The 70,552-nt window shown below is 49.9% G+C and overlaps 1 protein-coding gene across 1 annotated transcript; it reads right to left on the reverse strand.

Annotated features, from left to right (window-relative positions):
* Nucleotides 1–3,742: 3,742 nt before the first annotated feature.
* On the reverse strand, nucleotides 3,743–17,647 carry MLYCD (malonyl-CoA decarboxylase). Its single transcript, XM_079118490.1, has 5 exons — nucleotides 17,054–17,647; nucleotides 9,971–10,083; nucleotides 8,998–9,154; nucleotides 6,465–6,614; nucleotides 3,743–4,278 (listed from the first exon to the last, which is right to left on the reverse strand). Exons 1-5 carry the CDS (start codon nucleotides 17,594–17,596, stop codon nucleotides 3,745–3,747), a joined length of 1,497 nt encoding a protein of 498 aa, XP_078974616.1. The 5' UTR covers nucleotides 17,597–17,647; the 3' UTR covers nucleotides 3,743–3,744.
* Between the last annotated feature and the right edge of the window lie 52,905 nt (nucleotides 17,648–70,552).

The following is a 70,552-nucleotide window of genomic DNA, read 5'->3' on the forward strand; positions in this document are numbered from 1 at the left end:
TTATCCTGGTCTGGCCTGGCTGCCTCTCTGAACTTATTCTCCTTCCTTCTTGCCAGGGTGTGGCTGGCTGAGTCCTTCCACCATGGGGCTTCTCCTCCCTGGGCAGTTCCCCTTCCAGCAGGAAGGCAGATGGCGGAGTTGGGGAGGGCTCGGTGTTGGTGGGCCAGGGTCTGAGTCCCTCATCTGTAAACGAGAAGGCTCACGCTGGCTTGGGCTTGGACCTGGATGGAGGAAAGGTCTCTAGGGAGGCAGGCAACCTGGGGACCAGGCATGTGTGAGGAGAACACCTGCCCTGAGCAGAGATGCGGTTTCTCTCCCTTCCTCCTGTGGTGACCAAGAACTGGCAAGGTGAGAAATGCAAGTGGAATAAAAACCAAACAAAGGCAACGAAGATCTGGGGTCACCTCTCCCAATCTGGCTAAACTGCAAACAAGGCAGACGTTTTCTGTGGTGAACAGAAATCACTGGGCAGCTTTGTTTCTAAGAAGAGATCAAATCGGACTTTATAGTCCAATGAAGGCCTCAAAATCCAATTAAAAATCAGAGAGAGGGATGTTCGCTCCATCTTGGGCTTAACTTCAGACAAAGCCAGGAGTAAGCTAAAGCTTCTAAACATCAAGCCCCCAGCCCTGCTTTGACCCACACCCAACAGAAGCAGCTCCATGTGCACAAGCGTCCCTACCTCCAGACAGGGAGGGGATCCGCTATCAACTCCTGGTTGTCTTGACCAGGAATGAAGGCCGCACCCTCAGGGAAGGAAGGAAGGAGCGGAGGAGACGGATGGGGTGCCTAAGTGCAGACCCTGGGCCTGGGTGGCCTCAGGTGCAGAGTAGCACAGAGGAGGCCAGGAACGAGTTGCTTAGGTCACTGCGCAGACACTGCAAGGAACAGCCAAGAAACATCATTTTAATATCCAAACAAAGGGAAGACAGAGCCCAGAGCCTCCTTTACGTGTCGCCATGGCGGCACCCGAAGTCCAGGTGACGGGCCCTGTAAAGTGAGCACAGCAGGTGTGCCGTCAGGCGCTCCACACGCCCCTTGGCATGGGAGGTGCCCTGACTGCCCGTTTACGAATGAGCAAGCTGAGGAAGCAAAGCCGGCAGCGGTGAGGCTGGATTCCAACCTGGCACTGGCTGGAGCCAAACCTGTCCTCTGCCATTGCCTTGTGCTGCCTTTCCCAGGAAAAAGGGCCTGAATAAGCCAGGCACACCCCAAGACGACCAGCACCCCTCACATCTGAGTCCTAGGAGGGCCGAGGCTGAGGAAGCCCTGTGGACAGGCTGGGGTCTGTGGAACCCAGAGACGAGGGGAGCAGGACGCAAGTTTGTGGTGCAGGAGGACGGTCCCCAGGCAGGACCAGACAGGCCTGGAGTGCAGGGCCCGAAACCTGGGCTGCGAGGGAAATTACCGCAGGGAGCAGGCTCCTTGGCAGGGGCAGGGTGTGGGCTTAGCCTGGAGCTCGGGCAGAGCAGAAAATTACTCCTATTGACGACGACGATTTATTGGGTACCTACTACAAACCAGTCACTCTGTCAGGCACTTTGCAGAGGAAGGCACTTTGGCCTGTGTCCCTGAGAGCAAGTGGAACGGAACCCAGGTCTGGGACTGAGCTCTTAGCCACTGTGTTCCCCTTGTAATTATGTCCCCTGGGCACTGGGTAGGACTTGGCTGTGGGATACAAATTCAAAATGCCAGGACTTGGGGAGAAACCCATTGCCACCTCCAGACCTGCTTGCTCTCTGCTTCTCTTGTTCTGCCTTATGTGGAGGGGCGACAGGTGCAGAACAGGGCAGTGGGTCATCTGTGATGGACGTGGGGAGCCAGAGGCCACCTTGTGTCTATCTAGGGTCTCCAGGGGGTTTCTTGTTAGGGATGTGACGCGAGGGACCTGGGCTCAGCTCTCACAGGCTCATTCTCCCTGGCCACAAAGGGAAGCCAGCATCCTTGTTGCTCATCCCTGTCCTCCCTGGCTTCCACTGAGCACACGGTAAGGAGCGGGAGAGGAGGGCAGCGGACAGCCCTGGCTGGGGGCGGGGCTGCAGTGCGGGTGTGCTCTCACCCGATCCCTGCGGGAAGAGGGGAAGGAGGCCTGCCCTGCGCAGGCCTTGCCGCCTCAGGCTCACCTGCCACCGAGCACTGACATCCTAGCTCTTGGCTCTGCAGGGCAGGACAGGTGGCAAGTTCTGGGTGTCTGTCAGAGCTGCTCCTCAGGTGCCTGAGGGCTCGCCTCAGGCCACAAGGGGAGTTCCAGAGTGGCAAAACCCTGTGCCAGGGGTGTGCCAGCCTGGCATGCTGGCTGCTCTTACTGCAGTTCCAGGGAGGTCGGAACCTGCCTCTGTGGTGAATCCAAAGAACTGGATGCTGGTCCACCTGAGGCACCATGGGATGGGCAGGCGCTGCAGCCAGCAGGGACGGGGCACAAGCACTGCCTCTCCTCCCACCTCTGGAGCCACTCCTGGGGAAGTGGAGTCTGCTGAGTTTCCTTGCGTGCCAAAGCCCTTGGGGTGCCACCTCAGCCCACTCCACGCAGCCATTAAACCTTTTCACACAGGAGAAAATGGGACAGGGAGGTGAAATGACACCATGGGAAGCAGGCCGTCAGGAACCCGAGACCTTCCCGAGGCCTCTGGAGGTGGAGGGTGAGACAGGTTACTGGCTTCAAGACCTGAGCCAGGGCTGAGGGGAGGATGACAGTGAGACAGAGGCAGGGCCGGGGTAAAGGATGCTGGCTTTAGGAAGGAGGCTGGCAGGTGCAGAGACTGTGGACGATGAACCTGCGACAACTCCAAAGCCCAGGGCTTTTAGAGCGAGTCCAGAGCAAGGCAAGAGGCACCAGACTGCTTCCGCCAGTTCACCATCACACCATCTGCTCCTCGTCCACATGTCCAGGTGGAGATGACAGAAGGAGCCTGGGATGGGCTGGAGGATGAAGAGCACTCAACTCTCAGGGAGGGCAGGGGACTTGTCCACTCGACTGAGAAAAACCAGCACACTGTGCTCACTGGCACGGACACACCAACACGGACACAGGCCCACTCTGCCTCCCACAGGCAGCGACAGCCTCTTCCCACACGGCTGTCAGGTCCCACATTTCCAGGCCCCTTCCAACCCTGCTCCCCACCGCTGGCTGCAGATGGACGGCACAGCTGACCCCTTGGAGCTGGTCCAGCCTGACCAGGACTCTAATCTTAAAGACAGTCACCATTAAACAATCACAGTTAATGCTTCACAGAACAAACCTGTTCTTTACTATTTGGTTCATTATGAACTTGAATCACTGTAGGTTTAAAGCCTATACCCAACCAAGGCCTCGCGCAGCAGCATGTGTGTTCAGTGATTAACTTACTACACGTTGTGCAAATCATGAAGTCCCACACCTTTACAAGCTTCAGAATCTCCCTGGTAAACGCAGCGCAGCCTTTATCCCCCTGCACCCATGGAGAGAAATGGCGGCAGCAGCCGTGGCTACGATATGCTCTGCACGCTCCAAAGGAGACTATATTCTCACTGGGGCCTTCTGCCCTGGTCCTTGTAAGGCCCAGGGACTGGTCCTGGGTACCAGCAGCAGAGGCCTTGCACCTGTGTCTGCCACCTCTATCTGACAGTGCGCCTTCACCAGCACAGTGACAGCTGGGGCATGGCTGGGCAGGGCACCCTGCTGTGGTGGGCCACACAGCGCAGCTGTGGTTTCCACAGAAGGCCCTTCTGATCCTCAACCTTGCGGAACACGATCCTTTGCTGAGCCTAGAGCTTGCTGTTTTTCTGGAACTGGGCCACCAGGCTGAGGACCTGCTCAGAAGCTTTGATGTTCTTGGAGCCAAGGTAGGAGATGCTGTTGGGGCTGGTCTCCTCCAGGTAGTAGCGGTAGTTAACCATGAGGCCACATGAGCTGGTGAGGCCCTTGAGGCTGCTGTCAGCCATCCAGTTGATGCGCCACATCACAGCCCCGTTCTGCAGGTGGAAGTTGGCCACAGGGTTCAGGGCGAAGCCACGGTGCTTCTCCCCATACAGGTACCAGGCACACAGCCGCATCAGGGGAGCCTGGAGCGCACGCGCCAGCTTCTCTGACTTCACCCACTCGCTGCTGCTGAGGACGACCTTGAGGGTCTCCTGGACAGGGCCACCAGTGATCTCAGCAAGCTCTTTACATTCTGAATCTGTGAACAGTTCATTCCTCCCGTGTTCCTTTGTCTGTGAGTTCAGAAGCCCCAGAAGCCACTTGGTGAATCCAGGTATAGGTGATAGGCTTGAAAATGCCCCCAGGTGAGGAAACTCCTTCTGCATGGGGGTGGGTGAGAGAGAACACACACAGGTTCAGCAGGCGGTGGGTGCCTGGGCTCCTGATCTACCATCTCCTCCTCTCAGCTCTCAATGCCACTGCACAGCGTCAGAGTGACGTGTGATATGTGCTGCTCTATTTTCCTTCTTTCAAGGAAGCTGGGGTCTGCCAGGTCCTGGGGGCATTCTGAGTCCCCAAGGCAAGCCTCTGAGGTGGGTTTCAATCTGTACATTTGTCACATTGCAAAAGAGAGGCCAAGATTGGGGGCTTGCATAAAATCTGAGAGCTGGCCCCTGTGATGAGGAACGAGGTCCAGTTTTTGACCATAGACCTTATCCTTCTATTGCACCATGTCCCTCTCCTGGGAGGCCACTGTAGTCCCAGAGCCTGGTCTGATGCTTGATATACAAGCATCATGCAATGTTTAAGTGGTTGCCCAGCTGTAACTAGGGGGACAGGAGGGACAGGCAGGGGTATGTCACCATGAGTCAATATAATCATTATTAAAATGATAGTTGGGTGTGGTGGCACACACCTGTAATCCCAGCGACTCAGGAGGCTGAGGCAGGAGAACTGCAAGTTCAAAGCCAGCCTCAGCAACTTAGTAAGGCCCGAAGCAACTTAGAGAGACCCTGTCTCAAAATAAAAATTAAAAAAGGGCTGGTGATATGCCTCAGTGAGCACCCCTGGATTCAATCCAAAAAAAAAAAAAAAATTACATAGAGAACTCAATGATTATTTCCCCAAAGCCAGTATTTTCTGATTAGAAATATATGCTTAGTATGGAAAAAACATCTTTTTAAAATTTATGAAAGAAGAAAAGCAAGCCACAGCACTCTGAGGACCAGCTCTCAGGGGCCTGGTGCGCTGCTGTGCATCTGGCCTTTCTCGTTCATATGACAGGAACAAGGCACTCACCCTACACCCCATGTCCTGCACGTATCGCCAACATCCTCATTGTCACTTAAAATCTAAAAGCACAGTTTTAATGACAGAAAGATATGAAAAGGTGAGACTGTGCTGTGCTGACCCTGCCCACGTTCTCTCCAGACACCCTGTGGGCTCTTCATGCAGAGGGTTACTGCTTGCTTGGAGATTCCTTGAGGACCTCGTGGCTCACAGCCAAGTTGGTAAGAGGTACCGCTGGGCAGCTCCGAGGCCACGGGAGTCTTGGGCACATCACCCACAGCCCTGGTTCTACTCTCCCTCCCACTGGCTATTGACCTCAGATGTCCTCCTCCCTGCCTAACTCACTACCACCACCAGCAAAGAAGGACCTAGAAAAAACTTAGGTTATTTTTATGTGGCTTTTTAACATCTCTGGGGGAAAAGTGGCAGAAAGTGACCATAAAGAAGCCGCTTCCCAACTGAAGGCTGAGTTCTTGCTTCAGAACTCACTGGGACTATAGCATGCGGCATGCACATGTTTAACCCCACACGGCCGTCCTTGAAGGGAAAGTATCTGCCACCGCAGCCTGTGCTAGAGCACAGAGCACCCGGCAGAGAAAAGCGTGCTCAGAGCCATTGGCAATCCAATCATTTTACCTAAGAACTAGATTCTACTCATCCGACCTCACTCAAGCCCCTGAGTTTTGAAAAGCTAGACTCAGAGACATATGCATGTGTCCATCATAGGACAGAGTGCCCTCTGCAGGCAACAAGGAGAAGGCAGATCAACACAGCCAAAGCAGTTACCTCCACGATGGCTGGTCTAACCCTGGCACTCTCACAGACCCTGATAAAGTCTATGCTGATGGGATGTCAGGGGTCAGAGGCCTTGGACAGTGTGGGCAGGGAGGGACAGGGAAGGTCAGGCATGGCTAAGAAGCTGTGCAGGTCACCTGGTCTGGGACAGCTGACAGTGAAAGAGGCACCCTGACGTGTGTGCTGGGAGAGCATGAGCAGTCACAGCCCAGGCCAACCAGGCAAGGCCTCCCTGGAGAGCCCAGGTCCTCAGAACAGGCCTGCACCATGCAGCCCACTGAGAAGCCAGATTCTGGGTGCCTGTCCTCAGCTCTGCTCCCATCTCTCAGCATCTCATGGCTCCTGGGACTTGCCAAGTAGCACCTGGCACTATTGTGCTCCTCCTCCCTTCTTTTAGCCCTCTCCCATCTTCAGCCTGGATTGTGAGAGACATGAGAAGATCTAAGGCCCATCAGGAAGTCCAACACCTGGGATCACTCACCTGCAGCTCCTTGACCACACGCTTTATGAGGAAGGTTCCCAGCTCCACCCCCTGCAGTCCTTGCTGGGTCAGGCTGATGGAATAGAAGATGGCGGCGGCAATCCTGTTCCTCTCCTCTGTTTCCGAGGGGGGACACTCCTTCACGATTGCCTGGAAGACACCAAGGTGGCTCTGAGAAGGGCTGGCTGCCTCACAGCTGGATGGCACCCCTCCTGGGTCATAAGAGCCTCAGAGAATCAAAGTGCTGAAAGAGACCTGGTGCCCAATGCAGGTCCTGGCAGAGACTGAAGGGTCTGCTCCAAGTCTGCTCCACTCTCAGAACTCTCGGGAGACCCTTCCAAGCTCCTCTGGGCTGCTTGCTTGGCATGTATCATTTCTACCATTTTGGGATTCCCATGCAAGCTTTGCTAATGGCAATTTAGGTCCCTTTTTGACTTTTTCAAACCTTTGTACAAACTGAAACTTGCTTTCCATCCTCCCCTATAACACCCAGTGGTCACATACTGAGGCTCTGTCAAGGCCGACTGCAACTGTTTCAGCTCCAATTTCTCTAGATTTTCCTCCAAAGGCCTGCTTTTTTTTTTTTTCTACCCATTAGTTATCTTTCTCTAGTTGTTCAGATTTCTCAGGGGGCCCTATACGGTCCAATATAATTTTTCTTTTTTTGAAACTTGCCTTTCTATATACCTTTTTGATTTTTTGCCAACATCCTATTTTTCCTAAACGGAAACACACATTCACTTACATACACAAAACAATCTAAGAAATGACTTCTATTAGAATGTTACTTAGCGGAAATCTGCTTTTATTGGTTCTTATTTAAAAATTTTTTAATATATTTTTTGGGTACTGGGGATTGAACCCAGGGGAGCTCTATCAGTGAGCTACATCCCCAGTTCTTCTTTTCTTTTATCTTAAATTTTGAGACAGTCTTGCTAAGTTGCTAAGCCTGGGCTTAAACTTTTGATCTTCCTACCTTAGCCTCTGGGCGGCTGGGATTATAGTGGTGGCCACTGTGTGCCCAGCTAGATCTCATTTTTAATCGTAGAGTTTACTGAACCCTAACATACTGAAGGTCACTTGGTAACAGTGGAATAGTGGGTGGTCACCTTTCGTTTTGCTTTTGAAGAATATGCTGACACCACTTTTAACTCCTTCCAGCTACATTTGATTCTTGAAGTAGGGGTGCTTAGCCCAGAGAGCACGGGAGGCATTTCTCCTTGGGGTCAGGACATAGGGTGTGTCTGAATCCCTCTTCTGCCCTTACTTACTCACTCTATGATTGTGGGCAAGTTACTGATGTTCCCTTAAGCTTCCATTTTCTTAAGTCCAAAGTGAGCTAACTCAGTGTTACAAGCAATGACACAATGGAACGTGTTTCATTGATGGCTGGGCACAGGGCAAGTGCTCAAGAGGTGTTGTGAATAGTATAAATGAGACCACAGTCCACAGGCTCTTCTGCAACCTGAACATTTCACTCAACAGTAAGTCCAGGCTGGCTTTCCAGGTGAGATAGAAACCTATATCAACATCTATACACATGCACAGAAATCCAGTGCGAGGGCATGTACCATGTTATACACCATTTTCTGTGCTGCTGGGATGGAACCTGGGCCTTGCCTGTGCCGGGCAAGCCCATCACGCACCACTCTCTGGCCACCCCTTATTGAAGGACAGTTATTCACCATCCCTGGCCTTCCACAGCTGTGAGGAATTCTACGTGAGCAGTCACCTGGACTCTCAGGTCCCTTAGAGTGGAATTTTCAGGCAGAAGAATGTATGTGATACTTTGATACCAGGTGCTAAAACATTCCTGGAGAGGAAACTGCCCGCGGTGCAGAGATGTCTTATCCTCCATTCGTCTTCCTAGCAGGCTATTCAAGCGGAGTCCTCAACTCACTGTACCTTCCTGTGGAGGCCTGGGGTCTCACGCTCCTTTCTACTGCCTTCAGCTCATCTAGACCTACTTGCCACCCCCAGACCCTGCAGTGTGGTCACTGGTCTGTTGCCCCATGGACCCCATTTCAGAACTTCTTTGAAACCCCTTCAGGAGAAGACCAGCTTGCCACGGGATGTGGGAATGGAAGCAGACTCCATTCCCATACCCGCCACTCACAAGCAGCATCTGGGCCCATGTCAGGCAGAGGGCACCAAGCCTGTCTTTCCCCTTCTCTATAATGTGTCTTTCAGAACTGCCCACAGGCACTTAATGAATGCTGCAGAGCTGAACCACACACCTGTCCTTCTACCACTCCATCCCTCACCCATTTTCTGCCTCACAGAAAAATCCTGCAAGACTTCAACTTCTTAATTCAAGGTCACGAGGGCCAGTTGGATGCTCTCCGAGCCCAGCTTGTATCTCTCACCCCTGCATCCTGCAACAACACCCCTGAAGATTGCAGCTCCAATTACAAAGTTCAACACAACTTATTTTTGAAAAGATCAAATCAAAGTAAAAAAAAGGAAACAAACAAAAACCTTAAGGAACTTTGTGAGATGCTTATCTTGTCCTCAAGTGACCAAACGCAGGTACCTGGATGTTGTTAGAGATGTCACTGGTCAGTGCCACGTGCAAGACAACAAGGGGCTCGCCCGGGGTTGAACAGTGAGAAAAGAAGTAGCATCTCCTGTAGGGCCCGACACGTCGCTTCATATCCATCCAATTTTTTACAGGATGCACAGCCTCAGACCTGACAAGGAAAAATAGAGATGAGTGTCCAATTTTCAAGTTAAATAACAACTGGTGACTGCTGTTCATGTTACCACTAAAGTCAAACGAATGCACTCAATACAGCTTTAACCGACTCCTGAAAAATTCAGCCAATCATTTAAGTGGGAAACGGCACTGAGAGAAACGACAATCAACGACCACTTCACATACACAGTTGTGTGCTGAGTCTTAACACCAATCTTGAGAGCAGTTTGTGAGGCCCCTGCGAGGCATTTTTGCAGCAGGTTTCAACACAAAATCTAACCGCAGCTTTGCTGTGGGGCTCGCTGTCCTTGGGACCCGCAGTCCCGTCTCCTAGCACCTCTCCACAGCAGGCCCCGTCATCACTGAGGCTTCAACAGCAGGACACTTCGAGCCCGAGATTCCATGGGACAGAGTGGACTGTGGGCAGGACACCTCATGCAGGCCTGAGCGACACTGTCCAGTGCATGCTGCGACTGTGTGTGATGAAGTTCATCGAGAGGTTCTATTCAAGAGGGAAACTGAACAACTGGGCAAGTGCTGTTCTGGTTATTAACACAGTCACGTGGTCTGGAGAGTTCGCACAACTCTGATAACAGGGTCTTGAGAAACCGTGAACAGGCCTGTTTGCTTTAAACGCGAGGACAACAAGACCCAGGTTACTGAGGGCTAGTGAATCTTTCTGTCCTCTGCTCCCCTCCCCCATGTGCGTGACGGCCCTGACCCCTCTGAATACTGGGTGGAATCTGCTGGGCTGAAACAAGACACACGGACACACGGGCTCAGCTGCAGTCTGAGTGGGCTTCATACTTACTCACTGATTTTCTGAAGCACCTCACACGGCGAATGCCAGGTGACCCGTTCCAGGCTCAGGAACCCTGAGGAAAACCACTCCGACAGCATGCCTTTCAGCACCCCATTCATCTCCTGCAAGAAGACAGCAGGCCCTCAGGGGGTGGCGGAGGGAGCCCACCTCTGCGTCCCCTTCAGCACAGCGAGCTAGATGGATCAAGATGGGAGAGGGACTGCACGAGGCAAGTCTCCAGGCAGCCTGTTCTGCGACACCCCTGTGCCACTCTCATCTCCGACCACGGCAGGCTTCAGTTCCCCTGCAGACTACCGAGACACCCGAGTGTGAACCTTCACTCTGAACCACGCTGGCTGAAGCTGACGACGTATGCCATTTGTTCGTCACAGTGAACATAATATGGAAATAGGACAAATATGTACCTGAAGAGAAACACTAACAAGCTGCAGAGTCCCACAGCTGCACCCTCCAGAACATTCTGTGACAGGGCAGAGTGCAATACCTGTGTTTCCTAAGAGGAACAAGTGCTTGGTCCAGGGATGCTACTTCACCGCCTGGAGACACAACTTCAGATCTGAACACCTCAGAAGTCAGGATGCGCCTTTCAAAAGACACTGGGTCACTGTTTACCTGGCAGCATTTTTATCCACCTTAGTGGGATTTATATAACAGTGTATCTGGTAAGCAGTCCATTTCAGATTTGATGAAATTCTTCTAGTTTTGCTTCACTTATTTATATCAGCTCTACTTCCAAAAATGATTTGAATTGATACCAAAGATCCCTTTGCACTGAAACTTTTCAAGTAAGAACAGAACAAGAGGCACATAGACTGGAGCAGGATCTGAGTTCAGTGTGGTCTCTGAAGTAACCAGGGCTGGACACGGAACTAGACGGCCTCTGCCAGCCATGGTGAAGAGGGTGCCGACAGTGCACACAGCTTATTTTCCCCAGCAGCTGCTTTCTCACCTTCCAAATTAAGAGGCCACATTTTTAGCTAGGCACATCCATGTCCGTCCACTGCACAGAAGGCAGTCATGTGACTGAGCTCTGGCCAAGGGGGTGTGAGCAGAGGGGTCCTGCAGTAGGCTGGGGAACCTTAAGAGATGGCAGGAGCATGTCCTTTGCCCATCCTTTCCCTTGTGTGTTCTCTGTGGTCTGGCAGGTGCTGTGGTGGCTAGCATGGGAGCAGTCATCTTGGACCATGAGGTGACTCTGGAGATGGTTTTTCAGGGCAGAGCAACGAGACTGAAGTGGAGGTTCACTGAACACACCACAGAGCAGCTGTCCCCAGATTTTGACCTGAAAGACTAACTTGCTATTATTCAGACCACTATTACTTTGGGTCTCTGCTACTCACAGACACACCGAACACCGTTATTGAGTATCTCAGTGCATCTGGTACCAAATTATCTTTCGAAATTGTGTAGGGGATCACAGAGAATGTGACACATTGCCGAAGGGTGGTTTTGTAACTCCATGGAATTTCATAGCATCATTTCACATTAATTCTGTTAAAGATGAAAGGCCTCAGAACTTTGTGACTTCAGCAAAATCTGCAGGCATGGGTTGGTGACTCAATTTTTCAGAAGAATACGAGGTCTTTTTATATTTTAGCACTAGGGCATAGAGGAGGCTGGATTTGTTCTGTGTGACCCCACAAAGGTGGACAGGGGCAAACCTAAGACCAACCAGCAGCAGAGACAGCAGATTGGCACTGCATTCACCATAAAGAAGGAGTTTTCTGAATGGCGGTGCTGTCCACTGTTGTCACCCTGGGAAAGAGCTTTTACCCCTGGAAGTGGCTGCACAGGAGGACAAGAGCTGGTTGGATCAGCTCTAGAAAGGATGTAGGGATTGGACAGGCGGTGGGGCCGGGTCACCCTTGCAATTCCTTGTAACTCTAGATTCCCTAATCGAATCTCCTTTACTCAGTGGTGAGCTCTGAACAGGCAAAGTCCATTTCAGATTCATTTTTATAATTCCCAAAGTACTCACTAATAGCCTGATAGCAAATGAAAAAGAAAAGGTGATCAGGAAGAAGCAGGCCAGAAGGACAAGAGAGCATCTGCTGGGCTCACAGAGCTCTTTATGAAACTCTGCATTTGACTGATATGGTTCTTAACTCTCCTGGCACCCTTTCCTACTCGTGAGTCTGTGTTAAACATCAGAAACCCCCAGAAAACCGCCAAACATTAATAAAATCTCGCAGAGTTTCTTGAGGATCACAACCCCAGGACGTATGCTGAATGGTTAGGAAGGGGCTGGTTGAGGTTGGGGAAGATACATTAGCTCTCCCGTACATTCATGACAGGAAAAAGCTGGAAAAACCCAGTTTTGACATTAATTATGAAAGAAATAGCTTGGCTGATGGAAATTTCTCCTCTGAGAGGCTCTCCACTCTATTCTGGGCTGCTGACAGCTACAACATGTGATGCTGGACACAGCCTGGAATCTAGGTTAAAGGTTACAAGTCTCCACTGTCTGCTTCTAACACCACCACAGCTGTTCCAGCTGGAACCAACCACGGCAGGCGGCAAGGAAGAACTTTCTCTGCTCTGTGGTCACGAGTTCAGCCATCAGCTATCAATCACTCAAGGTGGGAAGTATAGCTGCCAGGGGCACCTAGCGATGCTCAGGCCAACGCTAGCTGTGTCCTTTTGTACTCACTCAGTTTTCTTGGATGACACCATTAAGATGACCAGCCAGTTTTTTCTTTTAGCAGAGAAAAGCTGTCTACTGCCCTCTCTTCTGAAGTTCTTGGCTATCAAGATCTGCCTATTTTGGTATATGAAGAAGAGTCGCTCAGAAGTCCTGAGCTGGAAGGGAGGCAGAAGCAGGGCTCAGAGCAGTTACAACTCCAAATCACATGAGCTGAACCCCCATACTCCATGCACCTTCCCAGCTAGAGGTAAATTCTGGTTTAGTGTAGCAAGGCACAGGGAGTACTGTATGGACTACAGCAGGGAGGCTTGCCCAGAGACGCAGCACAGCTGTGTCCAGCACAGCTTTTGGTCACAGCAGAAGGGGTGGCCAGGTGGGATGCTGACCAGTCCGACAGCTCTCCCTTCTCCAGTGGCTGTGCACCCTCCCTCCACCATGATTTCCAGGTCTGACCCGCCCCTGGAGAGGCCTTCCTGTGATCTAATGCCAACCTCCCTCAAGTATCTCCCACTGCCCAGACCTTCCTGCAGTCTGGGTGATTCAATTGTTTCACTGGGATTTGATCTTGAAGAAAACTAAATCCTCAACCAAATGGGCCTCTGGAAGTATATCTGGAGAAAAACAAAAAGCTGACAAAATGCATCCCCAGCACCCATGGACTGGGCCCAGAGGCAGATGCTGGACAGGCTGAGCTGGACATACAAGATGCTGTGCCAGGAGGCGCCAGCACAGAGCACTCACTCTCCAGCTGAAGCCTCTGCTCCTTCTGGGGAGACACCCTATGAGGTGCTTTTTGGGCACCTGAGCACATTTAGACAAGGAAGCTGAACACATGGGCCCTGAACGCAACTGAGAGGTGGATCTGAGTCCACGCCTCAGAGCCCATGAAAGATGCTGCAGAGCTGGATTCATTTCCACCAAAGGTGCCAACCCAGGCACACTGCCAGCCTCCAGTCGGTAGAACTCTGGTTGAGAAAACACTTTACAAAAGAACAGTCTGCAACCAGAGGGCAGCACTCTTCCCGCAGTGAGGAGGCTGCTCCCTCATGGGGCTACTCATATTCCCTTTCCCAAACAGAACATTTTGGGTTTTGTGATCACTGACGTTGAGAATATTTTCAAGTCCCTTTTCTATGAACTCCTTAATTATCAAAACAACTATAATTCCTTTCTTGGAATATATCCATGAAGGTCAATAATTTGTGGTCCAAGGAATCCTATAAATCCACATGAGATGAATCTGGCACAGCAGTGGAGGCTTGGTGGGAACCAAGAAGACCAACACACTGATGCTTCTAATTTAAAATTGACACGGGCCTTGCTCACTTCCTTCTCCGTGTATTGGATCTGCTATCTTGAAGAGCACAACACATTTAAACTTTGCCACACTAAAAATTTTCAAAGTAGCGCTTCTATCTTCCAGCATAGAGACTTGAAACTGACTCTGAACTTAAATCTAAAAGGATTAAGAATCCCGAAAGGAGAGAAAAGAAGCCTTGTCTGATTTCAGATATCCCAGGAAAGAGATAGACCCTTGGGTCCTCATGCTGGGCCACAGTGCAATGGAAACGTCAGTCTTCTGGATTCTTCTATCTCCAATAATCCCAGCCCTTGGGAGGCCACACTCTCCACAAACTGCACCTTTATCTGTTTACCACATTTTTAGCAAAGGTCCAATAAATCCCTTAGGGGACTTCTTGGGAAAGAAGCAGGCTGACCTTAAGCTCACTGATCATCAACTGAATCTTCCACCTTAGTGTTGAGAGACCTGACTAAAATCACCCTAAATCGTCTCTCCTAACAGATGGTTATAATGGAACCAGAGCCCTGCTCACTTCCCCACTCTGCCCCTTCAGTAGACCCACTGTCCTGCAAAACACACAGGGTCAGCATCCTTAAGCTGAACATTTGCCACTCGTTCTAAAGTGACTCTGTATCACATGCAACTCAGTAAACAAAGGACTTGGACAGATGGGCCACAGAGTGACCTGGATCCACTCCAGGAAGGCTCAGGACAAAACCCACAGAAGCCCTAACCAGGGCACATTCACTTGACCTTATTCAGAAAGTCCAAGTCAACTGGGGTCATGCAAGTTGCATGCCTGGGTGACAGGCAGTGCACACAGACCCAGCAATGCTGAGACCTGCGGCAACCGAGGAGTGAGCACCCTGCTCCTCCTTGAGCACTCAGCATTTAAGGTGCTAGGCAGTCTGGGATCCTGCTCTAAGGCTTTGCGTGCCAGACTTCTCACAGTTTCTCATGTTTAACTGCTACAAGTAAAAAGTTCTGAGTTGCCTCTTTAAAGCAGATGTAAAACCCTCAGTGAAGAAAAAGAAACAGGATAAAAATGCATTACACACCAAACCCACAAGAGCACACTAACGCACCATGGACTCCAAGTGATAATGACATGTCAACACAGGGCCTTGAACTGTCGTTGGTGTACCACTCGGGGGGCAGGGCTGTGCACGGGTGAGAGCAAGGTATACTGGGAACTCTGTACCTTCTGCTCAGTTTTACTGCACATCTAAAACTGTGCTAAAAAGAAAGGAAGTCTAATACAAAAAGGACAGTGCTTATAAGGTGATTCTGGGGATAGTTTATAACATCAAATCCTAATTGACAATTTCTAGGGATAGAAGAAAACTATGAATTAAATAATAGGGATTTAAAAAAATATGTGATTATGTCAGGCAAAGGAGAAAGAAGTTAACAAACTTCAGTACTGACAGTTAAATGCAGTGGATATAAGGCCAGGACTTTTAGATGAAGAAATGTGTGGGGAAGAGCAAAAGGGTATATTCTACACTACCCCACAGAATCAGAGAATTTTGAACCGTATTGGGCATACAAGTCACTAAGCTGTCCATGTAGCTGATATTATGACCCTCTTGCCTTTAGAGAGGACTTCCAAGTCCTTCTTGGCTTCTTTCCAGGCTCAGAACTCTGACAGTGGGCAGGGCAGTGTGACCTCAGGATAGCGGTGAACGATCAGTGTGTAGAGTGTGTTTTATGCTGGGGCATGCAGGGGTCTACCTCAAGTATTCACTCATCATTCTGCTATGCAAGAAATGTGAGACAAGGTTCCATTTTTCAAGGAACTGGTTATCTAGTGAGGGGTGGGGATGGCGGGCAAGAACACCATCTGTAGAGCATGAGCCATGGAGGTTCAGACAAAAGACTGCCCTTGAGCCTGGAACATGGTCAACTTAACACAATAAGAATCACGACTGACTGTGACTAGAGATTAACAACTAGGGGTTCCCAATCTGGGAATCTTAGGATCGAAGGTTTGTAGCCCTAGGTAACACTTAACCAGGTACCACGAGAAATCACATCACAGCCATTGTTAACACTCTGAAATTAATCCCATCCTTAACTACACCCAATTTGTATACATCCGAGACTAAGTAGACAAAAGGGATGGTAATGCGTAGTGCAAAGAACCCTGGATTTGGGTGGGTAATCAGACATACCTATTTAAGTTTCTGGACAAGTCACACAACTTCAGTTTATCTCTGTGTATCATCCACCTAAGAGTAACAACTATTATGCTAACTTTACAGGGCTGTTGACAGGAGTCATTCAACTGTTCAATTTTTTAAAAGCACATGATAAAGTTCAGAACATCAGACACTTCTGAAAAATTACTTTTTGTTCACTGAAGGGCAGGTTAGTGTTCCCTCCAATTTCATACGAGGAGTCTAAAAGGACTACATGCAACTCTAGGCAATCTTCCAGGTCATAGTTATTTAAGTCTCAAAGTATTTACCTGCATCTAACATGACTCACTGCCCTAGCCCTGCCTACCTTATGCTCGCTTCTAGGTTATGCGACAGACAGAGGGCTGGGAGGTTCCCGGACTCTGAGCAGAGTCCCCTTCAATCCTACTCATCTTTGTGAAGTCTGCGGAACTTCCTAGGACAATGCCTCACACATAGTGGGTGCTCCCAATTTATTTATTTCTTTTTTTTGAGACAGGGTCTTGCTATATTGCATAGACTGGCCCTGAACTCCTCGGCAAAATGATCCCCCTGCCTCGGTCTCTCCAGTAACTGGGGCTGCAGGTCTGCCATCGCACCTGCTTTGTGGGCGCTGACAACGTCCAGGTGTTCAAAGAACGCCTGGCGGTGATACTGGTTCACGTAACTTCAGTTAAAATAATAAAGACTATAGACGACACTAACCAGGTACCGGGTGGCACGCTGTCCTTAACGGTGGACGAGCCGAAGCCAACTAGTAAGGCCTGCAAGGTGAGACTGCAGGGGGCAGGGGCCGCAGGGCCTAGGCAAGGACTCAGAAAGCGCGGGCGGAGCGCACTCGGCTTCACGCGGGGGAAGGGGTTGTGTTCAGCATGGGGCAGCTGAGGACTGCACCGGGAGGCCGCCGGGAGCCCGGGGCCGGGGCGGCCCGGGCGGGGCCTTACCCGGACGTGCGGCCCCTCCACCAGCTTGAGGGCCTGCGCCTCGAGCAGGTCGGCCCGCAGCTGCACCAGGAAGCGCACGCCGCCGTCCAGCTTGCTGATGTGGTGGAAGAGGCCGCGGTAGCGCGGCACGAGCGCGTAGCGCAGCCGGTCCTCGGCCTGCAGCAGCACGGCCGCCTCCCGCGGCTGCTGGCGCAGCTGGAGCACGCCGGCGCTCTGCTCGGCCACCTGGCTGTGGTCCACGCCGAAGCCCTGCGCCAGGCGGCCCAGCAGCTCGGCGCGCTGGGCCACCTCGGTCAGGCCGCCGTAGAAGCTCACGAAGTCGGCGCACTGGCCCTCGGCGGGCGCCGGCGTCTTCTCGCGCAGCTCGTAGACCGGCATGGCCGGCACCGCGCGGCGCAGTAGCTCGTCCATGGCCCGTTCCAGGGCGCCGGCCGCCGCCGTCGGCCCGCTCGACAACCGAGGCCCGGGCGGCCGCGGCGGCCGCGGGGGCAACCGCAGCGGGAGGAGACGCCGCGCCGTCAGGCCTGGCCCGAGACCTCGCATAGCGCCAAGAGACAGCTGCTAAGGGGCCTGGCCTCCCGCGCCGCCGCCGCGCTTCCGGTTCCGGCTTCCGGCGCGCGCCGGCCCCGATTGGCCAGGGCCGGGGGCGGGGCGGGGTGATGGCCAGTTAGAGGGTGGAGCGGTGTGGGCGGGGCGAGAGGTTCGGGGCCAAGTGCAGCCAAAGGGCCCGGGGGCGGGGCGTGTTCAAGGCGCCTGACACCAACCCCGGCAGCTGTTGGCTGCCTGTCAGACCACCTGGCTAGCCAGAGTCACCTTCTGGGCTCCGCCATCCTCTCCACACACACCTCTCTCCTCCAGATCTGCCCTCCAACCTCCAGGTGCAGCAGAGTCACCGGGGGACGCATAACACGTGCATACTCCTGGGCCCTTACAGGGCAAGAACTATTATTACTGTTATTCTTGTGTTACACAGGTAGAAACGGAAGCGCAGAGAGACACAGGGACTTGCTCAGGTTCACAACTGGTGAATAGCAGAGGGGGTTCCTAAATGGCTGTGAGGCTGGGTGGGTGTGTAAGGAGGATTTGAACCCAGCCCCATCTCTGGGCTGCATTCCTTCCACTTCAGGACCCTGCCTCTGCTAAAATGAGGATTTCTGTATTGTTGAGAGTCGAGTTTGTTTTTGTGCTGAATTGCTGAGGAAAATAAGACAGAAATCGAACAAATGTCAAGTTCTCCCGACGTGGCAAAGTTTATGCACTTAATCCTCACATTCACTATATCATCCAATTTATAGATGAGGCCCAGGCTCCCCTGTGAGTGAGAGGCAAAGCCTAGGTTTTACCCTTGTCTTGTGATTCCAAAGCGTTTGCTTTTTCTACTCTCTTGAGCTAGGTGGCTGGAAAGATCTTCCTTCCTTACAGGCCATATGGGAATCATCTGTTTGCTTCTCAGTTCAATTCCGGTGAGGATGGTAGCCAGCAGGTAGGTTGTTAATTTTGGGGGGTTAGATATTCAAATTCATGAAGCTACAGTAATTAAAATGGAATATACAGACAAATATGCATGCAAAATAACAAAGTCCAGAAAGAGATCTAGAGATGCTGTGTATTTATTGTGTGATAACAGAAGCATATCATATCATGGGGGGAAATCACTGATGACAACAGGACTCTTAGGAAAAAGAGCAAAGCTGGATTCCAGCCTCAGAGTTTACAAAATAAATCCCATGTGGCTTAAGAATTTAAGTCTCTTAAAAGTGAAACAAATATTAGCAGAGAATTATCTGAGTGAGAAAAGCATTTTGAAACAAACCCAGAAGCCATGAAATGGAAGGTCAATAAGTTTAAGTACATGCTTTTTTTTTTTTTAAACAAAGTTCTTCATGGTTAAAAACAAAGTCAGAAGACAAACACTGCCTTAAAGAGTTATTTGCCACTGATGTGATGTACCATAGGCTAATTTCCCTTATAGATATGGGATGAAAACACTAAGTGAAAAGACTGTCGACCCACCAGAGATAAAGGGAAAGGTTGTGATCAGAGAATTCACAGAAAAGGCAGTAACAGGGGTCCTCAAACATCTGAGAAGTGCCTAACTTCACTCGGAAGGAGAAATTGCAAATCAAAACGCTAGCGAGTTATCAATTTCATTTATTGTAGGTTAATGATCACGCAATTGGATAACACCCTGTGCTATGAACCTGCAGGGAAAATGCTCTCTCCAATTGCTGCTGGGGATCTACATTGGTAAGCCCCCCTGAGCATACCTTTACCATAACTATCAAAATCGAAAGTTCAACCAGCAATTTTTACATAGAAATACCTGACTGCTGTATGGGTTAACATCAGGTTGACCAGACCTAGGACACTCCATGACACAGCCAATCAGCAGGGTCACGAGACAAGCACAGATACCAGGACAACAGCTGCCTCTCGATGAAGAGGTGCTGCTGAGGACTAGCTATCTGTTTCAGTCAGCTTTTTTGCTGCTGTGATGAAAACATCAACCAGAGCAATTTTAAAGGAGAAAAGGTTTATTTGAGGGCTTAAAGTTTCAGAGGTCTTAGTCCATAGAGGTTGGCATTAACTGAAGATGCTCTTTTTTATCTGGAGGTTGGCGGGGGAGGGGGGGGAGGTTTGAACCCAGGACCTTGTGAATTCTAGGCTAGCACTGTACTTGCAGCCCCTTGGTCTTAGTCTATAGAAGGCCGGCTCCATTCCTTGGGGCTCAAGGTGAGGCAGAACATCGTGACGGAAGAGCATGGCAGAGGGAAGCAGCTCACATTATCAGGAAGCAGAGAGAGAGACTCCACTCTCCAGATACAAAATATACACCCCAATTCCAATCTCCTGCAGCCACACCCCACCACTTCAATTAATCCCACCAGGGATTAATTCACTGATTGGGTTAAGATTCTCACAACCAATCGTTTCTCCTCTGAAACTTCCTGCATTGTCTCACATGCGAGCTTTTGAGGGACACCTCACATCCAAACCATAACACTATCTCAGATTTAAAAATCCTCTCCAGAGGCAACGAGAAAGAGGATGGGGAGACTCGCCTAGAGCAGTGACATCTGCAGAGTCAAGCACAGCAGACTAATAAAAATCATCAGCTCCCAAGACAACAGAAGGCCCTGGCTCTGCACCTGTGCCTGCCACTTACTAGCCCAGTAACCTTGGTAGGTTCTGTGAGCCTTTAAGGCTGTTCCACATCATGCGTTGCATAGATAGCGGTAAACCTATCTCACAGGCTGGTGAGAATGAAATGAAACAATTCATGTCAAGAACACAGCAACTAGTAAGGACCCCACAACATTCTAGCTACATTATTATAAGTGTAATGAAACAAACATCCTTTGGGGTGAGTTTGTGTTTTCACGTGGACAAAATGAAGCAATGTTTTGACCCAAGACAAGACTGGTTCCCTGCTCTGAGCCCCCGTTTCCCACACAGCTTTCCCTGGAATTTCTGAAGTCCGAGAGGCAAGAGGCAGCAGCCGTGGATGACAGGGGTAGGGATGCCATATCCTGAATGATTGCCAGAATGGCAAGAAGAGAGTTTGCTTTTGAAATAATTTTCAGTCAATGCAATTATCCAGATTTATTTGGTTCTGCAGGAAGTGAGACCTGAGTGACCTTTCATTGTCCCCTCCTTCCCCTTTTTCCTCAGCCCACTACAGTTGCAGAAGAGAATGTCAATATTGGCTTCGTTTGTCTTCTGTTGTTATAATTAAAACCACAGACTGAGTAATTTATAAGGAATAAAGGTTTATTCGGTTCACCATTCTGAAGGCTAGGAAGTTCAAGATTGGGCAGCACGTCTGGTGAGGTCCTTCTTAGTGGGTCCCAAAGGGCATCACATGACGAGACAGAGCATCTTAGCTCAGGTCTCCCCTCCTCTTCTTGTAAAGGTCCATTGTATTAATGTCCCACCCTTATAGTGTCATCAGACCTTCACCACTTCCCCCAAGAGTCCATCTTCAAATAGCATTAACTCAAGACTTTGGGGACTGCATTTCCAACACACGGATTCCAAAGGACATACTCAGGTCATAGCATGTATTGAGGTCTCCCACAAAGCAAAACAGCAGGGAGCCTTAGGAACAGGTGGGCTTCCTTCCACCATGGGGACATGGAATCTTCCTTGGAGGGCCAGGGGTTTGTGTTCCTGGTTGATTGTGTCTGTGTGGAGAGCAGGCTGGGCCCTGCTCCGGGTGACTCCATGATATGTAGAACAGCAGTTTTCAGACTTCTCTGGAAAACAGTAGTTTGCCATGAGCTATTCCATGTAAAAAGTACAGTGCCAAGGGAGAACAACTCTCTGCCTTGTTTGTACAAGTAAATTAGCACCATCTGCCCTGCACAACCATAGATCACAAATTGACAAATAACTTACATGTGCCAACTTATCAAACTAAATCAAGGAGTAGCTTGATCAAAAATCACATCAGGAACCCCAGACATGGGAGCTTATCAACCTCATCAGATATACTGGGATAGACATGCTCACTTGTCCCAACCCAAAGAATGAACACAAGGTATGGCAAAAAGTCAGTTGGCTTTAATGATGGTGGTGGTCTCCACTACATTTTGCCCACTATAGTTGCAGAAGAGAATGTCAATACTGGCTTCGTTTGTCTTGCAAGACCCAGCGTCTGGGAAAGCAGGCACCCAGGCTGCTGCAACGGGCACTTTGCCCAGAGTGCAAGGCCCCTTGCTGGCTGAGTGCTAAGGGGTGTGCAGCCTTCTTGGGTGCTAGTCTCCCCCTGGGGTATTTGAAGAATGCTCTTTTACTTGTCCCACCTCCCCTTATTCTCCTGGCAGGAAGGCCTTTCTGGCTGGAGTGCATGTGGGCAGTGGGGAGTTTATCTCTGTTGGTCAGCCAGGCCCCTTCCCTGCCTCCTGTCTGTCAAGGGGTTGTGAATCTGTCACTCAGGTGTTGACTGTCTGCAACCATTTGTTATGTATCTCTTCTGCTGATTTTCTTACCCCCTCAATAATTAAACATTTAGGTCTAAATAGTATTCTGGAAATGGACCCCTGGACTTTCTATTTCTCACACAGACCCCTCACCTAAGAAACCCCCAAAGGAGAAGCCCCCCAAGACTGGACATGGCAGCTCCCTAACCCATCGCCTGGCCACCCATCACAAACCTTGCCCAAGAAAATCACCACAGGGCTGAACTTCGGGATCTGTCCTTGGGCATCAGCAGAGCATGGCTTCTCCTTCTGGTTATGACCACGCATGGTCCACTCCAAGATGGTACTCTGGAACTGAATCTGCTCTGTCTGGACCTCTGCCTTGGCAGCTCAGCTGAACGGGTTGTTAAAACCCTTATCTGACGCTCAGTGACTCTTCTGCTCTGCATTTGTCTCTTTCTCTGTCTGTGCTCACGGCTCATGACCCCTTTCTTAGTGTGACTTGAGTGTTGTAGGTACGAGAAATTAAGTCTGGAATAAAAGAACGCGTGTTTGCCTGGCTTATGACTACCAGGTGACCCACAGGTGTTCCATGAACTGCCACCAAGTGAAGTAGTCTATGCATTTATTGTTATTTAATAAATCCTGACCTTGTGGACAGACACAAATGTGCTTGGTCCATGCTGATGACATGGCTCACGACGTCCAGGTGCCTGAACGTCCACAGGCAGAACCCTGTGCCCAGGTGTTACAGCGTGAAGACCCTGGTGGAGCTCTTCATGAGGACAGCATTTGCTGGCATATCCGGTCTGGGGCATGCAGAAACTACGTTTGGCTCATGCTGCGGAGACACGGATCGCCCTGAAGGCTGCTGGCTTCTGAGTACCAGTTCCTCTCCAGGGAGGAAGCAGTGCACGTGCCCAGGCCTGAGGGGTTTGTGATGCAGCGGCTCCTCCAGCACTCGTCCGTATCATCCCCTTGCGGACACTCCTGACTTGCCCCAGGAACCTGAGCCTGTTTCTCAGGAGTCCCTTCTCACTGGCGTGAGCATTCGCTTAAGGTACCGTCCTCGGCCTCTGGGCCCCTTGTCAGCTCCCTTCCTTTCTAGACAATCTCTCCTAATTTTCTCTGTGTTCAAATCTGTTCTTTTTCTTTTTCAATTGTCTACTGCCAGTCTCTGCTTCTTCCCACTCACGTTCTTGGTTCCAAAGACTGCCACAATCCAAAAGTGAAATTAAGAAACAGTTCAATTTACAAGGGCATCAGAAAGAACACTTTACCCAAGGAAGCGGGAGACCGGGAGGCGGGGAACGACAGAACAGCATCACAGGAAACCAGAGTCCAAAGCGACAGAACGATCCGTGGTTCATGGACTGAAAGATTTACTTGTCAAGATGACAATAACCCACAAATTAAAAACAGAATCAACGCAATCCCTACCACAGTTCTAACTGCCGCTGAGCTTGCCGGCACATGCTGTGATCCCAGTTACTCCAAGGCTGAGGCATAAGGATTGCAGGTTTGACGCCAGCCTGGGCGACTTAGTGAGACCCTGTATCAAAGTAAAAAATATAAAGGGCTGCGATGTAGCTCAGTGGTAGAACCTTGGATTCAATCCCTAGAACCACAAGAGCAAAACAAAACAAAAAACAACAAAATTAAACCAACTTACAAATTCCAGCTGCTTCTCCCGACCCCCCAGAAAAGCTGATCCTAAAATTTCTCCTAAAATTAATATGGAAATGCAAGACCAACACCACCTGAATAGCCAAATTGATCTTTAAAAAGAACAAGCCTGGAAGACTCACATTGTCTGCTTTTGAAACGTATTACAAAGCCACAACAATGTGGTCTGGCAAAAAGACAGACATATAAATCCTGAGCATCCTGGAACACCCCTGACATCTATGGTCAATTGGTTTTTGACAAGGGTTCTAAGAATAAATGAATAAATGGGAAAAGAAGGTTTTTTTCAACAAGTGATCCTGGGAGAAGTGAGTAACCACAAATAGAAGAACCAGCCGTGCTCCTGCCTCTCACCACAGGGAAAGGTTGATCAAAGACCCAATGTAGGAGCTGAAACTGGAAAGCTCTTGGGAGGGAAATGGGTGGACCTCTTCATCACCTGGACCCAGGACACCGTTTCCTAACTACGACACCAAAAGCATAGACAGCAAAAAGAGAAATGGGTCAATCTCATCAAAATAAAAATGCTTCATGCATTGAAGGACACCACCAAGAAAGGGAAAGGCAGCCCAACTAGAAGGAGAGATAGTTGCAAACCAGGTATTCAGGAAGGGTTCAGTAGCGGAATATGTAAAGAATTTCTGTAATTCAACCACAAAAAGACAACCCAATTAAAAATGGAGAGCTTTGGAACAGACACTTCTTCAAGTTAAATGTATAAGTGACTAAAAAACATATAAGGTGCTGGGTATCATGAGTCACCAGGGAAATGCAAATCAAAATGGCAATGAGATGGCACTTGGCAGCAGCCAGGTGGTGGCTATGATGGTGAGGGCAGGAAACAGGGCTTGGTGAGGGTCAGACCAATGGACACCCTGAGCACTCTGGGTGGGAATGCAACAGGATGCTGCCATTGTGGAATATCTTGTCAGGGTCTCAAAAAGTTCAATGCAGATTTGCCATATGGCCAGCAATTCTACTCCCAGGTTCTCAAGAGGATTGGGAACATATGTCCCCATAAAAACTTGTGCACGAATGTTCACAGCAGCATCACTCATAATAGCCAAAGAGTAGAAGCGCCCATATGGCCACCGACAGATGAAGGGGATAGACCAAATGTACTCTGTCTACACAGCGGAATATTATTTGGCCATAAAAACTAGTGAGGCATTGCTACGCCCTTACAACATGGATAAACCTTGAGATCGTGATGTAAGTAAAAGAAGCCAGGTCACCAAAGGCCACATATTATCCCAAGATTCCATTTACATGAACGGGACAGTTTGGGCAACTCCAAGGACACAGGAAGGAGATGGTGGTTGGCAGGGGCCTGGTGAGTGGGGAGTGACTGCTAATGGGCATAGGGTTTCCTGTGGGGGCGATGATCACATTGCCAATGTCCTGGAAACACTGAAGACTTTAAGAGATTAAAGTGTTTAATTAAATAAAAATTAAATTAATAGATGAATTTTACGATACATTTATTTTATCTTAATAAAAAAAAGACCATCCCCAGGAGATCAACCTTTCTCCATCCAATTTCAAATAGTCAGTAGAGAGAATCTGATTGTTCCCAGTGTCCAGGGACCGGCCTGGAATATAAGTCACACAGAGCCAGCAGGGCTGTTGGGGACTCACCCTTTTGGGCAGAGACAGTATTCAGACAAGGGGGATGTAGGCTGGGCAGTTTTCCCATAAGATTAGAAGAGCATAAAAGAAAACCTTGGGAAAAATAAAAATGAAATCCCCATCATTTGACCTCTTGGTCCCCACAGCGTTTACTCCTGCAAATCCTTGCGAGGCCTGTCTGCGGGCGGGGCATCTCTCGGAATTGCAATCTCGAGCTCAGGCTGGTAATCTCCTGTTCTTCTCACCTCCCATCATGTCATGAACACCCCCACGTCCAGCCACCTTGGTCTCTCCCCTTGGCAGGGCTGCATGACCTCGATCACGTTCAGTGGCTGTGCCGTCTTCTTCCCTACCACGCACCAGCTCTGGGTGTCTGTGCTTCTTATCTTTGTGGGTACCCAGATCTCACACTGTAGGAAATTCCTTCACACAGGCTGGCACATCCCTTCATGTGAATTGCCCAAGTTCCTTAAAAAGACCAGATCGGATGGAATTCGCCATAAAATGTCAGACTGAGAAACGGTTTTCCTAGTTCTTTTTCTCTTCTATCTCTTCTTCCAGCGCTGGGCTCCCCAAAGGCCAGGGAGGGGACCGTGTCTCCCTTCCTCCCTGCCTGCGTTCATTCCCTGCAGACGTGTGTCAGCCTTCCCGGTCTCATGTCCTGTTGCTCAGGGAGCCAGGGGGCCCAGCAAAGGGGAGGCGAATGGAGCTGGGGAGGGGCCTCCTAGGCACCCTTCTGGGGTCAGCAGAAGAATGTCCCTCAAATATGTGCACATCCTAATCTGTGGATCCTGTGTCAGGTGACGTGGCAAAGGGGAATTGATTAAGGTTGCTCCTCCACTCACCTGTGTGCCCCAGGTGTGGGAAGGAGGTGGAAAAGTTAGATAAGAGAGTCCGTGTCCAGAGGAAGGAGGCCGGCCTCCAGACAAGGCACCTGGGTGGTCTCTAGGGCCCATGACAGGCAAGGACACAGATTCTTCCCTGGATCTTCCAGAATGAGCAGCCCCATAATGCCTTGATTTAGACCAGTGCTGGACTTCTGGCCTTGAGAACCGTAAGTGGAGCGTGTTTTGCTTTAAGCGACTGAGCTGGTTGTCATTTGTTACAACAGCCATGGGAAACTAACACACCTTCCAATTCGGCTTTGTTTGCTCCAAGAAGAAATGCAATGGGGAGTAATGTTCTCATAGACTCTGGTCTCTACTGGTAGCATATAACCCCAATGCCTGGTGTTGCTCTTAACGGGTACCAGACATTGTCCTAATGCCTGCATATAAACTCGCTCACTTGATACTCAGGACTCCAGAAGGCAGGTTGTACTTCTTACTGGTAAGGTCACTAAGGCACAGAGAAGACAAGCAACTTGTCCAAGGCTGCCCAGCAGAGTTCATGCAAAATGCTGCCGGTCTTGTGTGGATGCTCACAAGGCGGGTTTCTTTCTGGCAAGACCCATGGCCCTTCTAGATTTGACAGGCACCGCTGTGTGTGGGGGGCTGCTGATGGAGCAAGCCTGTGCCATCAGGCTTCAAGTCAGCTCCTACATCGGCAGGTGGGGCGAGCTGCTGGCATTGGTGGCTTATGAGCTGTGAGGCTCCAGGCAAATTATTCAACCTCTCTGGCCTCGAGGTCCTCGTCCGTCCACAGGTGTGGTGGCAACCATCCCTCAAAGAGCAGAGGTGGGACTGACTGTGATGTTGTTCGGGAAGCGCTGGGCAGGGTGTGGGGCTCCGGGGTTGGTCCTTCTGCTTGTCGGGGGGTCACGGAGAGGGAGGAGAGCCGACCGCACCTGAGTGCAGCGGGGGAGGAGAAGGGCTTGCCACGTTGGCAGAGCGGCTGGGCAGGGCCCCGCCTGGGGACACGGTGGCTCACGGGACATGCGCACCACGGTTGGGGGAGCAGCGCCCAGTGGCCTCTCTCTTCCTTCCTGCGTTCATTCCCTGCAGATGTGCGGTAGCCCTCTCTTGGCTGCTGGCCGGATGTTGCCATGGGTTACAAAACCTGTTACGAAAGAGACCATGACTCTATTTTCATTAACAATAAAGCATTTTGGAAAAAAAAAAAGTTACCCAAAATATTAATAGTAGCCATTTCTGGGTAATGGCTTAAAAAAAAAAAAAAAAAACAACAACAACCTGTATTTTAAATATGATTTTGAGTTGCTTGGATTTAAAAGAAAAATTCCAACGAGCATGGCTGGACTGTCTTGTGAAGCAGCCCGTGTTTCCCCCGTGCTCTGCTCGGGATAGAGGAGCCTGGGCTTACGTGCTGTCATAGATACGAATTTGTGCATCTTCCAGAAAACCAAGTTCTGCCCTCTCTTAGGTACAGTTCAATGATGGGACCACTTGGGAGTGTCTGTTGTGCCAGCTCTTGGCCCTGGTGACAAGGACAAATAAGGCCCAACCCTGCTTCTAGAGAGCTCAGAGTATGAAGCAATCGCTTCAGGTGTTGATCAAAGTGCACGTTTTCTGGCTCGATAACTATGCTAAACACAGTTTGATGTCCCTCAGTGTCCTCAACAGGACCCAAGTGCACCTACTGGTTGGGATAAGTCCTTATTGTAGGACGCACGCCGTTGGGTTCCCGGGGGTTCCCACACTGACCCCCGGTGCCCAGTCTTACCCAACTCCATGAGGCCCATATTCTTAGTGGACTAGATGGTGGTGTGCCACCACATTCAAAATCAGATTGGGCTCCAGGCTGTGGCCCACGTGGCCCTCTGAGTTCTGGCTCGTGTCTTGTCCCACAGTCTTCTCTCTGGCCACTGCCCTCCTGCCCCAGAGCCTCGTGCATATTCGCATGGCTCAGTCCCTGCAGTGGCCAGGATCCACCTCCCCCAACTCTGGCATCTGCAGGGGCTGCTCTCTGTTTTCCTCCCCTCCTCGCCCCGCAGGCTCCTTCTCCCGAGTGTCCCCTCAGGCATGGTCCCCCTCCCCTAAGCTCCTCCCCTCAGCTTGCTGCCTGTCCTCCTCCCTTGCCTCAGTCCACCTTTTGTTCCCCTCCCCGCACATCAGGTTCACCATGGCTTTTTTGATTTATTGATGATTTGGTTTTGCTCCTCGCCATCTACCTGTGAGCTCGGGCCCGCTGTGCCTCCATCTGCATCCGGTACAGCAGGTTCCAGACGCTGTGCTACTGTAAACATCCTCATGCCTTTCATATTTATCCTCCCCGGTTCTGCTGATAGGTGTATAAAATACATATGTAATATACAAATGTATGCATATGAACATTTCTATGTACAGATATGCACATGTTTATTATACATATATGTATATTTTTTTTCCCTAACGAAATGGACCATTTATGTGCAGAAATGTCTTCTGGCTGCTGTGGATAAGGCAGAATCGGGGAAGTCCTTTCTGCTGTTAGAAGCCTAGTTTCATACTCTCCAGAGTCTGGGAGGAGGGGTGAGGGCTGCTGGTGACGAGGCCCCTTCATAGTACACAGCTCTGTCTCCAAGTGGTCACTGAGGTGGGAGAACCTCAGGGAGGCTGTGCCCACCAGATGGCAGCTTGGCCCTCTCTGCCCAAGCAGAGGCTGGCATTGGACTCTCTCAGGAATGGGCCCTTGATCATGTCCTGGGGTTTCTGGAAGCCAAGTTGGAAAGCTTACCTCTCGGGTAGCATTGTTTCCTCCCCCTGAGAGACTCAGCTTCCGGTTCCTCTCACTCCTCCTCCAACATGGAGCAGATGTGAGGTTCACAGGGGTGAGCATGGTTGTTAATGCCTCATGTCTGGAAGATGAGCCGGGAGACCTGAGTTCTATTCTAACTTCATTACTATTGCTGTTATTACAGTAGACTGAATAGGACCCCAAGTCACCTGGGGCCTAATCCCTGGAACCAGCAGTCTTACATGGCAAAAGGGACTCTGCAGATGTGATTAAAGATCTTGAGATGGAAGATCATTCTGGGTTATCTGGAGTAGTGGAGGTGGGTGACAGACTCACAGAGGTCCATATGAGGGGGAAGTAAGGGGTCAGAGAAGAGTGGACAGATCATAGGGATGTGACACTGGCTTGGAAGACTGAGGAGGAAGGGGCCACAAGGAATGTGGGAGGCTTCCAGGAACTGACAAAAGATGGACCCCCTACAGCAGCATCCCAAGACACCTTGACTATAGCCCAGCAAGACTGATTTTGAAATTCTTACTTCCAGGCCATAACAGAATGCACTTTTGTAGTTTTAAACCACTAAGCTTTTGGTAGTTTTAAAAACAGTAATGATAGGAAACTAATATAATTATTATTTTGCTATTATTTTCCATTGTCTCTTCCTTCTTTTTCTTCTGTCTGCCTTCAAGAAGATACAGGTTTCTTTAACTTAAAAGTTGACCCCATGTCCTGCTAGGTCTTCTCAGGAGGACATGCCTGGCCTCTGCACCACCGCTTGGTCCTCTGAACTCGGCCTGGTTCTCCCGGGGCATCCACCTGTGTCCTGCCCTGGAAGAGGCAGGGCTGGGCTTTCAACACAGGTCTGGGTCCCAATCCAGGCTTGCTCTACGTCTTAGGAGATGGGCATGGGGTAAGAACATCTCCAGTTTTTAAAGAAAGCATCCTTTTGGACAATTCCTACACACGTGAGAGCTTAAGGGCTACTAGATGAGATTCCAGCTGCACCCATGTTCCATTTTTACTTGCTCTTAATAAATCGGTGCAGCAACCCCAACAAGGTTCAGCAGAGGGGGCTCTTGCTGCATGCAAGAAGAAACCCCTGGCAGGAGAGTGGGATGTGCCGAGACCTCTGTTCAGTTCAGAGCAGGAAAATGAAGGTGCTTTCTTTGAGATGTCCACCTGTAGAGGGACCCTCTACCACCCACCTTCTTAGAGATCTCAGAAGAGAAGGCATTTGCAGAGCAAACGCTGGCTGATTCTGTTCCTGTCCTGAGAAGGTGCGAGCACAATGCTGGTCATGACGGGGGCCTTTGTCTTCCAGGGGCTTGGAGGAATCAGCTCAACACCTCTCGCAAGGCCACGGTGCCTGCCTTTCTGCATTGCTTGGCTTCCACGGTCATGATTGGCTTTTGAGGGAGCCACGAAGGAAGCTGGATGTTTGCTGGTCCCCGGATGAAACAGGAATGAGTTCTCTCTACTCTCACGTCTCAGCATCTTTGCATGGGAGCCTGGCTCCCTGGATGCAGGATCCAAACGTGGACACTTTAACCTGAGGAGGACAGAAACAGACTTTATTCGGTAACCTTGTGCCAACAACTTGTATGTGACAGCCTCAATCTTCATCCACCCTGCGAAGTTTGACCTAGGGTCTCAGTTTTAAAGGAGTAACTCAGACCAGAGGAATCAGGAAACCCAGTCAGTCAGACAGGGTAGAAAGCGTTGAGTCGAGGTCTGGACTCTGGCTTAGCTGGCTCAGTGGAAAGCAAAAGAAATAACCACCCCCATCCTGTAACCTAAATTAGAGGTTTGTTACTTTTTGCTAAAAGGATGGAAATTGACAAATGAAACACCATGTGCATTAGCTGAGTTGAGGTTGAGGTCCAGCGGCCCCTCAAACACCACCTGGAGAGTGTGCTCATAGGGACTGTGCCGCCGGGCAGTCAACATGGCCACACCGATCGGCCGTCACTGTATGACTTTCCCCCTGGGTAAGTTCTGTGGTTTCTGCCCAAGGTCTTTGCAGCAGGCAGAAGAATGGTTGCCTAAAGATAGCCTGCTCCCCAGACCTGTAAAGATGCTGCCTTCCTAGGAAAAGGGGCTGTGCAGATGTGGAGAGAGGGGATTATCCTGGGTTACCCTGGTGGACCCCATATAACCATGAAGGTCCTTATGACGGGTAGGCAGGTGCAGGGAGGAGCTGTGACCAAAGAAGCAGGACCTGGGTGGTGCAGGGTCTTGAGCCAAGGGCTGGGGGTGACCTCAGAAGCCAAGAGGCAAGGAAGTGATCCTGCCCTGGAGCCTCCAGAAGGCGCACAGCCCCGCTTGCCCCTGGATTTTAGCCCTGTGAAACCCCTTAGGATTCATGACGTCCAGAACTGCAAAATAGCTGCATATCATTCCAAGCCACAAAGGTTATGGGGACTTGTTACAGCAGCAATAGATGACAGATACAGGCTCTAACATTCAATCGCTCTGGACAAACAGTGAAAGATTTGCAGTGCATAGAAAGCACACAGCAAACAGGCACTGGAAGGGCTAAAATAAGGGGCGGTGGCAAACGTTTCAAGTGCATTTTTAATTTTAAGTGGATTAACAGTACAAGACCCTTTTATCATTAAAGTGATTTCCATTATAATATTAATAATCTCAGTGAAGGGCTGAATGTGCTTCATTATATTTTAAACTCCTTTAATACTTTTTGATACCACAATTTAAGCATCTGACATAAGGTTTGGCAGATTTGAATGCTTGGGTTGAAAGGCCATCATAATTGAAAATATTCCACACAAAGGCTTGTGGCCGTGAGTAGAAGAAGCTGGTGTCCACTTTCCAGGCCCAACTGCCAGCCGCGTGGTGATGCTGCTGACATCTGGCGGGTGAATCTCCCTGCCTCCTGATCTTGATGTGCTTGCAATACCTAAGGATGATTCCTTTAAATGTGGGTTTTTTTTTTTTGGGCAGAAAGTGATAGAAAAATGGAAAACATTCCAAAAAATGTTCTCTCCTGAGCAGGAGCAGCTCTGCACAAGCAATTACTTTCTCATTTGTATTAAAAGTGGAATCTTCATGGGACAGATTGATATGTTGATGCTTTTGAAATTGTCTGCTGGGTGATCCAGTCCTTGGAGCTCCTCGCTATTAACTGAACATATCAGCAAATCTGAAACACTTGTCATCTCATGTTGAGAAAGTGGATTTGCTGAGTTGCTCGATGGGTCGTGAGCTTCCTCCTGACACCAAGTGCAGGGCTCCATGAAGCCAAAGGCACCAATGCCATCAGCAACACTGGCGGTGTGCATGTCTGAGGTCTCAGTGCCTTTGCATCCCTCCCCATTGCCCTCCTTCTCCCCTTTTTGACCTCAAGTAACTTAAGCACACTTCTCTTAACAAAGCATCATGATGGATCTACCCAATGTCTATCACTTTAAAAAAAAAAAACCTCTTCATCCCTGTAGGCAATTCTAATTTATCCCAAAGGTCATTCTAATTTCTTTAGGACCCTAGGCAACTCTTCTAATGTAGTTAATGTTTTTAGGTTTTGGTTTTGGTATGTGCCCTTGAAAAATTTATTTTTGTTTTGTAATGGGCCGGATACTTTCATACCACACATTCAAAGAATAAATACCGATCTTTCTTAAACTCTTCTGAAAAAATACAAGGGGAGCACTTTCAAAATCACTTTGTAAGGCCAGCATCACCTTGATGGCAAAGCCAGAGAATACCACGGGGAAAGAAATTTAACAGGCCAACATCCCTGATGAACATAGATGTAAATATTTTCAATAAAATACTTACAGACTAAATTCAATAGCACATTAAAAGGATTATTCACCAGGACCAATTTATCCCTGGAACAGAAGCATGGTTCAACACTCAGGTCAATCAACATGATCTAACACACCCACAGACTGAGAGATGAAAACGTGGATCATCTTCACAGATACACAAGAAGCACTGGACAAAATTCAGTCTCCACTCATGATAAAAAGCCAATAAAAGAGGCAAAGGAGGAACTTAACACAGTAAAGGCTGTATATAAACATTTATAGCTAAAATCATAACTAATGGGGAAACACTGAAATTTTTCCCTCCAATATCTAGTACAAGGCATGAACGCCCACTCCTGCCAGTTCATCCAACCTAGCACCTCCTGGGAGTCCTCACCAGGGAAATTAGATGAGCAAAAGAACGAAAAGCCTCCAAATTGGAAAGGAAGAAGTCAAATTTGTTTGCAGACACCATGATCATCCATGTACAAAATTCTAAGGACCCAACAAAAAGCTGTCGGGACTAATAAGGAAGTTCAGTGTATGGGCAGGATACGGATTCCACACACAGAAACCCGTGGTGCTTCTACACACAAACAGCAAACCATCCAAAAAGCAAGTGAAGAAAAGTCTCTTTGGCAATTACAGTGAAAAAATAAGACACTTAGGAAAGAACTTAACCAAAGGGGGCCAGACTTGCACACTGCAATGGTAAAACACTGACGAAGGAAACTTAAGACGACCCAGGTAAATGGAGAGACATCCTGTGTACATGGCTTGGAAGGATTATTACTATTAAAATGTCCATACACTCGAAGTGATTTATACATCCAGTGTAATTCCTAACAAAATGCCCAGGGCATTCTTTACAGAAATGAAAACAAAACAAAACAAAACAAAAAAGACTCCTGAAATTCATATGGAACTAAAAAGACCATGAATAGCCAGGGCAATGCTGAGTAGGCACGAAGACGGAGGATCACACTTCCTAAATTCAATGCTGCAAAGCTGTGGGAACACAAGCAGAGCTCGCTGACAAGAAAACAGACACAGGCTAGTGGAAGAGGTCAGAGTCCAGAGCCGAAGGACAGTCTCTTCAGCTAGTGGTGTCGAGGGCACTGTGTGTCCATGCAGATCAGGACTGGATCCGCGGCTCACATCAGACACAAAAATCAGCTAAACTGGATCACAGGCTTGAGTGTAAGACCTGGAACCCCAAAATGACTAGGAGAAAACATGGGGAAATAGCTGTTTGACACTGGTCTTGGCAATGACTTTTTGGAAACAGCGTGTGGAAGAAAGTATCTGATAAGGGATTCCTATTGGAAATACACAGGGAACGCACAAAACTCGACAGCAAGAGGGACAAACCAGTCAGAAAACGCACAAAGGGCCCAAGTAGACATGCCTCAAAGGAAGATACAGAAATGGCCGGCAGGCATCCGGAAAGGCGTTCCACACGCTAATCCAGAAACACAAATCAAAACCACAGTGAGGGATCGTCTGTTAGAATGGCTGAGATTAAAAACCCAGGAACACGGTTGGCGAGGATGTAGAGAAGGGACCCCTCGTTCACTGTGGGTAGGAGTGTGTTAGTGCAACCCTTGTGGAAGACTGATGCAGGGTCCTCAAAAATGAAACAGAATTCACATCCAGCAATCTCACTTCTGGATGTTTATCCGAAGGACATGAGATCGGCATGTCAGAAAGAGGGCTTCGCTCCTAAGTTCATGGCACCATTCCACGACCTCTATGATGAAATGGAAACGACCCATATGTTGACAGGTAAATGGATACAGAAACTGTGTATATGTACACACACACACACACACACACACACACACGAATATTATTCAGCCTTAAAAAGAAAAATATCACTGGTGCGCAGTGGCGCACGCCTGTAATCCCAGCAGCTTGGGAGGCTGAGGCAGGAGGATCACAAGTTCAAAGCCAGCGTTGGCAATTTAGCCAGGAGCTAAGCAATGCAGCAAGACTGTCTCAAATAAAATACAAAAAAGGGCTGGGGATGTGGCCCAGTGGTTTGGTACCCCTGAGTTCAATCCCCAGTACCAAAAGAAAAAAAAGAAAAATCCTGCCTTTTGCAACAACATAGATGAACCTGGAGGACATTACGCCAAGTTAAATAAGCCAGACACAAAAAGACAATTACTGTATGATCTCATTTATGTGGGGACTCTAAAAGATTCAGACTCAGAAGCAGACAGAAAAGGATGGCTGTCATGGGCTGGGAGATTCTGGCCCCAGGTGCAAGGCTTCAGTTCTGCAGGATGAATAAACACGGGAGTGCGGCTCTGCCTGGAGGCTACCGTTTCAGTAGCGCTGCTTGCTGGGCACATGCGAGAGTAGTTTGCGTGTCCCACCGTGCATGCGCAGGGTTCTGAGCAGGCTCTCTTACCCCCCAGCTGTGCTCACCCAGCTTTTTCCACGAAAGGCTCCCTACTAGAGAAGTAAATGCTCTTGAGAATATTTACCTCTGATACATCTCTCCTTTAATGGCTCACAAAAGTGGTCTTTTGTGTATTTACTGAAACAAAATCTAGCAGACTCCATTAGCTATGATTTTTCTTTAAAAGAGAGGAAAACGCGCACTCTCATCAGCTGTGCAGAGCTCACCCCTTCCCGCCCCGCCCCGCCCTCCTTCCTGCTGGCCAGGTTTGTCCTGTGCGGTGGGTCTGCTGTCTTTTCCAAGGGTGCTGGGGCTGGGAAGTGCATTTTCCTCCATGTCCTTTATCCGGTTTTACTGCAGCAGGAAAAAACACATATGTCTCCTTTTGTCTTTTACTAAGACTCTCCAGAGGCCTTTGCACATTTTTCATCATTTCCTATGGAGTTTGGTAAACGCTGTACTAACTAGAGCTAGATTTTACATATTACTAAAAACAACTGGAGGTTTTGCCTTCCTGCCCTGGGTGTTTCCTTTCACGAGGTCTTGCTGACGACAGCGCGGACCCTCATGAGCGAATTCACTCTGCCTCACCTCGGGTGGGATGAGAAAGACACCGTGCGACACTTAGGAGTGAGGCTTTGTGGCCCAGCTTCCCTCTTCTGCTCCCAGTCAGCGCCTGGCTTGATTTGGTGCTTCCTTCTCCTTTACCCTCAGCTCCCAGAGTGTTCTACAGCTGACACCAGCCCACGTGATCCAGAGATGAGCACGGGACCCAGGTCCCGTCAATCAGCTTATTTGTCCTCCTGATCTGATTGGCTCAAGGATGAGCACATGACCTCAGCCTGGCCAATGAGACTCAACCCCAGGGCTTCGCCAAAATGTCCTTAAAGAGCTGTTCCTTTTCCACTGAGGTCAAGGCTGAGGATATAAGCCAGGACCCCAGAGCAAAGCATGTCTGGAACACGTCATGGAAGGAAAGCAGTGGGCAGGTGCTGAGGGTGTGGGTTGAGCTTCTCCTTCAGTCTTGCCTGGCTTCCATGAGGTGAGACCCCAATGCCCTCCTTTTTTCTTTATCCTTTTCTTTTTTCCATCTATGAGCATTTGGGCTGTTTTTGGTCATTTCCAAACTAGAGAGAATCTGAAAACCACGACGTCCTATTGCTTATCATCTAAGGTGCCACTCCTTGTCCTTGTCCTGGGCCTCAGGGCTGTTTTCCTATTTACGTACATCTTCTTCGAGTTACAGGGGGAGCAGTGCACCCCCCCAGGCTGCCCTGCGGATTATAGATCACCAGCTGCTCCAGGTGCCCTTCTGGAAAGGCCCCTCCCACAGTCACTCCCCAAGCTAGAGCTCATGGACATCTACCAGGAATTGGCCAGCTTCATGCCCGCCTCCCAAACTGTGTCACTTAAAGGCATTAGTGAAACACTGTGGTGGGAGTAACTGCCTCTGGTTTGCCATCTCTGCAGCCTCTGGAGAGAGGAGGACTCGCCAATGCAGCTACCTTCCGCACACCTCATTTTGGGGGCTTTTGTTTTGAAAACACCAACTGGCATTACAAGCGGGGCACAGAAGCCAAGAACAGGAAGGATCCCAGCAATGCTGACTGGTAGCCCCTCAGGAGAATCACGTCCTCTTAACTGAAGCTCAGCACTCAGGTATGGTTTCCTGGTGAAGCTCTTTCGAGAAAGGCCTAGAAGAGCTAAACTAAGCACTACCCTACCTTATGACCAAACTATTTCATCCCTGGATATTTACCTGAGAAATGAAGATGTGTTCATACAAAAACATTTACACCAATGTTCTCTTCACTTTGTCATGGTAGTTGCAAACTGGAAACAAGCCAGTGTCTGTCTTAGGGGAATAATTTTGTTTTAAAGTGATTCATTCAGACAATAGAACACTATTCACTAGTGGAAAGGAATGAACTACTGATAAATGCTATGGCATCGATGGATCTTAAACGCACTATGCCAAGCAAAAGATGCCAGATGCAGAAGTACATAGCATGTGATTTGGTGGCATGCAGGGAGTCCTAAACAGAACTGACCTGGGTGGCAACAATCAGGACATGCACCTCCAGAGCCCTGGGTCTGTGCAGGGCTGCCCAGTAGAAACTGGAACCCTGCAGGATGGGCAGCCACCACAAGAGAAGGGCCCAGAAACTCCCTGGCTTCTCCCTCCCACCCACCAGTCACTGTGGGTGTCCACTGTGACCAGGCCAGCCTGTCAGGAAACTTGGGAAATGTCAGATCACAGTAAGTGACAGAGCAGAGAGGCAAACACCTGTGGCCCTTGCTCCTAAGCTAGGGGTGCCAGATTTGCTGATTAAAATCTGGTTGTGCAGATATTCACATTTCACATAAATAACATGATGTTTTTTGGGATAAATATGTACCATGCAGCATCAGGGATGTATTTATCTGTCCTGCAGGGGCTCAGACATGGGAAGCAGGTTCAGGATTCCAGCAGTTGAATAGGTGCAGTTGGGATAGTAGACATGCTTTATCCAGAGGTGGCAGCAGACCCTAAATCTTTCCATAGGCCTTTTTTATATGCAGACCAAACAAAGAAGGCACACTGCCAGCAGGTTACATAAGTGAGTGCATGCTTGCAAGCAGATGTTTTGACCTTGAGTACATACTAAAGCATACCAAACCGGAAGTTTCAGTGAGGGAGCTAATCATAGCCATCTTGGGCTTCCCCACAGCCTCCTATGAAATTATTTATTTATCTGAGTTTTATTTGGGAGCACTACCCTAAGCTCTTGCTCTTCCCACTCCTCTGTCTCACCACCTGCAGCAAGAGACGATTGCACCAGCCACCATGTCACATGGGGCCCCACTGTAGATTCATAAGTTGGCATTCTGGTTTGTGCCTCTGCAGTGGCCAGCACTCTCTTGGTTACAGGTGACAGAAATCCATTGTAAACTAACTTAGGCAAAAAGGGTGGCTTGTTAGCTGATGTCAGAACTTGAAAAGGACAGGTGTCAGAGCCTGGGGCCAGCTGTTCTTCCTTTCCCTGTCGTCCACTCCTCACGTGATGCCTTCATTCCCTGTGTCAGCTTTGTCCAGAGCTGGACAAGCTCCCAGACTCATGTTGTCTGTAAGTAAGGAAGAGAATGGACAGCAATCCCCGGAAAGCGCACCGAGGGTCACATGACTCTCTCTGGAGGTTCCTATTGGTGGCCAAGGACCCCTTTCCTGCCTCACTGATCCTCGACCTGTGGTCCCTGGGTTAGTGTCAGGGTCAGGGTCATGGTTAGGGACAGGGTTAGGGTTCAGGCATCCTTGGATCCTGCCTTGGAAGTTCTGCACTAGAATCTGGTCAGAGGGCCCTCTGGGTGGTTCCGAAGCATCCTCAGGTGGGAGAAGCACTGATCTCAGTGCAGGCAGATGCTCTTTCTGGAAAAGAAGAGCTCCTGGCAGAAATCAGTACTCTGTCACCCATCACTAGACCAGCTCACCTGGACCTCGTTAGTGTGAGACCTTACCAAGCTTGGTCAAATCACATCTCAGAACTTGCAAGCGCCTGGGCCTGGAGTGGGGTGACAGGACATGTGCGGAGCGGTCTCCTGACCACCTTCCCCAGGTGCCCTTCATCCTCACACCTCTGCCCACCCAGCAGCCTTCCTGTCTCAGCCTCCATTATGCATACTTAGCAATCAGTAGCAGCCACGCAGGCAAGTAAGTGGTGAGCCTGAGGATTTGAGCTTCATCCGTGCTGTCAAGTCTTAACATAACAGGAGCTTCTGACACTGTGCAAAGCTAGCGATTTTAAGACGCTTTCCTCACGCGACTCTTTCACTTAAGATGTTTAAACTGTATCTTTGTGCATTTCCAACATTAACAAATTATTGGACACTGATTGCTCTGGGTTCTAGCCACTTCTCTGAACAGGCAAGTTTTCCATTTGCAGAATTTAAACTATACCAGAGCAATTTGTGTTCCTTAATAGCTACAAATTTGTTAGCTTGACTCTGAACCAGCAGAACCTGGGAAGCTATTATGTTAATACAGACAATGCCTCTCCAATAATGGTAATTAATGCAGAGATCTACAGAAAGTCATTCTCTTTATGATTAGGTCAGTAATAGTAAATAGTTCAGTCTGGGGGGGCACAAAGAACCCCAGGACTTCCTGGTCCCTCAGTGGTTTCTGAATCAGTCTTTCAGTTTCCTGAGAGGGAGCAAGACACAGAGGACCATGTCCCCAAGCTCACCGAAAGCAGAGTGGCTCTGGCTGCCAGTTGTACCCCTCTGCCCCTCCTCTCTGCCTCTCAGACCATCATTTCTATTCCAAAGTGGAGCCCGGGATCTGAAGTTGAGCCTTCTAATTTGAAGTCATTCTCATTAAGAGTCAGTGGGAGCTGGGTGGAGCTCACTGGTAGAGCGTGTGCTTAGTAAGCCTGGGCGCTTCAGTCCCAGGCACCGAGGGAGGGGAGAGAGCATTCCCTGTCACCGTCGATCGTGTGTGACTTACGTGCCTCAGGTAGCACTGGGCATTGGGTTCTACTGGCCTTTTCAGAAAGGAGAGAGGAGGGGAGGGAAGGGTAAGCACTGGGGGCTGAATGAGAGCAAAGTGTATTCCATGCTTTTATAATTACGTCAAAATGAACCCTAAGGTTATGCATGACTAAAAAGAACAAATAAAACTGATTGCGAAAAAAGAGAAAGGGCTTCCCGATCAGCTGATCTCGCTTTTGTGTTCTCTAGAAGGGTAAACTGAGTCGATCCATCAGACTAAAGCGGTAGGTTACGACAGGGGGCCCCCGGAGTGGTGACCGCTGCCCGTCTCCTATGTGCAGACTGGTCTTCAAGGTCGTCGCCAACCACAGTCAAGAACCATTCTGGAATGTGCGTTGGGTTCGGTCACCGTGCCAGGTGCCGGAAAGAGAAAGTTCTAGAGACTCAACAGACTGAGCGAGCCCCGTGGAGGCTGGGTGTGGGGTGGAGCATCACTCCTGCTGCCCTTCAGGTGTGTGTGGGTCGGCTGGCTGGGACCCGGGGAGGGCCAGCCGGGCACGGGCCCTGCCTCCCAGGCTTTCCATCTGGATCACAGTAGGCGCCTCTCTACGTGCGTGGGCAGGAGCCTTGCACCCCTGCTGGCTGGACTGTGCCGGAAGGAGGATTCAAAGGTCTCTGGCAGCCCTGGGAGCGTCCTGGCCCAGGGGTGGCCTGCTGTGGAGAAGACGTTCTGGACGGAACTCCCTTCGCAGCCGAAATAGAAATCATTTTTATCTGATTTGCAGACAAAACAAAACAAAAAAGGGCTTTACCCGGACGACAGAATGAAGAGGCTGGAAGGATCACGGAGACCAACGAGGGTGAATCAGGTGAGGGCGAATACCGGGAACTGGCTTCTTCTGTGTCCTCCGTCCCTGCCCCGCCACAGGACTAAGGAGACCCAGCTTAAGAGACAATCACACAGAAAATCTGTGGGAGGTTTTGGTGTTTCCAGACCAGCCATGGGGTGTGGCAGCCATAAAGTAAATGCGATCATTGGTTATGTTCATTTTGGGTTCAAATGCAAGGAGGAGATAGAGACAGTTGTTCTTGACTTGTCACACTTTTGACTTACAAATCTTACCGTTCCTGAGCCTGGCCTTCCCCATTACATTGCCCCTCCCACTCGACAAGCATCATCTTGATATCAAGAGAACATCAGGGCATTAAGAGAATCTGGAGTAAAGCTCAGTAGGAAGGGTGCCCTCCCAATCAGATGTCCTTTCGAATCTCAGGTCCATCACTCTAACTGAGCGACTGTGGTCATTAGTTTACCTTTCTGAGCCTTAGTTTCGTCACCTTCGAGGATTAAAGGGGAGTTTCTCTGCAGCACAAGGCAGTGGGGTGGGGGAAGGCTTCAATGACCCCAGGGTCCCTTCTCTGTCATCTCCAAGATCAGGTGTGATTTTATGGCTTTTTCCTTCTGACCTAGCTTTGGATGATTGCCTGAGACTTTCTGCAGAGTGAAACTGAGGGTTTTGTTACCAATCCCATTAGACACCCTGGAATCCCCAGGAATGTAGGTGCCCACGCTGCAGGGAGTCGGCAGCTGGGCTTGTTGGCTGTCGCTCTAAGGGACACAGCACTCTTCTAAAGTCCTCGTGATTTCTCAGTCTGCTGAGCTGTGTGCGCCTATCAATAATCGGCTCGTTATTGATCTCCTAGCCTTGAGTGATGGGCTGCTGGCTCCGTTTTCCCAGTCCAGAAGGAAATGAAGAGGCCAGGCGAGGCTGGCAGACGAGCTGGCTCTTTTTCGAGAGCACGTCAACGCAGAGCTCAAGGGCCTTTGCAGAATTTGGCGTATCTGGCTTTTAAGGACGGAATTGAGGGGCTGGGCTGTGGCTCCGCGGTAGAGCACTTGCCTAGCATGTGTGAGGCTCTGGGTTTGAATCTCAGCACCGCGTAAAAATAAATGAATAGAGGAAAAAAAATCAGAAATGATATCAACAGGGGGATCCAAGATGGCGGACTAGAGGGAGGCTGCTTTCCTTGTCGCTCTGTAATTTGGGTTTCAAGCAGAGGATATCTGTTTCTTGGTGAGGCAGTTTTTGCTGCTTATCGATTCCCTGGTGTTTACCCCATCTGTCTGCTGTGATGACCTGCAGTCTGCCAGCATATCCACGCCTTTTTGAGTGCAGATTGCTCATTGTCAGGCACCTATCATCTGCCATTTGCCTGCCTCTGGCCTGTCCATCGTCTGCCTTACACCTATGCATCACCCAACGCACGAGGTTCACCTCCCGATCATCCAACAATAGTCAGCAAACTGATTGCCGACCGCCAGTGAAGCACCAGCTGCCTGCTGCTGCCTGGAAGTTCACTGTCACAGTACCTGCAGGTTTGATTACATGTGGCTGCCGCCATTTTGAGACAACAGCCAGGCCCTGTAGGACCCCTGGCCGGACTGACTGAGCCCATCTCCAGGATCCCTCAGCCCGACCGATCGCTCCCTGCCTCTGGGGCCCTCACATCAACTGACTGCTCCCTGCTGCCAGGACCCCCAGACCAACTGACTGTGCCCTATCACCGGGATCCCAGACTGACTGATTGCACCCGGCCTCCTGGATCCCACAACCACAACAAACATGCCGGACCTCCAGGACCCCTGCCTGACCAACCACATCCCACCTCCAGGACCTCCAGCTGACCACGTCCACACCCTGAGCTGCAGTTCCCCATTTGCCAACACATTTCAAAACCAGAGCAGCCATCTTGGATAATCCTGGAAGCTGTAGCTCCGATCTTTAGGTGGGGCAAATCCCATCCTGAGATGCCTGCTGGAGACTTGAAGCTCATTGTCAGGTACCTCTCATGCATCAGGCTACTGAACACTGGGAGGTTTCATTACTATATGACTGTTATACTGTAGATTTTCTTTTTTCTCCTTATAGAAAAAATTTAAGTTTTTATTTCTTTACTTTTCTTGCTCTCTTTTCCTTTTGTTTACCTGTTCCCTCAGAGTCTCTTTCTCCCTTTTTTTTGCATGTTAACATCCAATTTCTTTTGATTACACTCTCACCCTTTCTATTATCTAGAACTTCTGTATAATCTTTTCTTATTCCATTAACAACCACATTCTACATCCTTCTGCATCCTCTTTGTCCTCCATTAGAAACTGAGACCTTATTGCAAATCTGTTTATTTTACTGAAGATATTTGAACTCATTCTGTTTATTATGACAATTTTGTTATTGTCCTCATAGGGGCTATTTGGTCTAGGATTGCATAGTGTCTGAATTGAGCACTGCTAATACTGATCTCCCCTTAAAGAAAGGGTTTTGGAAACCTATAGGGCCACTATAAGCCTATAGGGGGAAATCTGCAATGCCCTAGATCTGCACTGCTAGAGGGGAAGATATATGAACAACATGAAAAAAACAAGGGAAGAAAATAATCCAAACAAATCTAGATTCTATATTAATAGAATCCAATGACAGTATGTTAGAAGAAATGTCAGAAAAGGACTTCAGATTATACATGATTAAGATGATTCACAAAGCAAAGGATAAGAAGGCAAATGCAGGCTATGAATGATAATACCAATAAGCTGAAAGAGCACCTGCAGGAAGCAAAAGATCATTTCAACAAAGAGATAGAGATTCTCAAAAAAAACCAAATGGGAATCCTTGAAATGAAGGAAACAATAAACCAAATAAAAAACTCAATGGAAAGCATCACCAAAAGACTAGACCACTTGGAAGACAGAACCTCAGACAATGAAGACAAAATATTTAATCTTGAAAATAAAGTTGCCCAAACAGAGAAGATGGTAAGAAATCATGAACAGAATCTCCAAGAACTATGGGACATCATGAAAAGACCAAATTTAAGAATTATTGGGATTGAGGAACGCACAGAGATACAAACCAAAGGAATGAACAACCTATTCAATGAAATAATATCAGAAAATTTCCCAAACCTGAAGAATGAAATGGAAAATCAAATACAAGAGGCTTACAGAACACCAAATGCACAAAATCACAACAGGTCCACACCAAGGCACATTATAATGAAAATGCCTAACATTCAAAATAAAGATAGGATTTTGAAGGCTGCAAGAGAAAAGCATCAGATTACATATAGGGGGAGACCAATATGGATAGCAGCAGACTTCTCAACCCAGACTCTAAAGCTAGAAGGGCCTGGACCAACATATTTCAAGCTCTGAAAGAACATGGTTGCCAACCAAGAATCCTATACCCAGCAAAACTAACCTTCAGATTTGAAGATGAAATAAAATCCTTCCATGATAAACAAAAGTTAAAAGAATTTACAAATAGAAAGCCTGCACTACAGAATGTTCTCAACAAAATATTCCATGAGGAGGAAATGAAAAACAACAATGGAGGTCAGCAAAGGGAGGAACTACTTTAGAGAAAAACCACTCAAAGGAGAAACCAAGCCAACTTAAAAACCAAAAATAAGCCAAATGACTGGGATTACAAATCATATCTCAATAATAACCCTGAACGTTAATGGCCTAAACTCATCAATCAAAAGACATAGATTGGCAGAATGGATTAAAAAGAAAGACCCAATAATATGCTGCCTGCAAGAGACTCATCTCATAGAAAAAGACATCCACAGACTAAAGGTGAAAGTATGGGAAAAAACCTACCACGCACATGGACTCAGTAAAAAAGCGGGGGTTTCCATCCTTATTTCAGATAAAGTGGACTTCAAGCCAAAGTTAGTCAGAAGGGATAAAGAAGGACATTTCATACTGCTTAAAGGAACCATAAATCAGGAAGACATAATGATAGTAAATATGCCCCAAACAATGATGCATCCCTGTACATCAAACAAATCCTTCTCAATTTCAGGAATCACATAGACCACAACACAATAATTCTGGGTGACTTTAACACACCATTGTCACTACTAGGTAGATCTTCCAAACAAAAACCAACCAAAGAAACCATAGAACTCAATAACACAATTAATAACCTAGACTTAATAGACATATGTAGAATATTCCATCCATCAACGAGTGGATTCACTTTCTTCTCAGCAGCACATGGAACCTTCTTGAAAATAGACCATATGTTATGCCACAAAGCAGCCCTTAGGAAATGCAAAAAAATAGAGATACTGCCTTGTGTTCTATCAGATCATAATGTACTGAGAGTAGAAATCAATGACAAAATAAAAAACAGAAATTATGCCAACACCTGGAGACTAAATAATATGCTATTGAATGAAACATGGATAACAGAAAACATCAGGGAGGAGATAAAAAAATTCTTAGAGATCAATGAGAACATCGATACAACATATCAAAATCTCTGGGACACTATGAAAGTGGTACTAAGAGGAAAATTCATTAAATGGAGCGCATTCCAGAAAAGAATGAAAAGTCAACAACTAAATGATCTAACATTACAGCTCAAAGCCCTAGAAAAAGAAGAACAGAATAACAGCAAAAGTAGTAGAAGACAGGAAATAATTAAAATCAGAGCTGAAATCAATGAAATTGAGAAACAAAAGAATTCAAAAAATTGACAAAACAAAAAGTTGGTTCTTTGAGAAAGTAAACAAAATAGACAAACCCTTAGCCACACTAACAAAGAGAAGGAGAGAGAAAACTCAAATTACTAAAATTCATGATGAAAAAGGAAATATCACAACCGACACCACTGAGATACAGAACATAATGAGAAGGTACTTTGAAAATCTGTATTCCAACAAAATAGAATCTACCGAAGACATTGACAAATTTCTAGAGACATATGCTCCTCCTCCCAAACTGAATCAGGAAGACATACACGATTTAAACAGATCAATATCAAGCAATGAAACAGAAGAAGCCATTAAAAATCTACCATCCAAGAAAAGCCCAGGACCAGCCGGATTCTCAGCCGAGTTCTACAAGACCTTCAAAGAAGATCTCATTCCAATACTTCTCAAAGTGTTCCAGGAAATAGAAAAGGAGGGTACCCTACCAAACTCATTCTATGAAGCTAATATCACCCTCATACCCAAACCAGGAAAAGACACATCAAGGAAAGAAAATTTTAGACCAATGTCCTTGATGAATATAGATGCAAAGATCCTTAACAAAATATTGGCAAACCGTATCAAAAAGCATATTAAGAAAATTGTGCACCACGATCAAGTGGGGTTCATCTCTGGAATGCACGGATGGTTTAACATCTGTAAATCAATAAACGTAATCCATCATGTCAATAGACTTAAGGATAAGAATCATATGGTTATTTCAATTGACGCAGAAAAAGCGTTTGACAAAATACAACACCCCTTCCTACTCAAAACACTAGAAAAAATAGGGATAGTAGGAACATACCTGAACATTGTAAAGGCTATTTATGCTAAGCCCATGGCCAACATCATTCTTAATGGAGAAAAACTGAAACCATTCCCTTTAAAAACACGAACAAGACAGAGATGTCCTCTTTCACCACTTCTATTCAACATTGTCCTCGAAACTCTAGCCAGAGCAATTAGGCAGACTAAAGAAATTAAAGGGATATGAATAGGAAAAGAGGAACTTACGCTGTCACTATTTGCTGATGACATAATTCTATATTTAGAGGATCCAAAAAACTCCTCCAGAAAACTTCTAGATCTCATCAACAAATTCAGCAAAATAGCAGGCTATAAAATCAACACGCATAAATCTAAAGCATTTTTATATGCAAGCGATGAAACAGCTGAAAGGGAAATGAGGAAAACAACTCCATTTGCAATAGCCTAAAAAAAAATAAAATACTTGGGCATCAATCTAACCAAAGAGGTAAAAGATCTCTACAACGAAAACTACAAAACATTGAAGAAAGAAATTGAGGTAAAGATCTTCCATGTTCTTGGATAGGCAGAATTAATATTGTCAAAATGGTCATACTACCAAAAGTGCTATACAGATGCAATGCAATTCCAATTAAAATCCCAATGATGTACCTTACAGAAATAGAGCAAGCAATCATGATATTCGTCTGGAAGAATAAGAAACCCAGAATAGCTAAAACAATCCTTAGCAGGAAGAATGAAACAGGGGGTATCGCAATACCAGAACTTCAACCATACTACAAAGCAATAGTAACAAAAACAGCATGGTATTGGCACCAAAATAGACAGGTAGATCAATGGTACAGAATAGAGGACACAGACACAAACCCAAATAAATACAATTTTCTCATACTAGACAAAGGTGCCAAAAATATGCAATGGAGAAAAGATAGCCTCTTCAACAAATGGTGCTGGGAAAACTGGAAATCCATATGCAACAGAATGAAACTAAACCCCTATCTCTCATCCTGCACAAAAATCAACTCACAATGGATCAAGGACCTCGAAATCAGATCAGAGACCTTGCATCTTATAGAAGAAAAAGAAGGTCCAAATCTTCACCTTGTTGGCTTAGGATCAGACTTCCTTAACAGGACTCCTATAGCACAAGAAATAAAAGCAAAAATCAACAACTGGGATAGATTCAAACTAAATAGCTTTCTCTCAGCAAAGGAAACTATCAGCAATGTGAAGAGAGAGCCTACAGAGTGGGAGATCATCTTTGCCACTCATACTTCAAATAGAGCACTAATTTCCAGAATCTATAAAGAACTCAAAAAACTCTACACGAAGAAAACAAATAACCCAATTGACAAATGGGCTAAGGATATGAACAGACGCTTCACAGAAGAAGATCTACAAGCAATCAACAAACATGAAAAATTGTTCATCATCTTTAGTAATCAGAGAAATGCAAATCAAAACTACACTAAGATTCCATCTCACCCCAATTAGAATGGTGATTATCAAGAATACAAGCAACAATAGGTGTTGGAGAGGATGTGGGGAAAAAGGTACACTCATACATTGCTGGTGGGGCTGCAAATTAGTGTAGCCACTCTGGAAAGCAATGTGGAGATTCCTTAGAAAACTTGGAATGGACCCACCATTTCACCCAGCTATTCCACTCCTTGGCCTATACCCAAAGGACTTAAAATCAGCACACTACAGAGATACAGCCACATCAATGTTCATAGCTGCTCAATTCACAATAGCCAGATTGTGGAACCAACCTAGATGTCCTTCAATTGATGAATGGATAAAGAAACTGTGATATACACACACACACACACACACACACAATGGAATATTACTCAGCTATAAAGAATAATAAAATTATGGCATTTGCAGGCAAATGGATGAAATTGGAGAATATCATGCTAAGTGAGATAAGCCAATCTCAAAAATCCAAAAGGCGAATGATATCACTGATAAGCGGATGATGACACATAATGTGGGGTGGGAGGGGGGCAAGAATGGAGGAAGGAAGGACTGTATAGAGGGAAAAGAGGGGTGGGAGGGGTGGGGGGAAGGAAAAAATAACAGAATGAATCAAACATCATTACCCTATGTAAATGTATGATTACGCAAATGGTATGCTGTTATTCCATGCACAAATAGAAACAACATGTGTCCCACTTGTTCACAATAAAAATAAATTAAAATTTAAAAAAATGAATAAAATAAAGGTCCATCAATATCTAAAAAAAAAAAAGAATGGAATTGGGTATTGATCTCTAGACTATCCTCCTCCTGCTTAATTAAACAATCCACAGCCCGGCTGTGTTCTGGCCTTCCTGTCTTGGTTGCCAGCCAGCAACCTGGGAGGGCCTGGGAGCCTTCACACATGTGTTGTAGCTCTGTGAGTGTGGCAGCGAGGGGCTTCTCCATGATTCAGGGGGAATCTATCGCTTGGTTCCTCTTCTTGTTCAAGATGTACCCCCTTCCAGTCCCCAGAAGACAAGCTTGATCCAATATCATCAGACAAGAATAGCATTTGCAGATACTGGGTACTCAGATCGTCTTTGTTATGTGAAGCTACATATTTACAGGGAATGTGTTCCCTGATATTTCAATTCTTTTTCCACCACGAGGGAAGATAGCTTGCCCTTTAAAACTGACATCGGCAGAACCGGGCCCAGGGGTGCACGCCTGTAGTCCCAGTGACTTGGGAGGCTGAGGAGGGGGGTAGGTGTCGCAAGATCAAGGCCAATTTTAATTTAGAGACAGAATCTCAAAAATAAAAATTGAAAGGGATGGGGGGAGTAGCTCAGTGGTATAAAGTTGTAGGTTTGACCCCCAGGACCATGAAATGTGAAAGATCCCCGATGTTGGGGGGTCTCCCCCGGGAGAGATGGCCCAGTGTGTCACAGGGGCTTGTTCTGGAGGTCCTCCCTGCTCAGGAGGAATCGGCTTCTCAGCGGCGTGTGCTGCATCCTAAGGTGTCACCCAGTGCTGCTGTGTCCACCGTGAGCCTGATGCATTCATTCAAAGCAGTCATCTGTTAGGTGGAGTGGACCCGACGTTGACAGTGCTCTGTAGACCCGGGTGCTCCCTTTGTGACGGCCCAGGCCTCCTGTGTCTTTATCTGCCCCTGACTGAGCCCCCACCTAGTCTTCAGGGCTCCGAAGTCTTGTCTCGTAGGCACGTCAGAACCCAGCCGCTCCTTGGGTATGCTCCGACCCAGGACTTCTGCTGTGGCCGAGGGGGTGCTCCACATAGCACGGGGTTCTCCCGGATTCACTGCCATGTCCCTTCTTCATCCAGGGACCTGGCGGAACTCCTCCAGAGTGTCAGGTGGGATGGAAGGAAGGTCTTTTGTGTCCTCCCTCAGCTGGGAGCTGGGGACAGGACCTCCAAGGACTTGGTGGTATCAGGGACTGGCCCGGGCTCCCCAGGGGGATGGTGATCCTGCAGGGACGAGCATTTCCGGGGAACTGGTCAGGGTGCTGGGCTGGTGTGGCCACCATGTGGCACAGGCAGGAGGGAGCCGTCGTAGGCGTAAGCTGACTGGGTACGAAGGGAATGCGGCTTCCTTGCCCGCGGTTCTGGCTTCCAGGAGGCTTTGTCGGGGCTCAAAGGACCTTGCCTTTCCCGTTGACTCTGCTTCTTCTGGTTTCAGCCTTTCCCTCAGGCTGACCCTCCTGAGCCTCAGTTCCTTCCGCCACCCCCCCCCCCCCCCGAGCCCCTAGGAGCACCCTGAGCTTTACCCACTGATTCAAGCCCCTGGGGCCGGCCCCTGACCGAGGCAGCCACAGCTGATGATGGGGCAGGGGACATTTCCGTGGGGGGGGGGCTGCTCCTCGGGTTTGCCATCAGCCAATTCCCTAGCCAATACTGTGCTAGGGGTCCTGGCTGGTTTCCTGGAGAACTGAAGGCTTCATCCTGGGAGAGGGAATTCTCCCGACAGAATAGAGGCCTGAGCTGCTCCGGGGTCCCCTCCTGTGAAGATCGAGCGAAGATAGGCCGGGTCTCACTGAACGTATCCTGCCAGCTTTGCTTAGAGGGGCGCCTGAGGCTGCTCGGGAAGGCCGGGAGGATCTGCCACCGCAGCACCAGCGGGACCGTGGCCGTCCCTGGGCTGCAGCTTGCCAAGCCTCCTATGCAGAAGGCCTCCTCAAAGGGCAGTCCCCGCCGGAGGCTGAGCTCGCCTTGCGGGGCTCCCTCTCCTCCCTGGGCTCTCACCCTGTGCCTCCACAAGGTGTGATCTTCCTCCTCTGGTCGTCAGTGCACCCGGCACCTGCGTGGGGCCCACAGCCAGGGCAGCTCTGGAACCACCGTGGGAACGGAGTGGGCGGCAGGCACCAGGGAGCCTACGAGGGGCGCTGACGGGGCAGAGTTGCATGTGGCGAGTGTCGCTGTGGAGTGTGAGACGGAAGAGGGAGGTCAGTTCTGGTGGCAGATGGCATTATCCATCCACAGCTCCTCCTGTGACATCGCTGTTTGAAGTCTCCGCCCGGACTTGCTGACTCAGCTAAGTGACTCGCTTTGCCAATGGAACATGGCAGATGTCATCGCACTCACAGGACCAGAGGCTTCACCAGCTTCTGTGCTTGGGCTCCGCCTCTGGTGCACAAGAGCGTGCCTCTGGAAGCCACTGACCCTTCAAGAATCAAAGACCTGTGGAGTAGACTGGACCTGGGTGGCAGGGCCGAGCTCAGCCTCGCTCCCCGGCCGGTGCGGGGCAGAGTGGAGCCTGGGCCCCGGTGTGGGCTGGGGAAGGCAGGCCGAAGGGCCAGAGCCCGTGCGTCCCCACGGAGGCAGTCCGTGAACACGGAGCCCGCAGCTGGCAGAGCCACGTGTTCTGAAAGGGAACGTTTGTAGAAAGACTAAACTCCTGAGAAAACACTGCCACTTCAAGGACTGCGTACAAACGTGTCCAAAGCACGAATGTCTCCGTGCGGAGGGGCAGCACCTAACGGGGAGAGAACTTTGGGAGCGGGGAGGGGAGGGCGGAGGCAGGAACTCGGAGCCTCAGATCTACTCCTAAAGGTGAGGAGACTGGGGGACAGGCCACCCGGCGCTGCGCAGAGCCCCTTTCTGTCTGCGCGTCTGAGCTGTCCTGATGCTGCTTTCAGGAAGAGCGTGCCTGTGGAGTGCGATGGGCTGGGAGCCAGAGGCCACGAGAAGGTGGCTCTGTGCGCAGAGGTTGGGGAGGGGATGGGGAGTCCCCGGCAGGACCCCGCCCCAAGCCAGCTCTGAGATGGAAGTGACATTGGGAGGTTTCTCAGGGCGTCCTGCTGATGAGGAGGGAGAGGGCGGCCAGGGGTGGAGCCTTGGCTGACTTCCTAGGAGTTGGGGAGCAAGGTGGCCCTCAGGGCTGTCCCTTACTGGGCTGCAAAGGCCGGCTAGGCCTTTTAGTACCAGTGTGCGGGGGTGCCTGAGCCTGGGCCGCCCAGAATGGGTATGACTTCAGGTCACACCGGGGCAGTGACAGTGAGATAGCTGAGCATTGTCTGCTGACCGCAGGTCCTTTGGAGGGGCTGGCCTTGCAGCCTGTGCCCCCCAGTGTCCTCACAGTGCCACCTCAGCCCATTCGGGTACATGCTGGGAGGATGCTGCACTCTGTACCACCTCAGCAATCTCAGCTTCATTCTGCAACACTGTTACTCTTTAACCCGCTCCCAGCAGGTATTACACCAAGAATTTCAAATAGCCCTTTAGAAATGATGGATTTGAAAACTTTCTAGAGCTCAGTGGTAAACTTTGTAAGAACAGAGAGCACTTGGATTCCTAGCCCTCCCCCAGGAGCACCCCTGGACACATGCTGACCTGTCTCGCTGACTGGTTGCGCCCACTCTGGGTCACCTTCCTCTGCCTCAGTTGGAAGACAGGCTCTGGCATCGTGTGGCCCTCAGATGTCCCAGTGTGTGCCCTGGGAGGAGCCGTGCTCCACAGTCACACAGCAGGGCCCGAGCTCAGCTTGACATGGCATGATGCTGCCCTCTGAGCCACCGTCCATGTTCACACAGTTCAGAATCCAAACCAGGACCACGCGGTGCATCAGAGGCACTTCCTGTGCTTAAAGAAGCCACACTTGTCCTTCCGAGGTCTTCCGACATTCCCAGGTCCACGCCCAGAGCCTCAGCGGAGGCCCCAGAGCCCGGCGCCAGCGCCTACTCTCCCCTCTGCACCTGGGGCCCCGCCTCCCCAGGACACCAGTGTCCTGCCCTTCAGGCTCTCAGGTCCTCGCTGTCTCTCTTGACCTGCAACAAAGTGAAGCCCTGAATGTCCAGAGTCCCTCCTCATGGGTCGCGGGCCTCAGCAGAGGTTTTCAGACACTGTCCCTGAGCAGGCTGTAGGTGGGACTGTGCACCTTGGGTTGACCAGGCTGGCCAGGTGTCCAAAGTTCTGCGATGCCCCTGTTCTCCGGTCTACAACACCTGCGTGGCCAAAGTGCTGCAGTCGCTTTAAAAGACTTCACCCATAGGCGCCATCAAGATGCTTCCAGGTTTAGGCAAAACGCTCACCCTGTGTCACGGTCACCGTCACCCACAGCAAGGGGCTAGCATCCCTTTATGGAAACTCCTGTCCGCTTAAGCAACTGAGGCTGGCTTTTCTGTTCCCAGGGCCAAGCATTCCTAACTGGGACCAGGTCCCAGTTCATAACCACAGTTGCTACTAGCAGGTCCTGGCCCTGGAGATGGCCTGGTTCAAGTCTCAGCTCCATCCCTTTCCGGCTGCGTGACCTGATCAAGGACTTAAGCCTGCCAAACCCCCCTTTGTTTCTCATCCTCAGAACGCAGATGTCAGCACCAGGAAAGCCCTGGGACAGTGACGGGCCTGGGGGCACATGCTGCCGGCCTCTGGACCCACAGTTCCCCTGCCTGCCCGGCCTCATAGGGACATCTCTGGCTTCTGGTCCACGTCTCTTACGCAGAATGAGCATGTTAAACACTGTGTAATCGTTGTGAGTTTTGCACAAATAACAAATATCAAAGTCAATGAAAAAATACTTGTACCATAAATAACAGATTGATGGTCATGTCCTCAAGACATAGAAAAAACCCCAAAAACAGTGGAAGAAAAATTAGTTTTTTAAAAACGGCAAAGGATTTGAGTCAGCAGTTCACAAAGAAGAACCATAAATGGTGGATAAATAATCACTCATCCCACAAGGAACTAAAGAAGGGCTCATTAAATCCACAAAGAGGTAGCACTTTGACCTCTCGTTTTCAGAGGACAGCAGGGTCCCCAGTGCTGCAGTGAACACAGGGCAAGGAGCCTTATCCCACCTGCGGGCAGGGGCAAGTGACCAAGGTCGAACGCAACAACATCTGCTGTCATTCAGTGTGTGAAGAAAGACTCAGATGTGCTCGAAAGCTTCAAGAATGTTCCCTGTCTGCCACTTAGAAGAGCGAACATTTGGTTCCAACCTACGCATCCAAAAAGGGGAATCATAAAAAAGCTGTGACCCATTCAGACTGTGAAAAACATGGTACCTTTTGACAGTGGTAGAAAATGTTTACTGATAAAAAAAAACGTGTTTGCAATTTATTGTTCAGGAAAAATATATGAAACCTTATGTGATATAATCCCAAAGTATCTTTATGTAAAGGAAAAGTATTTAGATAGAACAACCTGAAATTACCTTTGAGTAATAGAAGTATGGGTAAGTTTAATTTTCTTTGTATTTTAAAAGAAGTTTCTTATTTATAAGTTCGTAGAAATCACATCTATTTTTTAAAGAATAGAAGTTGATTATCTGTGGGAAGGAGAGCTGGATATGTATGAATAAAATTCTTTTTAATAGACTTTTTATTTAAAAAAGTGGATATATAGCTCAGCATGGTGGCCACACCTGCAGTCCTAGCAACTGGGGAGGCTGAGGCAGGAGGATCACAAGTTTGAGGCCAATCTCAACAACTTAGCAAAACCCTGTCTTAAAACAAAAAAGAAAAAGGGATTATTGCCAGTGTCAAAAAAAAAAAAAAAAAAAAAAAAGTGGGGTGAAAGGTTGTTTTTCTACTTTCTTTGGAATCCTCCAGTGAAAATAGAAAAGGACCCAGTTCCAGGATCTACTAAGTAGAATGGAGTTGCGGGAGGACTGGCTTTCTAATTAAAATCTTGACCCTCACCCTGAAGCAGTCTTGGGATGTCTCACCGAGGGTTCTGGCTTTGTTCTGTCCTGAATTCAACAGAGTGAAGTCATCTGCCTAGCAGAGTGTTCATTACACAATAAGTTGAATATAGCCACTGAAAATATTCATGCAAATATCTTCATTAGTAAAATCATGCAATTAACCTGAAATATGTGTTAAATGAAGCAGCCAAATTGTTGCATATTTTCCCAGCTCTTAATTATAATTTCGGTAATCAATTTTTCTCCTGATTACCAGAAAGGAAAAACAGCTTCCGCAGCTGCGTGGTCTGAGGATGCTGGAACTGAGATAAAGCCCTGCATCGTTCAGCACGGGGGCCATTAACCTTTCCTGTGTTTCTGTTCGTTGCGGGCACTTCCTGCTGATGCTCGTGGCTGAGGATGATTGGATTTTAACAAGAGCTCTTGGGATCAGGCGTGGGCCCTTCCGGAACCCACGTTTCCGCTCGCCGGTGCCACCATCATTAAAGATCACCAGCGCTGCCATGATGGTCTTCCTGGCATTTAGTTCTTAAATGGCTTTTGACTGCAGTGCTAAGCAAAAACCAACGTCCGAGCTCACAACCGCAGGCATTTGGATGGCAAAAGATGTCTGTTAATCACGTTAGAAAAAACATGAAGTAGGGGCAGCCTGTCCAATCGACGCCCTTGTCTCCCTCGCCTTTGGGACTCTTGCCTGCCAATGTGCTGAGCTGTCGAAGGGAGAAACACACAGCACGGCATTTCAAAAGGGACCCTGGGAGGGGCTGCTGGGGCCTCAGTGTCTTCATCTGTAGAAGGGGGTGAAGGATAAATTCCCCAGCTTGTGAGGACCCAGAGAAGTCGTCTCTAAAGTGTACAGGAGAAAATAACAGTTGCATGTATTTAGGCCGATACATTTCAGCTCCCTCATAGCCGTCCCCCTTGGATGAGGAAATTATCACCTTTGGGAGAGAACAGGTGGCCCCCGATCCTTCTAGCAAGACTATGGCTTTGACCATTTGACCCTAGAGTCCCTCCAATGCTTAGGGCTTAGGTGTGAGTTGGGAAGGATGCATGTATTGTGGACACAGATAAGCCACAAAGGCAGGGCCCAGGAGTGCAGGCTGTGCACTGCACAAGGATCTCAGCAAAGAGGCACCTGGCATTCACAGCAGAGTCACTATTTCAGATTTATCCGACAGTTTTCTAGCTGTAAGATAGTAAGTTTATTATAGCAAATTTTCTGCCAGAGAGAAGGAAAGTATCCCAAGGAAGGGGCATTTCTTTCTAAGTTGCACAGACACTGTGTAGACCACCTGTTCCCTGGGGAAAACCCTCTGCTAACAACTTGCAGAATCTGTGGGAAGAACAGGAGGCATGCAGGAAGCAGCCAGGGGGGTCGTGCCTGGTCCTGCTGGGCCTTTGGAAGCCCCTCCTGGTGGAGTTGGGAGATGCCCCGTGGTGGTGGGCTGCAGCCTGGTTCCTGCTTGGTCCTGACACCCGGGTGGCATCAGGGTGAGGGGCACTGAGACGAGAAGAGGCAGTGTGGGCCGGGTGGGCTCCTGGCAGGCACGCTGGCCTACTCAACCTGGAACCTGAGGGATGCTGGAAGGCCAGCTGGAAGGCCAGACGGCCACCAGTCCTGGGCCTGTAGGACAGGGAGGCCGCAGGGTAGACGGGCTCAGCAAGAGCTGGGACTGTGGGGGCCTGGCAGGGAAGGAGAGTCTCACTGCTGACCTCCTGCCCTTTGACCTCAGCTGGTGCTGCCCTTGGGCCAAACCCACCAGAAGTCAGAGGCACAGGAGCCCACTGCAGTGACATCCGGTCTCGGGGCAGAGGGCAGAGGGCAGCAGGTTACCCAGGCTCTTTGCTTCCAGGCAGTGAGGGGTGGGGCCACCCCGAAGCAGAGGCTGGGTGTGGGCCGTCTGGGGCAGGAGGGCCGAGGGCGGATGTGAGGCCCAGAGGGGGCCGCGGGCAGGAGAGGACCGGGAGCGCCTGGGGCAGCCACGGCTCTCCAGGGTCCCACACAGGGTCTCCAACCTCACCCCAACAGCCACTTTACATGGTCACGGTCAGCAGGCACCCAGTGCCCAGAGGACCAGATTGTGACCACTGCCTGGACCTGAGGAGAGCTTCCCTCTGCTGCCAGGGCTGCCGTGAGGTCCACCCCGCTGAGCCCTGCAAAGCCCAGAGCGCGTCTCAGGGAGGGTCGGCAGGCGGAAAGGGGAGCAGCCACGCGCCATGGACCAACAGGGCACCCTGGCTCACACCAAAGGTTGGTGCAAGTCATCAGCACTCAGCTGGGTCCCAAGGGGATAACCAGATGGACGCTCTAGAAACTGAGAAGGTGGGCTGTCAGGTACAGAGGCTGGCCTCCCACTGCGGATGTGTCTCAGTGTTTATCTCTCTGGTCCCGTTTGTGTGGGAGGGGGACCCTTAAAGCAAACCCTTTTAACAGTCCATCCCAGAACCTTGGCTAAATGATTATGGCCTCTTCTTACAACAGAATATTCTAGAACCATGAAAAATCCTATTTCTGAAAAGTCTTGCCGATCAGTAGTACTTGCCATGATAGATGCAGACGTCTCTGATGAAGTTTTACCAACTGGCATAAAACCACTCGTTAGAGGAAAGTCACCGAGGCCAAAGGGCTGTGTTCTGAAGGTGATTTATCACTAAATGAGGGAAAATGCTTAAAAACATTAATAATTGAAGGAGAAAATGAAAAAAAATGATCCTAGACCCCCTTTTCATAAGGTAGCAGAAGAGTGGTGTTGAAGGAGTTTTCCGGAACTCGACGACACACCACGTTTGAGATGAAGAGCCAGCAGCTACGGGCAGGAGCCTCATCCTGTGCCTGGTGCTGTTCCAGGCGTCCGCCAGCCTCCCTGCCTGGGAGTGGGGTATACGATCCCCTCTGCCCCGGGAGTGGGGTATACGATCCCCTCTGCCCCAGGAGCCCCTCCTTGGCCCCGTCCCTCCACTTTCTCTCTCGCTCACTTATCAGCAGATCACCAGGCCCGCCCGCTGCTCTAGGAGCACGGCAGCCTCACTTCTGCCACAGGACCTTTGCCTTGGAAGGATAGCAGACAGACATGAGGTGAACAGGAGGTTGAAGGGATAACTCTATTGACTGGGCCCACCGCACTGACCCTCCCATGTGCTTTCTTTTAAAAGGAATTTACCAGAGTCCACGGCGCCCTGCCCGGCTTCAGTCAACGGATATGTTACGTTCCTCAGCAAACAACCTGTCACCTGCAGGAGAAATGCCGCCCAGAGACCTCTCCCTGCTGATAACAACAAGTTATCCTGAAGGGGAGACTTTTCTGACCTTGACGCAGACCAGATTCCAGGACTCAGGAGACAGGCTAATTAGAAGCAAAGTCCTCCACCCATAAGCATCTGTAAGAACGAGCTTTAACCAGAACAAGTCAACAAGGCCCGAGTTGCCTTTGGATATTCAGCAAGTCCTTGTAAGTAAAATCTCTCCTCCTTGGGGTAAGGCCATGTGTGGTGGGGACTGGAGAGTCTGGTGCAATCCTGCTGTCAGTCAAAAGTCAAGAGGCCTGGGTGGGGTTCTCTGGAAACTTCTCTGGGCTCCCCAGTGAAAGAAGAGGACCAGGGGAGAGAGTGCTCCGTCCTGAGAGGGCCAGCTCTCTTCTTAGTGTCCTTTCTTTCCTGCTCCTTTCTGTTCTAATAAACTCATGCCTGCTACGAAGTGTGACTTGTTTGAAATCCTCCCTGTGGGTTCGCAAGGAACCGGCACAGAGTTGCTTTGACTCAGCAAGTGGGTCTCATTCTGAGAGGCACTCACTGTTCCTAGACGGCTCTCCAGTCCCCCGGAGTCCCTGCTTCTCTGAGGTCTCACTGGAATGCCACTGTCTTGTTTGAACTTGGATGAGCACCCTTTGCAAGAAGTCACATGCGGTCCTCGCATCCCTCCCAAGTCCCCCTCTCTGCCCTCCGCCTCAGTATCACTTGACATCACCTGCATGCCACATATTCTCTTGTCTACTTGCTGTCTGTCCTGCACTGCCAGAATGCAGGGGCCACCAGGCAGGGTCTGTCTTCTTCCCGGAGGTTCCCCCGGGGCCCAGTCAATGCTGGGCAGTGACCACTGGTGGAACTGTTTGCAATGAGCAGGCTGGAGAGTGGCCTGTGGGAAGAAGTCACGCCTGTGAGGTCTTCGTTCCAAACCACCTTGTTTAGGAGTTCTGCTCACTTGCATTTAAAACACACTTATTTAGGAAAAAGCAGAACATACCCAGGTACACAACTTGAGAAGGCCCCAGACAGCGTGCCCGGCGAGCACCCGGCCTCCGCCCTGGCCTGGGCTCCTTCCCTGGCTGGACGGACCCAAGGGAAACGGGGCTCTGGAACTGTAGCTGCATTTTTCCGTCTTGAGAAAACTCAAGCTTCTTTTCCAGGGAGGTCTGTGGACTGTCTCGTCCATTGTCCCACTCAGCTGTCAGCCTTTTGGGGACAAAATGTTTTTTCTCCTCCACCCTCATGAGTCCTTAGCAGGGACTCCCTGTAACAAAGGACGGGTGCGAGGACAGGTATCCCTTCCCTCCTGGACACACAGCAGATGACCCAGAGGAACGAGATGTCTCAGAGAGTTTAATTTCACTCTTGAATGCCAATGTTTGCTGAAGCAAAGAAAGAAGGGCCGGGAAAGGGCCTTTAAGGGAGAAAGCCAGGAGCAGGGGACAGCTTGTTAGGCATAGCAACGCCCAGCCTGCTCCTCCCAGGAAGGGGCTGGGCAGACACCTCCTCAGATGGCGCTTTCCTCTGTGGACGTGTTTCTCTCACACAAGGGTAACTTTCAGAGTCTCTCAAAGTAACCAACTGGCTGTGGTCCTCCTGCCAAGGATGCGTATCTGGGGTGGCCTCTCCTGGTCTCCCACAGTCCTATTTTAGGGTGCAGATGAGAACTTGGAGATGCAGAGAGAACACTGGGTCTCATAAACTGCTGGAATGCACACCAAAGCGGCCCGCGTCTCTGCTGCGGCCTGCTGACTGGCTGGAGAAGCGGTGAGACGGAAGGTGACCACGAGGCTCTGGAGGAGTCCTCCTGCAGGAGTCGGCAGACCGGCTTGGACCACTGTGTCAAAATACACTCCACTGCCACGCGGAGCTAAAGAGAGAAATAAAGACCTCCGCGCCAAGAAACGACCCTGGCCTCGCAAGTGAGAAGCTTGAAGTGTTCCCCTGGGCGGGGACTTCAGCTGCTAATGAGACCCCGGGTGGGAAGCGGCCCCACTAGAACCCGGGAGGGCCATGCTGGCCAGAGCACAAGGAGAACTGGCGCAAAAATCGCGTGACCCTGCCCGACTCCGCCCCATATGCCAGCTGCTGTCCTCTCTGGAGGCTCAGGCCAGGCCAGGCCTCAGGCTGTCTGATGGCCACACACCCATCCTCAGCGGTGCGCTCCCCTTCCTGGTGGCTTTTGCTCTGCTACAGTCCCTTCCATTCCTGGAGACCTCCTCAGACCCTCAGGTGACAGCAAGGCACGTCCTGGGTCCCATGCACTCACAGACGCTCTCCTCCTGTCGAGGGATCAGGCCTCCTGTGAGCAAAGCTGTCTTTTCCGCTGTCACGGCGGTCAGCTCAGCAAAACGGCTTCGTCTTCTTGCCTACTGCGTCCACCTCTTCTCTTTCATGGCCTCCAGGTTTCAGGCTGTATTTAGAAAAGCTTTCTTGAGGCCAGGATCATGCAGAATCTCCCACTTCCTTGTGGTCCTTCCACCTGCTGCTGTGGTGGGTGTTGTTATCCAGAGCAGGGGACACCTTCGTCCTCCAGTGCTGGGACAGGAAGTTAGACTCAACTTCATGGGAGCCCGTGATGTCTGCCCCAGGGATACCAGTGAGAAGGGAGGCACGGCCCTGGTGGTCAGTGGTGTCTGTGGTCTGTATGGGACGTGCTGCCAGACAGGTGGAGAGGCCTTCAGGGCCACCCTGGAATCCAGAAAGTTCCAACGGGAGAGGCTTCCATCCTGAGACAGAGGGCTGGAGGCAGCCAGGGGTGTCCAGAAGTTTGGAATGGTTCCTCAGTCAGACGGGAGCCTGGAGGTTGCCCCCGGGGCTGGACAGGCAGCCTCCTGCTTTGAGGCTGCCCCCTGGCCTTTTGTCCACATAGCAGGCACTCCTCGCCTCACCTCTGCCCCCTGTGACAAGGCAGTCCTTTGGAGACTTCCTTGACAGTTGCTCCTCTTCCCGTCCCTTTGCCCTCCTGCCCCCAGCCTCTTAGTCAGATTCGTGTCCCTCCTTTTTGCCTGGCATGTGAAATCCAAAGAGAAGCTCCACCCGAGTGGCTCAGAGGCTAACTGCCAATAATCCTTCTTTGCATTTGCAGAATCTGGAGCATCTGGCCTTTGTAACACCCCTGCTCAGTCCAGCGAGAGCACCAACCACACAGAGATCTGAATTCCTTGGAGGCTCCACTTCCAGAAAGGCACTGACTGTCTAAAAAGAAGGGCAGGAGCAAGCCCCAGGAGCCGCGCTCCATGGCAGTGCTCTGGAGAGGAAGGAGGTGACAGCCCTGGGTGACCAGGACCCTGCTCCCCAGGAGTCCTCCCTGTAAAAGCCCTTTGCACCCAAATCCCTCAAGGTGGGGCTCCCAGGTTGATAGCTCCTTGTCTTCTCAAGATGCCAGCCCTTGCATAAACCTGATTTTCCTTCCTACTAGTCATCTCCCAAATATTGGCTTTTGAGCAGCGAGCAGCCTGGAATTTATTCTGGCAACACCCTAACTTCCCTAGAACTCACACCTGCACTACCCACATCTCCACCCCCGGCAGAAGCTGTTGCTGTGCGTAGCCCCGGATGCTGTGTAAATGCCAATCATCTGACTCCTTTGAAGGCTCCTGTTTTGTTTTGTGGGACCCTAGTGTGTACGTATGTAATAGAGATGTGCTTTTTTCCCTTCTGTTAATTTGCCTATGTCAATTTAATTTGTAGCTCAGCTGAAGAACCTAGGAGGGCAAAGGAAGCCATCCCTCGCTCCTCCACATGGACGCTGCGCTCGGGCACAGGATGTTGGGAAAGCGGGTCTCTCTGCTGATCCACAGTCAAGCACATAATGTCTTGAAATTTCTATCCTGTGGTTCAAAGAAACAAAAATATGTGCCATTCAGAAAGTATACTCCAGTGGGCAAGCTCACAGGTCCCCTCCTTGGGTCTGTCCTGTTCGGCCACCTCCCTGCCTACCTGTCCCCATGTCTGCTTATCTTTGATACAGAGACACTCCCAGGCTGCTGCTCCTCCTCTTATCCCACTCACTGTCCCCCGGGGAATTTCATCTCAGGTGGCCACAATGGTCTTCTACGCACAGGAGGTTCCAAAAATTTTATCTTTGCTGTATGCTTTTAAAGCCAGAAGGTTTGAAACAGTGGTCAACTTGGAGGTAAGTGGGAAAAATATTTTAGCAATTTGGTTTTTAAAGAAAATAATGGCGAGAGGGTTCATAAAATGGTACCTGGTATTTAAAAAAGGGAATCATTTATAATAGTGCAAAGAATAATGCCAAAAGAAAGATACTTCAATCTCCTACTCGCTAGAAATAATTATTATTAATATTTGGTCTCTGCTATGTGGATAAAAAGACAAAATATTTTGTGGAAAATGGGGAATTTTACTATACATGATTTTTTAATGCAAAAGCATTTGATTTTACTAGATTTGACAGCAAATGACTCTGAAGTTTGGTAAGAGAAAAATTCTGAGATGTTCTAAGTTTAACGGAAGAGTTGGAGGGTGGAGGGGAGGTGGATCAGTTAGCAGGCCTCTCAGAAAGTGAAGGCCATTTCGGATTTGCAAACGTATGTTAAAACTTTAACTCAGATCCCACCTTGACCCCTGGACACTGTCACATCTGCTGATACCACCGCTAATCCCTCTGGACGGCCTCCCACCCAGGCAGGCCTGCGAAGCAGGATCCCAACCCTCTTATCTGCAGCCCATGTAGGCTCACTGTAAACAGCTCTCAGCTTCTTCACCCAGTTTTTGATATTAAAAAAAAAGGGACATCTAGCTGCTCTTTGGCATGGCTGCTGGAAGGAACCCGTCCCAGGACCTGGCTGCCTTCTCTAAAGACTTCAGGAGCCCTTGACTTGTCCAGACCCTTGACTAAAAAAATTGATGACCTTTGAGTAAACACACAGAGACACACCAAAACACACTTGTGAGGGAATCGCGTTCACTATCTATTTAAAATTCAGAATAAAGATGGTAGAAGTCATCGAGGCTGAAGCCGTTAACTTTTCTTCACTCTGCATGGTACTTACTGACTCTCTGCTATGAAAATTGGCCCATTTATTTTTCCTTCCTACCAAACTCAGGGAATCTTTTTTATTTTTAAAATTTGAGTTTATGACAGTTGATTAACAAACGTTTGTGTCATATAAATCCTCAAAATTTAACTATCAGCTGAATTTGCAATAATGAAAATCTGGGAAGTAAAGCAAATCAGACAATTACAATTGCGACACTTGAATTAATTAATCTGTTTTGTCTTCTCAGCTCCATCTCAGAGCTGGAATCCGAGAAGACGCGAACAATTCAACAGCTTTGAAGATTTTTCGCCTTCTGGTTTTGCCTCGGGAATAAGAAGAGCTTAACAGAAGTGGAAAATTAAGATTTCTGTTGTACACGATAAAGATAAACTCAAGAATCCCCAGAATTCAAGTAATTGTCAGGGCTCGCGGTTGGCGTTTTTTATCTGTGGTTGAGGGAAGAGAAGTGCCGACCTTACTATTAAGGAAGATAACCAGTTGAGCACAATTTCCTGAAATGTATTAATGGACATTTTAGTTTTTAAAGGAGTCAGGGGAGCTGGATCTGAAATTTGGATGTTCTTTTACTATCTGCAGAAAAGATACAAGTTGTCCTAATGCGTCCAGATGAGTCCGCCTGGACTCATTTCCCTTTCCAAGCTCACCCTCTATGAAATCAGCAATTACAAAGTGCTCCTGGTCGCCTCGACTTGATCCTTGGCTCTGTGGATCCATCTTTCCAACGGGAGGGTGCGTCCTCCTTTTCTCCTTCCTTCTGCTCTCTGTCCTCCTCTCTCATTGCCGACTCCTTCATTCGCTCCACAGATGTTTACTGAGCATCTACTATTGCTGGCCCTGGAGACTGGAAGACAGGGTGGTAAATGCCTCAGTCTGTGCCGGGAAACCAAACCGCCCCAAGAGTGGGTGTTTAAACTTAGTTGGAAATGACTATGATATTTGATTGCTCCAGATTTTCTTCCACTTTCTCACCTGGGCTGGCTTCTAAGTGGCTGCATTCTGTCGGAGGGTCACTTGGGCTGCAGTCTCAAGGTGGCCCCACTTGAACATGCGGCCCTTGGTGGTGGTGGGTTGCCCTGTCCTGCTCCAGGTGGGGTTAGATGATGCTGGCTTCCTTAGAAAACGGTCTTTTAATCCAAAAGATTAAAATGGAAACCGAAGGACTTGGGAGGTCACACCTCAGAAGCCACCCTGTCACTTCTGAGCCATCTCATTGGTCAAGTCCTGAGGCCAGCCCAGAGTCAAGGGAAGGGGAGGAGGGCTCCTCGTCTGGGTGGGAGGAGCGACAACGTTGTGCCACAAAGGGCCTGCATTCCAGACAAGAGGCGCTTGGGCTGCATCGCCCCGGGGTGCCTGATGGCTGCGCCTGCCTCACGTCGCATGGGGTCAGGCAGCGGCAGCTGGGGACAGCTCGGTGCTGTGAGCCAGGCAGTTCACATGCCTCACGAGCTCGAGGGTTGCTCGCCATCTTCACCCACAGCAGGAGCCCTGTTTTTGATATCAAGCAACAGATGTACAAAGAGGCTAAAGCGCTCTTGGGGTCTAGGAGACAGAGACTCGGGAAACCTGAGACATGAAGGAGGAACCACAGAGACAACTCCACTCCCATGATCCTCTGCATGCCAGAAACACTGCCTGGTTAATGTCACGAGCCACATGCTGGCTGTACCTCTCAGATTTACGTTGAGCACCAAGAAGGAAGAGCACACTGTGCCATCAGGGCGATGTCACAGGGTGACTCCTGCACTGGGACAGTTGTGGGAGGCCTCTCCATGGAAGAGAATTCAGTCTCATCTCAAGGGCAAAAGACGAAGGGCTGGGTGGAGCTCAGGGGTAGAGCACTTGCCTGGCACGTGCGAGGCCCTGGGTTCTCTCCCCTGCACTGTGCAGAAAGGGATACAAGGCAGGCAGGGACAGGGGAAGGGCAGGGTCCCCACATCGAGGCGCCGAGAGTGGAATTATCTCCAGAATCACCATGGTCAGCATGAAGGTCGAGAAGGTCACCACGCCGGGCAGCAGAAGGTGGCTCCTCAGGACTTCACCCTGTCTTGGGACAATCACTCACAGCTGTTGAAAACGAGGTTTATGGTTTAGAACTCCACTAATGAAATTAGAAAGGCCAATGCCAAGTGGGGAAAACCCAAGGTCTACATCAGTGCGTCAATGGCGCATTCAACTTGCGCATCTGCGATTCCACAGCCCAGATGCGCTTCAAGCACCTCCCTGACCACTCGGTCACATGGGACTGAGGGCACGTTGCCCAGTGTGATCCGACCTAAGTCGTTTCTTACCATGTTTCTTCTTTCAACAGGCTGCCTTGACCTTGCCTTGTTGGTCTGGTAGCCCTGGCTGGTCCTAGTAGCCCTGGCTGGTCCTGGTAGCCCTGGCTGGGCCTGGTAGCCCTAGCTGGTCCTCGTGAACTTGCGCACACCACGGCTTTTGTCAATCTTGATGGATTCCAGGGTGTTGGTAGGTGCTCCTCCTAGCCCTGGCTAGGAGGAGCACCTGTTGTTGGGTCTTTGCAAGAGGCTCTCTCCAGTCTAGTATCCATACCTATGACAGCAGTCACACCTCGCCTGTGCTAGAGATTATCAAACACTAAAATTTTCAACAATTCTCTGAAGGGCCAAAAGAAAACACAACCAACAACAACACAACAGACGCACCACGTCAAGTGACTTTGGATTTGAAGTGGCCTGATTTCCAGTGCAGTCCTTATCAATTTTAGAGTGGCCACATTTATGAGATGCCATCTCACATTTCCGGAGTAATTTGCATTGGGGAATGGCTCACTTTTCTTTAAAAGTTTGTGGATAAATTGAGTTACATTGCCTCCAAATGAAGTGTAAGGTTTATAGCAAGACGTGTAGCTCCAGAGGACATTAAGTAACAGCTGAGAGCAATTTCAGAGTACTTACAAGGCTGCTGTCAGAAGGAGAGTCTGAGTGAACAGGGAGTCCATGATTTGTCTGGGGCTTATTCATTATAGAATTCCTTTTCAGGTAATAATACAAATGGGCAGCAACCTTGCCTTCTGAGAAGAGGAACATGATCACGTTCTACCCACAATAGGATAGTCGCATCCGTGTTGATGAAGGTGGGCTTTACTGTTTCAGAAGTTGTTTGTGAGAAGAATAAGTCGGTAGGAAATGTGGATGAGAAACCATAGGAAATCTGAACGAGGGTTTTAACTGGAGCTGGTTTAATAAAAGCCATTATGTTTTACTTTCTACCTAGACATTTATATTTTAAATTTAATCATATCGAAGTCTTAAGTGGCATAATTATATTAAACATGGAATTGATTGAATACAATGTTTGCTTTTTTCCTTCAAAAATGACTCCAAATTGGGCCAAATTGATTCTAAGTGCTTAGGACTGGAACATTTGTTGAAGCCATTGGTGGGGGTGGGATAGCAGCCATCCCTGGTAAATTAGGTGCTTATTCTTATTCGATTTCCTATTACACCAGTGAGAGAGGATGCCGGCTTCTCTCCGAGGGTTCACGCTCTTGAAAGCATAGCGCTGTCCTGCTTTGGGGTGTGGTTACTCGGAAATTGAATTTAGGAAATACGTAACATCTCACTTGTATGAAGAACTGACTTCTTAGACCAAGCTATCGGGTCCACCAGAAGATCCCAGCGATTCCATCTTTCAAATAAGCCTCAGCTCACCTAGTTCTCCTGAGGTACTGCCAGTGCACGGGGCCTAAACAATCCCTTTCCTGGACCCTGCAGGGGCTTGCTGGCCTCCAGGTACCCACTCCAGCTCGGGATGGCCGGCAGTGTCTGGTGCCCCCCAGCAACCCTCCCCAAGTCCTCCTGCTGAGAACACCCAGGCACTGGGGAAGGTGACCCCATCTCCAACCCAGGAGAGTAGGTCTGGCAACTTGGGTGAGTCTGGGCCATCGGGGCTGCCTCTCTTTCTGTGTAGCTAGTGGCAGAGTAACCAAACTGTCCCCTCTGACCAGAGGGCCATGAGGAGGAATGCCGTCAGGAAGCTTCTAGAAACAATTCTCTCCTTCCTAAAAATAGTCCTCGGATTGTTGAATCTAGACGTGAAGCCTGGAAGGGGGGCCCCATCATGCTACCCGCCCAGGATGAGGCCCACACATTGGGGTGGGTTAGGAGGGTCCGAGCTCATAAAGCTCCAGAAAACAGGTAACGGGGCCCAGGGTGGAGAATCAGCCACCTGGAACCTCAGTGCAGGGTCATGGAGCCCAGTCCTCTGGAGGCTGTGCTTCTACTCCGGCCTCTTCCTCCTGGGCTTCTTTCCCATTGCTCGAAGCCCCAAGCCCTGGAGCTGCTGCCCCTACCCCGCCGCCTCCTTCCAGCCGCAGCTCTCAGCTCCAGTCACACCTTCCCAGCGTCCTGCTGGGTCTCAGGCGCCCCTCTGACAGGTCCTCACCATGCCCCGGACTCCTCACAGCCTCTGCCTCCGCGTCCCAGACTTCCTTGCTTTTGACCACCTTGATGGTTTTGAGGAATGCTGGTTGGGTGTTTGTAGAATGTTCCTCGATTGGGACTTGATGTTTTTCTCCTAACAATGGGGTTATATGTTTTGGGGACAATGACTTCACAAAGACAAGTCCCTGCTGGCACTCTCCGCCACACTCTGTCCCAGGCCTGGTGCCTTCTAGGCAAGAGTTAGGGCTCTTCTCATCTCCTCACCCCAAGGTGCCAGCTGCGAGCCTCACCCATCACCGTCAGGTAGACGTTGACCTTGCTCACCTGGCTGTGGCGAGCCATGTGGGTCAGGTTTCTCCACTAAGGAGGAAGGAGCCGCCCAGCGCCCGGGCAGCGTTGGCCCCGCAGCTCCGGGCTCTTCCCTCCTGGTCAGGAGCTCTTGGCTCTGACTTTCTGGCACGGGGAAGCTCCCAGCAAGGATGCTGGAGCTGCTATTTTTGCTTATATGGGAAACTGAAGCATGATTTTAAGCAAACAAGATTTGCTGATCTCTAATGAATTCCAGAGTGTTTATTCACCACCTCTTGGAAAATTAGAATTTCTGTTTAAACAAAAGATTTTCTTCTCATAATCTATTTATGGCTGACATTGCAAAAGTCATTTTATTACGTGACTCAAAGAGCCAGGGTTGGAGAGTGAAGGTCAGGAAAGAGGCAGCGAGGAGGCCGCGGAGGTGGGGGAGGAGCAATTACTGTATTTTTCTGCTTTATGCAGGTGCCTCCCGGGGAGGAGGCAGGGAGAGGCAGAGAGGAGGACTGTGGGGACTCTCAGCACGGTCCCCTGTTCCCCTTATCACCCCAGCGTCACTGCAGACCTGCCCTGTGCCCCAGCCGTCCACCCGGAGAGGCTGTCCTGCCCCCGCTCCAGGACACCCCTGCCTCCTCCTGGGGTCACCTGTGGTGCACGGGAATGGGAATTCTGGAGCCAGGCCTTGGGTCAAGAGCCCAGCTGCTTTCCCTCTATTTATAAGCTGTGTACCCTGAGCAAGTGGCCTCCCCTCTCCAGGCCACAGTTTCCTCACTGAGGGGCCCTGGGATAGGAACGGCACGTAGGAGGACTGGGTTCCTATGCAAGGGGCCAGGGCGCTGCTGGCAGAGTCCAGCTCCCTCTCCTCAGCTGTGTCTGCTCAGGAGTCGACAGTGACCACCCTCGTGTGCGTGTGCAGGAGAGTGAGCTACTGCCCCAGACTCGTCATGGGAGAAGAGACCTCTCAGCCGCCACGTCACCGTCATCATGAGCCACTGGGTCTGCCCTTGCCTGTGCTTCCCAGGGGGTCCCCTGTGAGCTGGGGAATTTGTGACATGAGAAAATAAAACACACAACGACCCTCAAATACGAGGGCCTTCCATGAGAACTGGATGTCACGGTGATGGATCCGGCAGGAGGGGTCTTTTGTGGACATTTGTTTACGTGTCTGGGGGCACTGTGATTGTTCTCCAGGCCTGCGATATCCCTGAGAAGCCCCTGGGATCTTCGAGCTGGACCGTGTGAGCCTAATGGCAGGAAGGCTGTGACTGCCCGTCCCTCCCCTTCTGCCCAGCAGCCAGCTTGGTCCTCCTCTCAACACTGGATTTGGAGAAGGACACGCGAGTCCACCCTCCCAGCTGGTTACCAACTCTGGCAAGCAGCTCCGCCTGCTCTGGCCACGTGGTCACCTCTGCCTCAGGGTGGGTGTTGAGAGGCTCTGTCATGTGACCAGAGGAAGTGGACTCTTCTGCGGGAAGGAGGCCCATCCACCCCAGCTCCTCCAGCTGGGCGCTCCTCGGCAGCTGTGCTAGCGGGCTACGCCACTATGCTGCTTCACTGGCTAAACCACCCGTTAAACGGACACGGGCACCTGCTCGTGACATCAGCCACACGACCCTGCTTCTCGCTGGTGTCTGCTCTGCATCTGTGAGGCTGGCTGGCTCCCTGTGCCTCTGTGGGGGCCTGAGGGAGGGAGTCCTCTGTCACCTCTATTCACAATCCGTTGGCCAAGCTGAGTCCTATGGCTGTGCCTTGTAGAGAGTGTGAGGCCAAAGAATAGCTTTGCCCACCCTGTCCTTGTCCAGGGCGAGGACACGGCCCACACGGCAGGGAGTGAGGGGTGGGTGAAGATCCCATCGGCCTCATGACTTACCGTTGTGCCTGGTGCCCGTGGCCTTGGATGGCCCTCCAGGTCAGGCTGCAACAGAGCGGGCAGACCAAGTGCCATCTCTCTGTCATCCCAGGCAAGAGCCACAGCAGGAAAGGGAGGACAGGCGCCTCCTACCTGTTGGAGAATTTGAGAAAGTTAGAAAAAGTTGATTCTAAGAGCCGTGCATGATATGTCTGTTAAAATGCACCCAACGAAAAAAGGATGAGATTAAAAAAGGGAATTGACCCTTCACCCTGAGGTAGGGATTTAGGATAAAGGGAGAGACACTGCGTCCAAAGACACTGTCCATGAGCCATTGAGATACTGAAAGCACAGTGGCAGATCTCCAGCAAAGGCCCTCGGCCCCTGCCCTCATAAAATGAGGGAAATACCCAAGTGCAGGGGTCCTGGCATGAACTTGTGTGGCTCCACTTGGCTCCGCCTCGTCCGGCCCCTGACATAGCCCTTTGGTAAGTGTTGGAGCCCTGGCCAGGCCTGGCTTCTCTCCCTGGGCTCGCCCACATTCTCCCGAGAACGTGCCTCTGCTCCCAAACATGCCCGTCTGGGCCTCTGTCTGGCGGGTGCTGAAATTCTTTCCATCACATAGGCCAAGACCCCCGCTGGTCCTGAGTCTGGCTCCCTCCCCTCTGGGAGGCCTGAGCCCTTCTCCCCTGACAGCCTGCCTCCCCACAGGCAGACCCTCGGTGCCAGCGGGCTCTACCTGGACAGCTGGTCCTTGGGAAACCGCCCGGCAAGCAGGTGAGGAGGGCAAGGAGCCCGGGCTGAGGGGCTGGCCCCAGAAGTCACCCTGCACACCTGGCGCCTCTGCCTCTTCGCTGCACCTGGACAGGTTCCTCTGGAACCCGGGGACCCCAGAGCTCCTGCGGGGGGCTGTGAGGAGTCCCTCCCTCCTCCCAGGCTGCTGCTGCCTCCCTGGAGCTTCCGGAGTCACCAAGCGATGGAGGCTTCTAAACAGATGCCAGGGCCCTCGTGCTGAAGCGCGAGCTGACCTGGCCCACGGGAGTCCCTGCCATAGTCTGGGTTCTGTCTTTAACGAAGGGCGAGGCCCCTTGTTCCTCCTGCCCGAGAGTCTCCAGCTCCCATCACACCACACATCACAGTCGCTATGACCCGCGAGGGCGGAGGTGGGGGCAGACGGGGAGCAGGATGAGCCCGGGGTCCGGCTCTGGGTCTAGCTGCTCCCCGGCCTTCCCAACGTTGGCAGGTCTCAGCCTCCTCCTCTCTGCCTCCACGGGTTGGATCATTAAAACCATGAACACGTGGGTGACCCCTTCCTCCTCCTCAGGGGTTCCTCCTGAGCCTGAAGGACGAAGGCACAGTCGGCAACACCTGGGGAGGGCGGCCAGAGGAAGACGCCTGGCGGACACAGGGGTCGAGGGGGGAATAGGCCCCACGTGGTGCTCCCCAGCTGTGCTGGTGGCCGTGGGGCGGAGCTGCCTTAGTGCAGAGTGGGGGCGTCTGAATGGAGGAAGGGGTGCCCTTACCTGATGGCCACAGGGCAGGACGCCCTTCAGGCTGCAGGCACATGAGGGCATTTAAAATCAGAAGCATGGAGTACTGGTCACTGGCTGTGGTTCCCTAGGTCCGTGGTCACCTCTGGGGGTCGCTGCAACAGGGCACTGCCACCGGGTGACAGCAGCAGAGGTTCCTTCTTCCCGTCCTGCTGGGAAGTCCAAGCTCCGGGGGTCCACAGACCCCGCTCCCC

Source organism: Sciurus vulgaris (assembly GCF_902686455.1).
Source record: "Sciurus vulgaris genome assembly, chromosome: 17".
In the NCBI taxonomy this organism is placed as follows: Eukaryota; Metazoa; Chordata; class Mammalia; order Rodentia; family Sciuridae; genus Sciurus; species Sciurus vulgaris.

Coding starts and splice junctions, on each gene's coding strand:
- MLYCD (XM_079118490.1), bottom strand. CDS start 17,596: ATGCGAGGTCTCGGGCCAGGCCTGACGGCGCGGCGTCTCCTCCCGCTG. Junction 9,155..9,970: donor GTGCTTCAGAAAATCAGTGA/GTAAGTATGAAG, acceptor TTTCCTTGTCAG/GTCTGAGGCTGTGCATCCTG. Junction 6,615..8,997: donor ACATCTCTAACAACATCCAG/GTACCTGCGTTT, acceptor GGTGTCTTCCAG/GCAATCGTGAAGGAGTGTCC.